At 31.8% G+C, this 72,089-nt stretch overlaps 4 protein-coding genes and 1 pseudogene across 8 annotated transcripts; 3 read left to right on the top strand and 2 right to left on the bottom strand.

Annotated features, from left to right (window-relative positions):
* Positions 1-20,492: 20,492 nt before the first annotated feature.
* LOC107895214 (autophagy protein 5) lies at positions 20,493-26,177 on the bottom strand. Of its 3 annotated transcripts, none has more exons than XM_016820481.2 (8): positions 25,910-26,177; positions 25,714-25,838; positions 25,544-25,610; positions 24,987-25,157; positions 24,297-24,384; positions 22,196-22,330; positions 21,209-21,337; positions 20,493-20,986 (listed from the first exon to the last, which is right to left on the bottom strand). In XM_016820481.2, the coding sequence occupies exons 1-8, from the start codon at positions 26,006-26,008 to the stop codon at positions 20,649-20,651; spliced, it is 1,152 nt and encodes a 383-aa protein (XP_016675970.2). In that variant the 5' UTR covers positions 26,009-26,177; the 3' UTR covers positions 20,493-20,648. The 3 variants fall into 3 exon arrangements, with proteins under 3 accessions (XP_016675970.2, XP_016675977.2, XP_016675986.2); XM_016820488.2 differs by having other exon boundaries at positions 25,068-25,157; XM_016820497.2 differs by lacking the exon at positions 24,987-25,157 and having other exon boundaries at positions 25,910-26,162.
* Positions 26,178-28,536: 2,359 nt separating this feature from the next.
* On the top strand, positions 28,537-33,542 carry LOC107958291 (syntaxin-61-like; annotated as a pseudogene).
* A 7,897-nt stretch (positions 33,543-41,439) lies between these two features.
* LOC107895227 (uncharacterized) lies at positions 41,440-43,435 on the top strand. The gene has a single exon (XM_016820507.2). It carries the CDS (start codon positions 41,669-41,671, stop codon positions 42,797-42,799), a length of 1,131 nt encoding a protein of 376 aa, XP_016675996.2. The 5' UTR covers positions 41,440-41,668; the 3' UTR covers positions 42,800-43,435.
* Positions 43,436-46,052: 2,617 nt separating this feature from the next.
* LOC107895238 (UTP--glucose-1-phosphate uridylyltransferase-like) lies at positions 46,053-51,405 on the top strand. 3 transcript variants are annotated; one of them, XM_041079797.1, is made up of 22 exons: positions 46,053-46,182; positions 46,313-46,374; positions 46,476-46,523; positions 46,611-46,702; positions 46,787-46,877; positions 46,982-47,042; positions 47,145-47,222; positions 47,316-47,366; positions 47,487-47,560; positions 48,379-48,451; positions 48,558-48,615; positions 48,715-48,761; positions 48,839-48,904; positions 49,271-49,303; positions 49,786-49,838; positions 49,907-49,982; positions 50,053-50,109; positions 50,194-50,277; positions 50,366-50,464; positions 50,541-50,645; positions 50,766-50,837; positions 51,164-51,405. In XM_041079797.1, the coding sequence occupies exons 2-22, from the start codon at positions 46,322-46,324 to the stop codon at positions 51,188-51,190; spliced, it is 1,398 nt and encodes a 465-aa protein (XP_040935731.1). In that variant the 5' UTR covers positions 46,053-46,182; positions 46,313-46,321; the 3' UTR covers positions 51,191-51,405. The 3 variants fall into 3 exon arrangements, with proteins under 3 accessions (XP_040935731.1, XP_040935732.1, NP_001313762.1); XM_041079798.1 differs by having other exon boundaries at positions 46,083-46,182; positions 46,288-46,374; NM_001326833.1 differs by having other exon boundaries at positions 46,138-46,182; positions 46,290-46,374; positions 51,164-51,279.
* A 2,009-nt stretch (positions 51,406-53,414) lies between these two features.
* On the bottom strand, positions 53,415-58,186 carry LOC107895258 (isocitrate dehydrogenase [NADP]). Its single transcript, XM_041081392.1, has 16 exons — positions 57,911-58,186; positions 57,178-57,221; positions 56,965-57,074; positions 56,481-56,518; positions 56,249-56,326; positions 56,104-56,157; positions 55,912-56,013; positions 55,698-55,789; positions 55,492-55,595; positions 55,327-55,395; positions 55,130-55,245; positions 54,966-55,000; positions 54,637-54,779; positions 54,429-54,551; positions 54,140-54,235; positions 53,415-53,663 (listed from the first exon to the last, which is right to left on the bottom strand). Exons 1-15 carry the CDS (start codon positions 57,957-57,959, stop codon positions 54,157-54,159), a joined length of 1,236 nt encoding a protein of 411 aa, XP_040937326.1. The 5' UTR covers positions 57,960-58,186; the 3' UTR covers positions 53,415-53,663; positions 54,140-54,156.
* Positions 58,187-72,089: the final 13,903 nt, after the last annotated feature.

Raw genomic sequence — 72,089 nt, 5'->3', positions numbered from 1 at the left:
TGATTAAAATTTGTTATGATTGTTGTTGAAACTCCTAAATAAATCAAATTATATTTACCCCAAATTTCTCTCACTCACGACTTTCAAAAGAATGGTGATATAAATACTTAGCAAATACATTTAAATAGTCATTTGAAATACTAGCATTCAAGATTGAATACGTAGAATATGAGAAAGTATGTGATGTTTTCATGCGACAGAGTAAATACGCGTTACTCTTTTTTCTTTAACCGAGGTTTTGTCCCATTGAATTTTCCTAGTAATATTTGTAATGAGGTATTATATAATGCAATAAAATAATTCTTTAAAAAAATAAAATGCAATATAAATATTAGGAAATAGCGGAAATAAAATATATGAAAAGTTAATGACAACAAAATAATTTTTGAAATCAAATTATCAATATATAATCTTTATTATGAAAATCTGAATTTAAATGATAGAAACATTGCTGGCCAAGTCATTATGGTCCAATGTCATCATTGGACTAGGAATTCCACCATTATATGGGTGACAATAATTGGTAAAAAGTTCTTTAAGAATAAAAATTCCGTAGCAGGATTTAATCAAAATAATTAATGGAAATCGACATATTAGAATGGTTGGTTTTATTGCCGACAAAGCACGCAATACAATAATACATATAGAGAGCGAGCATGGAGCATAGAGGGCGTTTAATGCGCAGCTCAGCCAGAGAGCTAAAAGGGCAATGAGCCAAATAAATATCAAATCAAACGCATTTATATTGCTTATGTAATTGTCGTGTTTTTCCTCCTCCTTTTTTGTTATAAACATTTTTATACAAAGGTTTTAATTTACTAAGAAGATTTACGATGCTCAGAGGTGAGAATATGGTAAAGAAAACTAGTCAACATAATTTCACTTTAAATATTAAATTTAGGGTTCTTTTATAATTTTAAAATTGCAAAATTAAGAAAGTAAAGAATCTTTAGTAATAAAATATGCATTAAAAGGAAATAAGGAATGGATGCATTGATTAAAATTAAATTCAACTAGCCGTCAACCGAGAGAAAGTAAAGTCGGGAGCAATAACTTAGGTAAACTATTTAGTTGGTTACTCAATTTTTAGTTTACTTTTATTTTAATCATTCGAAATGAAATTTTTGTAATTTCATCAATTAATTTTTTAGGCGTTATCATTTAAATAATCCAACCGTTAAATCTTTAGGTTTAATAGTGGTTAATTGTACACGTCATATCATATTCACACTTTTATTTTGGTCATCTAATTTCTAGGTCGATTTTGTTTTGGCCATCCAAAAAATATCATTTTTTAAAGTATTGATTAGGGTAAAAAAAATATAAGGATTAAAATGAAAAAATGGTAGAAACTAAAACTATGCATTAAAAATTGTCAAATTATACATGTTTGTCAAGTTGCTGAAAATTATAATTTTCTTTTTTTTTATCAATATCGAAATTTTAAATTTTAAAGCACAAAAATCATTTAAATAAGTTGTTAAAATTTTTTTATCCCTTGATAATGCTAATCGATTTGTTTAGTTTTGAAATTAATTTAAATAATCTCCTTCTAAATTTTAAAATTTTATTTTATGTTTCCATATTATTCTTAATGAAATAAACTCAGTAACTCATATTTAATAATTGTATGCAAAACTTAAACAAAATTTGATTATATAATTTCGAATCTTCCATACTAAACTAAAAGTAAAGAAAAATCATTGCAATTAAATTAAATTAATTTCTTGTTCTATGTTTAGGTAAAGAAATGAAGAAAAAAATTCAGGGTTCTATTTGACATGGAATATAAAATTAATTAATTTAACTAATTGTAAAGATTTTTTTCTTTACTTTTAACTTAGTATAAAAGACTTGAGATGATATAATAAAAAAAATTTGGGTTTAATATGCAGTTACTAAAGATGACTTATTTGATTTGATTTTAATTTGGAAACATAAAATAAAATTGTAAGAGTTAGAAGGAGACTAAATTAATTAATTTAATTAATTTCAATATTATAGTAACAAATTGGTTGACACTATCAAAGGATAAAAAATTTTCAATGACTTATTTAGTTAATTTTGATGTTTTGAAATTTAAATTTTGAATATTGAAAAAAAATAGAATTTTTGGTAAGGGGTTAAACAAGTATAATTTAACAATTTTTAAAGTATTGTTTTAGTTTCTACCACTTTTTCACTTTAATCTTTAATTTTTTTTACCCAACCAATATTTAAAAAAAATATTTTTTAGGTAAACAAAATGGAAGTGTGAACATGATATGGTGTGTACAATTTAATTGTCATCAAAGATTTAACATTTGAGTGATTAAAATAAAAGTGTCCTAAAGTTGAGTGACAAAATTGCAAGGATTTCATTTTGGGAGTGCCCTAAAATTTGGGTGACCAACTAGATAGTTTACCCTTTATATTTTAAGATAGTTGGCAAAATGGATGAATCTTAAAATTATACATGAACTTTGAATAAATATGTATTGTTATACATGAATTTTTTTTTTGTGAATTACAATAACAAGGCAAGACCCGAATAATAAACGTAACTAGCACAACTCAAACTCAGGCCACACCTAGGGTAATGAACACCCTTGACCATCAAGCCATCACATACAGTTCATACATGAATTTTGATTTTATACATGTTTATACATGAGATTTTCATTTAGTTCATTTTTTCATAAATCTCTTACACAATTATTATTATTATAGAATTATTTTATATTTACATATCACATATGTAAATAATTATATTTATCTAATATAGAAATAAATTGATATAATTATTTTCTTACATGTGTATAATTAAAGAAAAAATTAAAAGTTTATATATATATATATTTAAATTACCGTTAAAATTTCGCATATATAATTATATGAAGTGAAAATGTATATATTAAATTATATATTAGATGATATTTTAAATGAGAATATATATATGATTTTAGGCTGGAGTTTCATAAATAGTGAAAATAAAATTGGAAAAGTTGTACTTTTCATTTCAAGATTCGATTTATTTTGACTACAAATTTAATAAAAATGATTTGATATTTAACTGTGGAAAACCTAGAAAAATAAAATAGATTAAAAATTAGGGAGAGCGTGGTTGTTGGATAGTGTTGGGATTGTGTGGATAAAGAGGCATGGGTGTGACTAGTTGGCTTTTAGTCCACCCACTACCATATATATAGAGTCCATAATCAGTCACACGATCACTCATCTATAAATATAGCCACCATATTATATAATACAATGCAAAGACAGCGACTTGGGATCTCTCCCTCCTAATTTCTACTTCTCATCTCTGCCAGATATATATTCATAATTTATTTATTATACTTATTATTCGCCAATCAATTATGTTTATATTTTTATTTTGGTCATTCAACTTTTAAAATTTTCAATTTAGACACTTATGTTTGAATTTTTTTCTGATTTGGTTATTCGATTGATAATGAAACTAATTGGTATAATGACATATTTAGTCATCAATACTTACTTATTCTATCAAATTGATCCTCAAACTTCCTAACCAAACCTTTCACCTTTTAAAACAAAAGCATTCCACATCTATTAATTATTTTTTTATGGTTGAAATTATCCAATTTGGTACATAACCTTTTTTGTTTATATTTTTAAGAAGTTAGTTTTAGAAATTAACTAAATACCAGTAAAAATATTAGAAATTAAAAATTTTAAAAATATAATATATATAATAAAATTATATAAATAATTTAATATTTGTAAAATAAATAAATTTTCACTCTGACTAGCATGATTTTAGTTTTTAATTAATTTGGTAAATGATTTGACGCTAAATCAGATTATTAGTGATACGTAAGAGTTATTGTGGATTTAAAAATTAAAAATAATTAATTAAAAATAAATAGAACACATAATAATCTCTTAAACAGTTTATAAAATTAAAAAAATCATTATCAATATAACAAAAAGGAAATTCAACTAATTCTTTTACATTTTTTTTATGAAAATTAAATATTCATACTTTTTTCTTATATAATGAACAATTAGATTTTTCAAAGTCATATTTTTAACTTTGGATTTAATTTCCAATTTCAAAAACCAACTTCGAGGACTATTTTTATGTACCTTGAAGGAAATATCATACTGTTAACAACAAGAATAAATCTAAAGTGTTTTTTTAAAGATTTTTCTATTTTCTTTAGCAAAAATTTTATCAATCAAAGGGTTATGAAATGTTATATTTAGAAGAAAACTAATGAAAACAAAAAAGAAATAAAGTTTCAAGATAAACTCATTGGTATCAGGAATTGGCTAGGAAAATGGCTTGTTAGTTGAGAGAATTTTTTTGGGGGTTTTACAAATTTATGAATGTGGAATACGTCTTTTTAAAAGCTGAAAGCTTTAGTTAGAAAGTTTGAAGATCAGGTTGATAAAATTTATTAAATTATTTAGAATTAGGATCATATTGATAGAATATGTAAGTATGGAGGACTAAATATGTTATTATACTAGTTATTTCCGCTATCAATTTAACGACGAATGACCAAAACATGAACGAATTCAAACATTAATACCTAAATTGAAATTTTATAAAATTAAGTGGCCAAAACAGAAACATAAATATAATTGGTCACCGTATACTCTTATTATTATAATAAAAGCACAAACGTCAATGTCCGACATGCAAATAAAATAATTCATAATAACGTATACCTTATTCTTCGACTTAAATTTCAAATTAATTTGATTTTTTATAATAACATATTAGAACTTGACTTAATACCAAAGGAAAAAGATTTTGGAAACTTTAAAATTCACCCACCTTAATAATCTTTAAAAATAATAATAAACATGAAAGCAATATGTGTAAATTTTTTTTAAGTGAGTGAGTTTGGATGGGCGGTGGAGTGTAGTGTAGTGCGGTGCGTTTAGTTTACTTTTTGTCTTATGCTACAATATCTAATCTCACCGCTACAGCTGTTTTTACACTAACCGCAGATAAACAACGTAAAGACCATTTAACTTCATCCTATATTAACAATTTTAATCAAAATTAATTTATTTTAAAAATTGAATTGAATAAGTAATTTTTAAGAAAAGTCACACATTTACCTAACTAGAATATAAAATCTCAAAGCTTTGACATTGTCTTTACCTTTAAAATAAATAGAAACAACAAGGATACAAACTAATCTTTAAATGATTTTATTTAGAGAGCATATGTAGATAGAAAATCATTAAAAATGGTATTGATTAGACTATTCAAAAGAAAGGACTGTTGAATAAGGAAATGAGAATGTTATGGAACCGCATCTTGCGAGGACAGCATATTCACCTAACAAATTACTTTTATAATACAAAAGAAAGTAAAGGTGATCCGTTACATCCATCCTTTCCTTTCTCACCTTCGAAAACTACTCATCCACCTCTCTTACATCTCCAATGGACCTCCACTCCTACTATTATTATTGCACTACTAATACTACGTATATAATTTCTATATATTTATATATATGAATCGTCAATTACCAAAATCATTACACCCTTTTGATTTACTACCTACGTTACGCATGTAACTGTTTGTTTCTTCTTACAAGCATGCATCCCATTAATCAATAATAATGGAAACCTACGTCAGCATATATAGATTATGCATGGTCATGTAGATATATATATGTGGGTGCCAAGTTTGTGAGAGTAGTGTTATAATTAATTCTAAAATTGTCAATTCGTTTTCGAAATGCCATTGGGCATTCCAGCTAGAAGAAGACAGCAAGGGATGAAACAATACAAATGCAAAAATGCATGTAAATTGGAGCATGTCCATGTGCATGTCCTGTTTTGTTATGAGCAAAGGACCAAGTTTTTGTAGGCGGTGAAAGGGAACAATTTGGCATGAGGTGGGTCTGTTTCCTTGTAAATCTAATGGTATGGGCATGACTTTTTCTTGATATGGCTGTCCACATGCATTTGGCCACCATCGACATGGTTTGCGAGAAAACATTCACAAGCAGTTACCAAACATGCTCCAAAGCTGCCTTGCCCACCACCACATGCAATTTTCCTCTTGTCTTGTAGTAATTTTTATTATCATTATAAAACATCCAAATCTTGAGTTGAGAGCCTCCTACTTATCGTCCCTCACCCTCGTGCTATTGGGTAGCTAGGTCTATCGCCATGCATGCAGCAAATAATATATAGCTCCATTTTCATGCGATCACCAACCACTCAATGATGACCACAAGAGATGATTAGCCCTCTCTTCATCGGTCTTTATTTCTTAATACGACAACCAAATTTTAAATATAAAAGCAGCTATACGTTGACGTTGTACTGGCTTTCAAATTCAATCTTTGATATATAGAGAGAGTTGGCATCGGGAATTTTATCAAACAAAGTTTTTTTCTATTACGTATACATGGATGTGACATGGTGTCCATATATATATACAAGTTATAATTAAGTTCAACATTCATGAATCCAAATCCAAATCTTTCAAATTCATTGTGGAGAATGTTGGTTGCATATATATGGTGGTTCCAAACTTATTATCACTACGTCTTTCACATTAACACAAGCCTAACTCCTAATCATTTTCTTTTATTATGACGTGTTATACAAATAGCTGTATATAATTATAATGGATAGAATTAACCTAAATGATTTTTTTTTTGCAAGAACATCCGCCATACTGTTTGTCTTTATATGGATAACTCGTAAAGATAGATCGGTTGCAATATTATATACAAATCTTCCATCATGTTTCTTTCTTGGGTTCGTGCTTTCACAATGGTATATATGGTATTACATTGCATTCAAGCTTGTTCTGGATTCTGCTGAATGCACTTTAAGGTTGTAGTTTGGACAATATTAATTGTTGTTCATCTATCTTTTAGACATTTATACTCATATTGCAAATCTTGGCTTTCCACTATAATCTTGGCACGGGGATTAATAACCATTTACAAATATATATTTTGGGCAAATTTTTAGGTAATATAATATCAATATCATGTATTATATATTATATATGATTCCGGTTGGAATTCAATCCAACACTGTAAAAAAGTCTGTCTCCTGCACATTCAAATCCACAGCATATCAAGAACAGCATAAGATTGTGGGCAACTATAGAATAATTGTTTTATAGACAAGAAAGATCAAGAAGATTTACATGTATAAGTCATAGACAAGAAAGATCAAGAAAGATATTATGGCACATATGCATTCACCTCAACCCGCTAAACACAAGCAGGGAAAACTATTCAAAACAAAAGGTTCTTATATAGATAAAGAATAATATATTTCTCATTGTCTAATTTACAACATATAAGTTTTATATACAATTATATTTATTTTCATAATAACTAATAAAAATTAACTATCCAACTTTCTATTTTAAATTTTAAATTAGTGTAAGTGATAAAATACATACAAATGTTGCTTTTATGATTATTCTGAGAATTTCATGAATTTAATAAATTCATATCTTCATACTTATTTAAGCTGCACTTTCAAGTAACTTATTTATAATTTAAGCATTTCAATTAGTAAATAAAATTTCAATTCGAAATTTTAAATTAATTTTCTCAAACATCATAGCATTATAACTTTAAAATATCACAATTTTAAAATTACTTATTCTAAAATTATAATTATAATGAACATGCAATTGCTTTATGCACTCTTTACACCTTAATTTTTTAAATATTAATCATGTACATTATTAGTAAACAAACAAATGAAACATATGTAATCATCACAATAATCAATCATATAGAATTTTGAACTAATCTATTTGAGAGGCAGTGTATGGACTTAATAGATTTTCTCTATTACTTTAATTATTTGAAACCAAAAACCTCTTAAATTTATTAGGGTTACGACGACTCTCGATGAGTTATCTCTTGAAGAACAAGATCACTTGGAACGCAGCACCAAGAAAATTAAGGTTGTAGATGTAGTGGAAAGTCTTTCTCCTGCACGGCCATCTCGATCTTATAAGGAGCCTTTGTTGAAGCCACTAGTTTCCAATGATTTATTTTAAGGAGCTTGTTCGGTGAAGAAAGATGATGATGATTCGAACTTAGATATGGAGGAGCTCTCTGATGTGTTTGCAAGTATTCCGGTGGTGGAAGTGGATAAAGAGTGGAAACGAAATATGCGAAAACTGTGACGAAAATCTATAATTATTAAGTTGTTAGAAAAGTCAATCTCATACAGGACCCTTACACAATGATTAACATTTATGTGGAATCTAGATGAGGAGTTTGATTGCATTGATTTGGGACATGGTTTTTATGTTGTCAAATTTTCAAACGTAGATGATGGTTTGAAAGTGATAACGACGAGTACTTGGAAGATTATGGATCATTATCTGACGATACAAAAATGGAAGTTGAACTTTCACCCGACTATCAGAATGATTGTATCCACAGTTGTGTGGATTCAATTGCCTAGTTTACCTTTGGAATATTTCAATGAAGTACTTGTTAAAGTGGGGAAGATTGTTGGAAAACCCATTAAATTATATTCTAATACGACTTATACTATTAGGGGGAAATTTGCAAGAGTTTGTGTTGAAATTGATAACGACGGGTACTTGGAAGATTATGGATCATTATCTGACGATACAAAAATGGAAGTCGAACTTTCACCTAGCTATCAGAATGATTGTATCCACAGTTGTGTGGATTCAATTGCCTGGTTTACCTTTGGAATATTTCAATGAAGTACTTGTTAAAGTGGGGAAGATTGTTGGAAAACCCATTAAATTAGATTCTAATATGACTTATACTACTAGGGGAAATTTGCAAGAGTTTGTGTTGAAATTGATTTGTGTAAGCCTTTGATTCCATAGATTAGAATTGGTAATTTCGTTCAAAATATTAAATACGAAGGGCTTCATAATATTTGTTTTTCGTATGGTTGTTTTGAACATCGCACAGAGGCTTGAGTCTTAAAAAAAAGGCAAATAACCTTGAAGCGTCATTAGAGATGGTACAAAAGATGAATACAGAAGCAACAAGTGAGAAAACGGACAAAGCGATGACATGAGGTAAATTTGGCTCGTGGATGCTTGTACAACTCCCACAAAGGAAACAAAGAATTTTGATAACTAGGTCTCATGATTCATGTTGGGAGATGGGACAAGAAAATAGGTTTTCTATTTTTAATAATTAAAATATGGGAGGATTGGAGAATAATACGGAGGAAATGATGGAAGTAGAAATCACTAATGATGGGCCCAAAGATTTGGGAAGCCAACGTGTGATAGATATCGTGTGATAGATATGGGAGATTTAATAACACATACACGAGGCATCTAGAAGGTAAAGAACGAAAATAGAAAGTTTCCCATGCTACCACATTTGTATGGAAAAGAAAAAAAGTTGTTGTAAACCCTAATAAGGAATACCGTAAAAGAAGTTTAAGCACTTTACAATAGGAAACTTTTCAGGGTCAATCTTCAAGGGCAGAACCAAGGTCGGAAGAGACTCTAATAGAAGTAGATGTTGGTCAGCTTTGGTTTTACAGTCGACTACCTTAGGAGTGTCGACGGAGATAGTGATTGAACATATAGGTGATCAACAGGCAAAAATACAATATGGTGAGTTAGCTTTGTTAGCGCAGAAAATGGGCTCGTTCTACGAGTGAATGATTCTTTAACTTTTATTGTTTAATGATATTTATAACCTGGAATGGTAAAGGGGTGGGTAACAGTACTTTTTACAGAATTGTAAAGATTTGGGGTTCCGTGAAAGACCAAATGTTCTTTATTTACTTGAGACGAAAGATAGTTTAGGATCAGGATCACGTTTAGCAAGGAAGTTGGGTTTCGATGGCTTATTTGAGGTATTGGCATTGAGATTTCGAAGTGGATTAATTTTTCTTTAGCATAAAAAGAGATTGGGTTTAAAGGTCAATGACTTTATGGAACAGGTTATTCATTATGAGGTTAAGGAGGGTGATAAGGTGTGGCTTGCATTGTTTGCTTATGTACAACCTTCTTTTGAGGCGAAAAATTACTTTCGAGAACATTTACGTTCTTTTGCATCTATTTTTTCCGCTTCTTGGGTGGTTTCAGGTGATTTCAATAATTTTGCTTCCTCAGATGAAAGTTGTGGAGGGTCAGGTGATTGTTTTGGACATATGTTGCAATTTAGGGATCGATGGAGTGAATGTAACCTTTTAGATGCTAATTTTTCTAGTTCAAAGTTTACGTGGGTTTGTAAGTTGCATGGTAGAGTTATTTTCCAAGAACACCTTAATAGGGTTCTTATTAATATTGCTGCGGCACAATGTTTTCCTAAGTTATATGTTTTTAAGCTTCCACGGTTATTTTCTGACCATCATCCAATACTTTTCAATATTAATGCAAGTGAAATCCCATGAAAGGATAAATGTCCTTTTAGATTTGAAGCTGCATGGTTAACTCATAATGAATTCCCGATTGTTTTTTATTAAAGGTGGTTTGAAAATATTGGTTCGATGATGAAAGCTATTGAGGGTGCTACAAGGATGATTAAAGAATGAAAAGAGACTAGTTTCGTGAATATTTTTCAAAGGAACAAGACCTTAATTAAGCGGCTAAATGGTATTCAGAACTCTTCACTTTATTTGTATTCTTCGACTCTTTAAGAATTAGAAAAAGAAATGAACAAGGAATATAAACAGGTGTTAGTTCAAAAAGAATTATTATGGTTCCAAAAATCCAGGCTTGATTAGATAGTTGTTGAAGTTGGCATGCATGCAGCATATGAACAGCCAAGGAGCAGACCATGAAGTCCAAGTTATGTGGATGAAGTATAAAGATCAAGCTGCTGTAGTATTTCCGAATGAAGTACATGCAGCTACTGAAGTTGATGCTACTGTTCAATTTCGATTTTATTTTGTTACTTTAAGTAATATTTTGTAACTTAGTTTAATTATAACCAAGTAGGTAATGTATTTAATGCATTCGGTGCTAATAAGATTGATAGATCAGCTTACCTAATTGTGCAAGTTGTGATTTGTAAGTTGCAATGTGCAAGCGGTGCAAGTTACAATGAAGTCTAAAAATAGTACATATGTTAAAGCTGACCAGTTTATGAGTGGTATATGTATTGGCATTATGCCATCTTTTTAATTAATGAATTTCAATAGAAATCATTCAAGAAAAATACTCTCTCAATTTTTGCATTCATAGTTCAAGCCAGATTCTGTTCGTTTACTCAAAAAAACATCCAGACTTGAATTTCAAGCTTTTGTCATTCTTTATCCGGATTTATTAAATTGTTGCTCAAGTTTTTTACTGAGCTTCATACTTCCTCCAGATAAATTTTTCCAAAATCCCAACAATTGGTATCTAGAGCCCTATTTTTAGTGGACCTTTCATTTTCAATCCTTAGAACCATGTCTTCATCAGGATTCTCACCAGCACCACCACCAGTGTTCAATAGAGAAGGCTACCACATTTGGGTAGTAAAAATGAAGACTTACCTACAGGAATTTGACATATTGAAAGTTGTCAACTCAGATACTAAACCAGCACCTCTAAGAGCCAACCCAACAGTGTCTCAGATAAGGCAGCATTCGGATGAAATAACCAAAAGGCACAAAGCCATGTCTTGCATCCAAAGTAGTGTGTCTGATATGATTTTTACAAGAATCATGGCTTGTGAGTCACCAAAGTAGGCCTGGGATAAACTGAAGGAGGAGTTCCAAGGGACTGAAAGAACAAGGCAGCAACAGCTACTAAACTTAAGAAGGGACTTTGAAAACTTGAAGATGAAAGAGGAAGAAACAGTGAAGCAATACTCAGACAGAATCATGGCTGTAGTAAACAACATAAGGCTACTTGGAGAACATTTTAGTGAAGCAAGAATTATAGAGAATGTGATATCAACCTTTCCTGAAAGGTATGAAGCAAAAATCTCATCCCTTGAAGACTCAAGGGATTTGACCAGCATCTCATTAACAGAGCTGATCAATGCCCTTTTATGCTCAAGAGCAAAGGAGAGCCAGTAGACTAGAGGAGCATCAAGAAGGTGCCTTCCAAGTCAAAACCAGAGCAACATCTGAAAAGATAAGCTTAGAACAGATGGTGCAAGAAGATATCCACCTTGCCCCTACTGCAGAAGGCTAAGTCATCCAGATGAAGTATGTTGGTTTAGGCCTGATGTTTCAGTGCAAAATCTACAAAAAGATGAGCCATACAGACAAAGTTTGCAAAAACAAAGGCAAACAGAGGCCAAATCAACCTCAAAAGCCAAGAACTGAAGCTCGAGTAGTAGAAGAAGGCAGTGATCAAGAAGAGCAAGTCTTTGCAGTTTCTTACTCAGCTGTCAAAAGAAAAGCCACAAAAGGATGGCTGATTATCAATGGTTGTAAAAACCACATGACTCTTGATGCTGGCATTTTTAAGTCAATTGACAGAAGTTTCAAAACAAAAGTAAAGGTTGGAAATAGACACTTCATCAAAGCAGAAGGCAAAGGATGTGCTAATTGACACTCCTACAGGTACCAAACTTGTTTCAAATGTACTTTTAGTGCCTAAAATAGATAGAAATCTGCTCAGTATAGCTCAGTTGCTAGAAATGGGCTACTCTGTGGTGTTCAAAAGAAATGAGTGCCTAATCAGTGACCCAAATGGATCCAAACTCATGTCAATGACCATGGCTAACAAGGGCTTTATCATGGACTGGAATAAGAGCTTAGACAGTGTCTACACAGCTGTTCAAGATGAATCCAAGCTGTGGCACGAAAGACTTGGCCATGTCAACTACAACTCAATGACTCAGCTAACCAAAGAAGATTTGATTGAAAACTTCACTAATTCTGTTGAAAAAGAAGAAGTTTGTAAAGAATGTCAGCTAGGAAAACAAGCTAGACTACCATTTCCTACAAACAAAGCCTGGATAGCTTCTGAAAGACTGTAACTTGTACACACTAATGTGTGTAGTCCAATGAAAACTCAAACTCTGAATGGCAGCAAATATTTCATTTTATTCATTGATGATTACTCGAGATATTGCTGGATTTATTTTTTGAAACAGAAATCAGAAATGGTCTCAGTATTTTTAAAGTTTAAAGCTGCAGTAGAGACTGAAACATGTTGCAAGTTGAAGACATTGAGGTCCGATAATGGGATTGAGTATACTTCATCCAGGTTACATACGTTTTGTAATGAAATAGGCATCACATACCAGCTCACCAATACTTATACACCTCAATAAAATGGTGTAAGTGAAAGAAAGAACAGAAGTTTGATGGATATGGCCAGGTGCCTAATGTTTGAAAGAAATTTGCCTAAGACATTTTGGGTAGAAGTAGTTAACACTGCATTTTACCTCTGAAATAGGCTCTCAACTAAGGTTTTGGCTTAGAAATATCCATTCGAGGCCTGGTTCAGGTTCAAACCATCACTGGCTCACCTAAGAGTCTTTGGATGTGTATGTTATGCTCATGTTCCAGCAACAAAAAGAGACAAGCTTGCTAAGAAAGCTCAACCTGGTATTCTGGTGGGCTACAGCAGTATCAAAAAAGGTTATAGAATACTTGATCCTTCAACAAACAAAGTCTTTGTAAGCAGAGATGTAGTATTCGATGAGAAGTCAAGCTGGAACTGGGATAAAAATGAACCAGAGGCAGTATTTGAAGATCTTGCAACAGATCAAGCTGAAACTGATCAAAATGGTCCTAAAAAAGACAATAATAATGAACTAGTCAGAGGCACTAGACCATTGGCTGAAATTTATGAAAGAGCTCATATTGCTGCAGTTGAACCAAGCTGCTTTGAAGAGGCTGAAGCTCAACAAGGCTGGAAACAGGCAATGGCTGATGAAATCAGTATGATTGAGAAGAATCAGACCTGACAGCTAGTTGAAAGACCATTCAATAGAAAAATCATTGGAGTGAAGTGGGTGTTTCTAGCCAAGCACAATACTGATGGAAGCTTGAACAAACTGAAAGCAAGGCTGGTTGTAAAAGGGTTCAGCCAAAAGTATAGCATTGACTACTTTGAAACCTTTGCACCAATGGCTAGGCTTGACACCATAAGGCTGCTAGTTTCCTTAGCAGCACAATTGCAATGGAAAATCTATCAGCTCGATGTAAAGTCAGTCTTTCTCAATGGTCTCCTTGAAGAAGAGATATATGTTGAGCAGCCTGAAGGCTTCAAAATTGTTAGTGAAGAAGACAAAGTGTACAAACTGAAGAAATCCTTGTATGGCTTGAAACAAGCTCTAAGAGCCTGGTATAGCAGGACCGATGGCTATCTAGCTAGCCTTGGATTTGAAAGAAGCATTAGTGAACCTAATTTGTATGTAAAAAAGCAAGGTAGTGAAACTCAACTGATAGTGTCTCTATATGTTGATGATCTGTTAGTAACAGGAGGAGACCAAGCAATGCTGACAGACTTCAAGTGTAAAACACAACAAGTGTTTGAGATGTCTGATTTAGGACAAATGTCTTACTTCCTTGGCATGGAAGTGTCACAAACACAGCATGGAATCTTCCTAAGCCAGAAGGTTTTTGTCTCTAAAATTTTGAGCAAACTCTCCATGCAAAATTGCAAGGCAACAAGTACACCAGTTGCCATTGGAGAGAAACTATCGAGCCAAAGTGATTTTGAGAAAGTTAGTGAATCAACCTACAGAAGTCTAGTTGGATGTTTGCTCTATTTAACTACCATTAGACCAGATATTATGTTTGCTGTAACTTTGCTTTCAATATTCATGCATTGCTGCAATGAAAAGCACTTTCAAGCTATCAAAAGAGTACTCAGGTACATCAAAGGTATACAGAGCTATGGAATGTTGTTTAGCAAAGTTGAAAACAAGAAATTAATTGGCTATGCTGATAGTGATTGGACTGGATCGATAGATTATATGAATAGTACCTCAGGGTATCTATTCACCCTTGGTTCAGCCATTTTTTACTGGAGTTCGAAGAAGCAAAATGTTGTTGCTCAATCAACTGATGAAGCAGAATATGTAGCAGCTGCTAGCGCTGTAAATCAAGTCATCTGGCTGAGAAAAATCATGGCTGATTTGAATCTACACCAAAGGAAAGTAACAGAAATTATGTGTGACAACCAATCTACTGTTGCAATTGCAAAGAATCCAGTGTTCTATGGGAGAACGAAACACTTTAAGATCAAATTTCACTTTGTTAGAGAGATGGAGCAAGCTCAATAAGTGAAGCTGATTCATTGCAGTTCTGAAGAACAACTTGCTGATATCTTAACAAAGCCCCTTAGTGTGTTAAGATTTGAAGATTTAAGAGCCAAAATGGGAGTTTGCAGCATGCAAGCCAAGGAGGAGTGTTGAAGTTGGCATGCATGCAGCATATGAACAGCCAAGGAGCAAACCATGAAGTCCAAGTTATGTGGATGAAGTATGAAGATCAAGCTACTGTAGTATTTTCGAATGAAGTACATGCAGCTACTGAAGTTGATGCTACTGTTCAATTTCGATTTTATTTTGTTACGTTAAGTAATATTTTGTAACTTAGTTTAATTATAACCAAGTAGGTAATGTATTTAATGCATTCGGTGCTGATAAGATTGATAGATCAGCTTACCTAATTGTGCAAGTTGTGATTTGTAAGTTGTAATGTGCAAGCGGTCAAGTTACAATGAAGTCTAAAAATAGTACATATGTTAAAGCTGACCAGCTTATGAGTGGTATATGTATTGGCATTATGCCATCTTTTTAATTAATGAATTTCAATAGAAATCATTCAAGAAAAATACTCTATCAATTTTTGCATTCATAGTTCAAGCCAGATTCTTTTTGTTTGCTCAAAAAAACTCCAGACTTGAATTTCAAGCTTTTGTCATTCTTTATCCGGATTTATTACGTTGTTGCTCAAGTTTTTGACTGAGTTTCATACTTCCTCCGGATAAATTGTTTCAAAATCCCAACAATAGTTCATGGCAAAAGGAATACCAAGTTCTTCCATTTGTATACCATTATCTACCGAAATCGAAGTAGAATCAGAGGTCTTATGATTGAAAGGCGATGGATGTCCAATACCAAAACCATCTATGAGCACATTGTGGATTTCTTTAAATACCTCTTTAGGAATGTGAGGGTGAGTCTTTTACATGAAAATTATTCCTTGTATTGTCAATAATTTATTGCCGAAAAGTGTGAGAATTTGACTATAGAAGTTGGTATGGAGAAAGTTAAATTGGCGTTATGTTTCATGAAAGCCCTTAAATCCCCAAAATCAAATGGCATCTATCCAATCTTTTTATAGCGACAATGGCATACAGTTAAAGATACTTTCTTTCAATTTGTACAAGAGGTCTTTTCTACAAGCAAGTTCGATGAAAACATTTTGAAGGTATTTCTTGTCCTTATCCCTAAGGTTATTAATGCTAATAACATAACTCCATTTCGCCCTATCAATCTATTTAACAATTCTTATAAGGTATTTTCTAATATGTTGGTTAACAACCTACGTCCTATTTTGTAACGTGTTATTGGATCCTTTCATAATAGTTTTTTGGCAAGACAAAATACTCTAGATAATATCTTAATTACTCAAGAAGTGGTTCATTTGATGATGCATTTGCAAGGACAAAATGGTCTATGCTATTCAAAATTGAGCTACACAAAGCATTATGTGGCATTCCTCTAACTAATGACTTGGACAAATATCTAGGGGTGCCCCTTATTCATAAAAGAGCTTTCAAGGAGATATACTCTTACATTATTGACTAGGTAATGAAAAAGGTCGATGATTGGAAAGGAAAAATTATTTCGCTTGCTGGAAAGAGAATACTTATACAATTTACAATGAGTGTTATTCTCTTATATACAATGCAATCGACTCTCCTACCTATCTCGATGTGTAATTAATTAGATCGTATTAACAGTAATTTGCTATTAGGAGAGTCTACTGAAACTTCAAGGAATCGCTTGGTGGGTTGGTTGCAAGTTTGTTGTTTAAAGGAAAAGGTGGTTTAGGGTTGTGACAAGTACGACAAAATAATCTAGCCATGTTACCAAAGGCTGGTTGGAGTCTCTTTAACAAGTAGAATTCCTTGTGGTGTGATGTTTTCAGGAAAAAAATATTTTCATGATGCATCTTTTATGGAGGTGGAACAAAAGTTGAATGCTTCTTCTACTTGGCGTGGGATTTGGAAAACGCAGCCCGTTATCAAATTTGGCTACAAATAGAGAATAGAATATGGTCAACAAGTTCATTTTTTGAGTGATTGGTGGGTGGGCGATGCTCCTTTGTCGTGACGATATCAAAATAATGAATGGGAACATCAAACGAGCAAGGTCTTGGAGTATATTGTGAGTAATAGATAATGGGATTTGTCTATGGTTGAAAGTGACCTTAATTCAACATCTTTATGAAATATTTTTGTTGTCCCTTTATCGATGGTCATTGAAAGTGATGGTCAATTCTTGGTAGGTTCTGCTTATAACATGTTAGTCTCAACATCTTCTACTTTTGTTGCTCATGCTAAGTTTGGATGGATTTGAAGGTTACAATGTCCACAACGACTTTGTTTTTTTATTTGGTTGGCTTTTTCTAATCACCTTAATACTAATTAAATTCGTATGTTTAAAAATATGGTTGTTGCAACAACTTGTTTGCTATGTGGGCATGATACTGAATCTTTTGATCATATTGTTCGTGAATATTTACCAACAAAAGAAGTTTGGATGGATCTTCAGGTCACTACTTGGTAGCTCAATTTTTTCTCTGTTCCATTTAATGTTTGGTTGCATTGTTTTATTTATTCCCATCATATGGGGACTTTGGAAAACTAGAAATAAATTTGTCTTCCAAGGAAAAATCCAACAAGTTTGCGAGTGTTGTAATATGCTCAGAAGTTTGTTGCAGACATTTTTGTTGCCACGAGTGTTGTTATGCGAAGGTTAGTTTGAGGACCATGTTGGATTAAATGGACAAAACCGCCTCAAAAAAGTTACATACTCAACATAGATGGGGCTATAAAATCTCTTTGATGCTTAGCTTCAATTGGGGGTCTTATCCAAATTAGAGGGGCTCATTGGATTGAAGGATTTATGGTGAATATCGGGATAAAAGACAACCTAAAAGAAAAGTTATGGGGGGTTCGAGCCGATCTTTGTCTCATAAAATCCTTGGGGATTCGTCGGCTCATGGTGGAGTTAGATGTGCTACTGGTGGTACAATTCCTTCGACTACCTTTTGAGAATAATCAACCTCTAAGTACTTTGATTAAAAATTGCCTTAACTTGATAAATGAATGATGGGTGGCTGAGGTTGGACACATTCATCATGAAGGAAATAATTGTGTGGACCACTTGGCGAATTTAGCTCAAAACATTAAGAGAGGTTTGGTTCGTTTTGAGACGCCGCCGACGAGCTTTAAACCCTTACTCCATAATGATGCGTGTGGAGAGGGGTAATTCGAGTTTAGTTTCCTTGTTTCTTTCTTTTTGTAAAAAAAATCAATAATCAATCATTACAAAGTTCAATCGGATTAAAATTAGAATATATTTAGACTTATATCAAAATAAATTTAGATGAATCCATATATTGTGAGGCTTAAAGTTGAAAGAAAATTAATTAAGAATAATCACAAATTCAATACAGAAATGAAATTTAATTTTTTAAAATTAACATTAAAAATTTAAGTCTAAATTACACCTAAAATCACTAAATTATTAGTAAGTTTATATTTTGATTACTTAACTTTAAAAAGTTACGAAATGATCATTGAACCATTCAAAGTTTTTATTTAAGTCATTAGACTGTTACATTTAAATAAAAAAATTCTAGCTAGCAAGCTGTAAGCGACAATTAGATGATTGATATAGTTGATCAGTACCTATCCATGAGTAGAAGAACATACATTATATCCAAGTCAATATGACAGTTAGTATTAAAGATCAAAGGATAAAGCTATTCGGATTTGATTTGCAGATTCTTGATATTCAAAGGTGTTACATGAAAAAAAAACTTAATTGTAGAAGAGAATGAATGAGAACTTTCGATTGGTGCAAGTAGTGCGGATGAAAAAGGCCATCTAGTGGCTATTTTAATAGTCCAGTAACTTAAATGAAAACTTTTGAATAATTCAATGACCATTTTATAACTTTTTGAAGTTGAGTGATCAAAATGTAAACTACTAATAATTTAGTGACCTTGAATGTAGTTTACCCCAAAATTAATTAGTCCATATACTCTGTAAATTTGACTCTTGTAAACAATATGAAATTGATTAACCAACCCAAATAAACAGGTTAACGAGGTTGGTCTTCACTGTTGGGATTTGATAGAATGCACCACTGTCTAAGCCTTCCCATCATTCAGCGATCTTATTTTTCCAACAAAATTGAGGATTCGTGGGTGCTGATATTATTAAAATGATCAAAGAGTCATGCGTTCTCCTTTTCCTTTGTATAGGCTCCTTCCTTTTGGGTGGAGAGAATAATTACATGCTTATTTACTGTTAGTTTCCAAGTGACTGTAAATACTAATACCGAGGTTTTCACTCTTTCTAGTGGGTTACGACAAGGAGATCCCATCTGTCGTATCTTTTTATTTTGTCACAATGTGCTCTCTATGGCCTTGAAAAAGGCTGGACTTAAGTCAAATTCATGGTATCAAGCTTAGCAAAGGAAGTACATGGGGTCACACCTCTTTTTTGCGGAGGACAACTGCTTTTTCTTTAGAGAAAACCTTGAAAAGTGTAGGGTCATGAAAGAAATCATCAACTCATACTGCAAGTACGCAGGCCAGTGTATACACTTAGAAAATCAGAGCTCACTGTTAGCCCTTGTTGCCCTCCAAATTTCATGCACATGTTCAGGCAAATTTCAAGGGAGGGAAGAAGGTAGGGAAGTACTCGGGGTTTAACTTGGAATTTTTGTCAGCTCAAAGGAAAATTCTCCAGCCTGTTCTTGATAAAATTCGGGGAAAACTTCAGAACTGGAACCTGGGGGGAGTTGACCTTAATAAACTCCACTCTCTCAAATCTCCCTACTTTCTAGCTTTCCGGTTTCAACACTCCGAGAAATGTGTGCAACTCTATTGACAAGGCAATAGGAATTTCTGGTGGAAAGGAGAGTACACTTTACCAGTTGCCAAATAATAAGCATGGCCTGGGTGTCTAAAAATGTATAACTTTCCATCAAGCCTTGCTTGCTAAGCAAGCTCGGAGTGTCGTTAATAAAGAAGGCTCTCTGCTTAATCAAACTGTGAAGTACTGTAAGAACTCGCACCCATTGCTTCTGCAGTTACAGCCAGGAGAATGCTAAGATGATCATAGAGCGAGTTATAGAGAATTTATTTCAATTTAAAATAGGGGGTTAATTTTGACACCCAGTGAACTCAATTTCTCTTAAAAGCATCCTAATAAAAACATATTTTCTGAACAAATCATCTATTTTCTTTTTTTTTCTTTATTTTAAAATATCAAAGTGCTCATATTTATAAAAAAAAATAACTAAGTGATCAAACTGGGCTGAATAAACCCATGCCAAGCCTATCCTAGCTCAGTTCAGTGTTACCTCTAAGTATCACAGTGGCTTTTTCTTTTCATTTTTTGCTAAGACATTGATGCAATCAACATATTCACAGTGTAAAATGAATAAAAAGAAGAGACCCTAACCTCCTTGTCACAACAGGAGAAACATATCCACACATATCCATCCCCTTCATGTGGGATTTTATTGTGCAACTTTGACACAAACACAGACGTGAAGAAAATAGTCCGGGTTTAATAAATTGTTTGCTACCCAAGAGAAGGGTATCTCTAACTTTGGTTCGATACCCTGAATTCGGATAAGCTTGATTTTGGCACTACTGGAAATGCGGCAAGCCTCTGGTTGTTTACATACATTTTGTCCCTGGTCTTCCACTACCTTATCACTGGTCACATCTTCATTCGAATTTCTAACTGCATCCTCAAGATCTACTCCGCCTAATTTTACATTCATTAAGGATTCATCTAAAAACAATTCCGGCAGAAGGATTTTCAAAGCATCGTGTAAAGTGAAGCATTTATCTGCAAAGAAAGAGGAATGCATGTAGCAAAAAAGGCAGATAAAAATTGTAAAATTCAAAATGGGATGCAATAAAAAAAGAAACAAATTAAGAGTGTCCAGTTTTGATCTACAAAGTATACTACATTGGAAATAAAGGAGATGACTGTTAGCATCCAATTCATTTCTCCACATGCACAGCTGCCAGTTACAGGTTTGTCGCTTACATAAGAAGCATTGCTTACCTTCTTTGCGGATCTCAACAGGTCGGTTTATGTAAGAGATTTTCTCCCAACTATCGACTCGAGGAATCTCGTCCAAATCATCAAAATCCTTGCTTACGCTTAGAACATATAATCTAACTGGAACTCTTCCTAACACGAGTTCAGAAACAATTAAATAAAAATAAATAAATTTAAGGATGACAAAAGATTTATATTAAAATATTAGAAGTAATATCCCAACCAAATGTAAATGCAACCTGAATTGTTTTTCTTTAAGCATATAGAAAGAAATTGCAGCCATGTATATCAACTGGTTAAGATGCACATGCTTATATTCATTAATGCATGCTTAACTAGGTACACAATATGCATTATCATGAAACATAATTGGTATTGACAGCAATTATCTATTTCAGATGGACTATATAAAAACAAGTTGCTTCAAAATATTTTAATAGCTCCCAGTGCGGTTCAACAACTGAATGATAAGTTGTATTCAAACTTAACAGATGATCAAATCTGATTCATACCTCCTTTCTAATAGTTTTGGCAGGAGATTTCTACTTTGCTAATTATGACTTCTTAATAGTAAGGATAGCAGACTGTCAATGTAGATCCATTCAAAAATTTAAGATCATTATACGTCAAGAACAGGCCACATTCAATAAGAGGTGGAATAGACACAGGAAATAGGCAAATAAATTATGCAGATAATGGAACTGTCAGAAATATTCTGGGTTCTCTACTTGCTGAAGGACTGATAAAAACTGATTTTAAATTAGATGTCATTGGTTCGATATAAGATTCTTCAGGTTAGAGTTTATATCGTTTATTTTCTCTTTTCCTACTACCTAAAGTGTTAAGATTACTCTGGTAATTCTCAGATTTTCTAGAATTACACAACCCAAGGCATTAAAATATTCCACATTGTTATGAAACATATGAGGACCGCATAACTTGAATTTATGCAATTCATGGATCTTCAAGCATAATAAGAAATATGCAAACCTGTTTTTGCTTGTTCAGGCAAATCTGTTTCTATGACGGATTGTTGAGATTTTTGCAGGCACAAACTTGCATACTCATCATCAACCGTTGCAAGTTTAAGCTTAGATGAGACCCGTTGGTAGGCTTCCAAATTACCTGTCATAACCCAATTTTAAAATTGAAGCTTCTTCGATCATAAAGACATTGTTCAAAAGTAGTTGAAGTGGAGAGGGAGGAAGAAAGAACCGACAAGTGAAAAAGCTAGATATGTACATTTGTATTCTTGCTGAATGATCGGTTCTACCAGATTTTGCAGGGCAGAGGAAAATACGGCATATCTTATATCAAATACTAATCAAACATCTAACTCCCTCCATTACAAATTCAGTATCCAAATTTCTTTTTCCAGATACCCAAAACAATGCCATTTCTATTTATTTGAACAAATAGAATGCTTGCCAGACACACATTAAAGAATATGAATGGTGATGGTATAAAAAAAAATTTAATTTCTATAGATAAGTTGGAACGATTTTCCAACTCTAGATACCATTTTCACTTGACATTAAGTAAAAACTCACTTCTCTAGAGATGAGTGAAAAACAATCCAAATCAAGAAGAGTTGAGAAATCTCAGTAAGCAGCAAAATAAGGCTGAAAGAAATTGCAAATATGTTTTCCAGAATGTCAAGCAAATATAAGATTTGTCTAGTCATGCCTATTAGGCACAATAAGCTACATCAAGAACTCCTATTAATGAGTCAGTTCAGCCCTAGGCAATAATTTTTAAGAAAATTTCCATTGTATTCCCTTAGAAACCAGATGACTGACCACCAGGATGAGCTTTTCTTATTCTCGAATGCTGCTCTCAATCTGGACACTTTAATTCCATATTTGATACTGTTCTGGTTTAAGCTATCATAAATTCATAATACTTGAATCATAAAAGACCTACGAATTATAGTATCAGCTCCCCAGACATTTTTCTTTTGAAATCCCTTTCTCTAGCTCCCTGCATGCAGAAAATGATCCTAAATCTTATTTAAAACTTTGTTTTACAGAAACCCATAAGAAATGAATAGTTTATGTGGGAAACATAAACCTCAAATCCTTGATTATTTATTGATTCAACAAATCATTATTTACACAATTGAATGTACTCTAAACATTCATTCATTTCTTTCTCCCACATCAACAAAGACTGAAGCAATGCAAAAGAAAAAACAGATCCGGATAAAGAAGGGAACCAAGTAGACATTCAAGAAAATCAAGACAATAAGGTGTCTTCATTCAAGCAACAAAACAGACGAACAAAAGAAAAGAAATAAACCAGGGGGCAGCAAAAAGACAAAGTTTTCCAGCTCCATGACCGGGAAAAACAAAATGAAAATTAGATTTGTCCATATTTAAAATGTATAATATATATGCCTTCAACAACGCATAAGTTTATATTAACCATTAAAACACACCTTTGACAAAATTGACACGATGCGTAAGAATAAAATAGGAAGGGTAGGTGCATTTGTGGGCTATAAGAAAAATGAAATAGGCCAATTCAAATAAAAAAGGCATAAGCTGACAGAAGAACACATGCATTCGAGTGTTGAAAGCCATAATTTGTGAAAAATACTAGAAGTATGATCATTTAAGATCCAATTCTCCCAGGACTTCACTTACATTAATCATAATTGAGCAATGACCAACGTAAGTAGATGAAGCATGACTCAACAGGCCAGCACATGCTACTTAAAAGTAATCAAAGTCACCCAGCTCCAGAGAATTTAGTTGAGTGCATTCCTCAACATGCCCCAATGAAGCTACTTAAACTAAAGTATCAAACTACTCTTTTGCATCCTAAAAGAAAATATTAATTCATGATAAAACTAAGTGAACCCATGCTAGCTCATAGACTAATATAGGACACACCAAATCAAGGCTCAAAAATGGTTCAAGATCGCTTTAGAAACAAATCCCTTCTGTAAGTATATATTTATAACTAACGCCACCTTAACCCTGGAATGCCTTATATTACAACTAAAATAACTGAAATTTTCTATTAAAAATAATAAAAGACCAAAACAAACAAAAGCTAGTCTTGAGTCCTTATCAATGAACATACATACCATTCATGACAGAATGCCAAAGCTCCAGCTGATCAGACTGAGACATGTTCATAACATTCTTGCAATTTCCATTCATTATATACGCTGCCTGTTGGAATAACAGGACACTGTTACAGATAACAGTGATGAAACATCTTTTAATTATCAAATTCAAATGAAAAATTGTTTCGAATAGAGACAAATCTGAGAGGATTAAACAAAAACAACCATGTAGCTATACAAATACATGATGATGTTCCAAATTAAAAGAAAATGTAAGAAAGCATAGTGAGAGACATCAACATCCAGCTTTTAAGGGATTTTGAATTACTTTGTTCTGTAGTTTTTAACATTAAAAAATCAAATAAGTATTTTAAAATAACAAAAAAAGGCACCTTAAAAAATAACAAAAAGTGTCAAACTCCGAAATCTCAAAATATGCCAAAATGACTTTTTCTATAATCCTATCGGGTAGGTAGCTAGCAAAACATTCACAACATCAAGGCTTTGTTTGGTAGGAAGCTTATAGAAAAAATAATCCATCTTTTAGATTTTATTTTTCTTACCTCAGCTTACAAAGGATATAATGAAAAAATAATATAATTTTAATTTTCTTTCTTTTCATTTTTCAACTATATAAAGCAATGACTGAAAACAAAAATTGTGCACATGCACCAGTATAATATATTGAATAACTGTTAACATTTTGACCATTAGTAGAAGTGAATTTCCCATGAAAGCAGTGCTATCAATTTCTAGGACATCAGTGCCATCAATTTCTAGGACATCAACCTCTTTCAATGAGTTTATAAAGCTCCACTTCACAGAATCTTCACCTTCACAAGGTATCAATACATTTCCGGGATATCCTCTAAAATGGACCTGTAAGCAGGCAGATTAAAACCTTCAACCTGATACCTAGTTAATGGGATGAATGAAAGAAATAAATTACACATAAGAACCTCTATCCTGCAAAGCATTCTGTTCCTAAAAATTACCCACAGATAAAAATGGTTCCGTCTCTTCAATCCCCCCCCCAAAAAAAAAAAACCCCGCTTACTTAGCATTGATAGTTTTAGGGTAGATTTAAATCATGTAACAAAGTTCAAAAAACGCGGGTAGTTCAATAATCCTTGTATTTTAGCAGGTACAGAAACTATGATTCGGCATTGATCTAGTAGGACAAAATGTTCACAGGCAACCTAGAATAGAAAAGCAGTCGCTAATTTTAATAATGATAGTAATAACAATAGTTAAACGGAACTTACAGTGATCTTCCAAGGCCTTTCAGGCTCAGGGCACAGAAGATCAAAAAGAACTCCAGTCGGTATGTACCTGCAACAAGAACAGTTTTTGGATTTCAGGTTTCAAATATATCTGAATAATTAAACAATAAAAAGAAAAATTCAAAAGCAAGTAAGCTTTGAGAAAGAAGGACCATCTGAGAGGGAGGCCATTGTAATCAAACCAAATGGTATCAACACCTGGAGGAAGTGTGCTGCTAAAATAGGGCTTAATCAAAGGCGCTAACAGCGGCAGATACCCGATCCGTGGAGCTAAGATCTGAAATGGTTTAGAATTAGCGAAGCAAATGTAGAAAAAAAGAAAGAGAAAGGAGAAAGATAAGAGTTGACCAGAGCAGGAGGAGGAGGAGGAAGAGTGGTGACTTGGGATTCGTGGAGATGGATTTGAAGAGGAATTGCGCCTTCCCATACATACTTTGGTGCTTCCATTGCCGCTGTTGAATCCGGATTTGAGGATGGCAGCGGCGACGCCACCGACGCCGGCGGCAGCGTTAAGGAAGGGTTGAGAGGAGATTGGCTCTGTTTTGGCAGAGAAAGAAAGAAACCACAATATGATATGATGAGTGAAAAACATGATAACCTTTGGTTTTTCTATTGCAACTAAATAATACTATTATATTAGGAGTAAAATAGTTTTATAATTATGTTTGGATAAAATAATATTTTTATTATTAAATAATAATACAAATTATACTATCACTGTTTTATTTTATAATATAGAAATTTGTATTTATTAAAATAATTTAAAATAAAATATATTGTCACTTTTGGTTACCTTTAATCTTTATACATAAAACCTTTTAAAATTAAATTTATTATATTTAAGTCAATTGAATTTTAGTTCGATTGGCATAAAAATTATTGTTAATGTAAAAAAAATATGAGTTTGAGTGCATTGAAGCGTATTGTCCTCCTATTCATAGATTGAAAAATAATTATAATTAATTTTAAACATTATATAAAAATCAACTCTACTCAATTTATTTTTCATAAAAAGTTATCATTAATAACTCGAAAACAAATTACAATTAAGCCATCATTATATATCTATCAAAATTTATTAATGGTATCAGGTATGAGTCAACTTTTTAAATTGGAAAAAATAATAATAAATATTTTTAACATTTTAAGTAAATAAATTAAATCTTTCACAAAATATAGAGATTGACTATGTATTTTTTTCTGTACTAGGGGAGGTGTATTTTTTTTAGTTATTCTTTTGAATCCATATCACACCTCTTTTCATAGTTGGATTCTTTGTAAAGTTTTGTTTTCAACATTAAAATGATGAAAAATATAAAAGTATAAAAGAAAAATTCATAAGTACAATTAGTAAGAAAGATGGAAAAATGGATAGATAAAAAAATTTGCTTATTATCCATTATTTGGTAGAGTTGAAAAATAAAGCATTTAAAAAATATATCATTTTAAGCAAACATATACATCTTTCTCATTTTCTCTCCTTTCATCTATCCAATTTGGAAGGGATGAACAATTCCTCTGAGTTAAGCTCTTTTTTTAAGGAAATAGAGAATGGCGAATACATTTAAATAGGTTTGATTTTTTATAGGATCATAAAAAAAAATCCATTTTTCGAAGATCTCTTCCTACTCTTGGAGATCGAACATCAATTGCAACCATTCGGAAAATGATATCTCTATTTTTTTTCCTTTCGCTTTGCTTCCCAATCAAGCACACACAAAATTTATATTTTTTTTCCATTTTTCCACTCCCTTTTCTCATCCTTCCATTTTTCCACCCAACAAAGAAAGAAAAGAATAAGGGATGTTAAAGAAAAAAGAAAAAAGAAGTATGTTGTGAAATATTAATTTGAGTTAGGGACTAAATCATAAAAATATAAAAAGTTTGGTGATTCAAGTGTAAATATTTAAAATGTGAGAGGCTAAAGTATAAATATGAAAATTTTGAAGAGCTAATAGTGCAAATATCTTAAAGGCGAAAGGGTCTGAAAAGACCAAATTGAACAAATGAAGAAATGAGAAGGATTAAATTGTAAATTTTACCAAGAAGATGTCATAAAAATGATGGAATTGTAGAGAAAGTACAAGGGTAAAATAGTCATTTCTTAAATAAGATAATTATGGGAAAATATCTTTAGTTATGGACAAATTTGGGCCATTAGATTAAATTGAAAAGTAAGAAGAAATTAAGGGTCCGTTTGGTAACCGGTAAAAGCTTTTCCGTAAAAGCTTTTCAGGCTTTTCTGATGTTTGGTTGCTTGAAAATGATTTTCCAGGGTAAAATGTTTTACAAAACACGGGAAAAAGAGGGCTTTTTTTAAGGAAAATGTCTTACCATCTTGAAATCGGTAAGACATTTTCCAAAAATTGACTCTTCTTCTCCCCTTTCTCCTTCCCCTTCCCATTTCCCTTCCCCTTGGGTTGCAAATCAATTTGGTCAAGGAGAATCGAAACCATTTTCAATGTTGAAGCCATTTTCAAAGTTGGCTTATCTTAGGCCACCGACTGAGACAATGGCTTGAAACCTGGGTAGAAATAAGACCAATTGAAAACCTTGGAAGCAACAAATCGCAGGGGCGTAAGCTATTGAATAAGCTGTGGGTCTTGAGGCAGATGTGGCATCTTCTGAACCACCGAGAAAAAGCTCATCTTTTTTCAATGCAACCAAAGGGCTCTTAGGACGCTAATGCTACTACCAGCCCTCAAGCTTAAAATAAAACACGACATGTCTATGATTATCAATCCATTGTACTCTATTTTTGGGATTTCACATCATTTCAGAGAACTGAAGGCTCCTCTCTTTTTCCCGATCCTTCCGAACTGTGGAAAATCACTGATCTTCACCACTTGGTTTTCCTCAGATTGGCGGCAGATGTGAGAAACCATGTTACAACTTTATACTTCTTTTTGTTTAATCTGAATTATTGCTAAAGAATTGTTCCTTGCATGTTTACGTGATATATAGTTACTTCCAAGATGTCTAAAGCTCAAGATCCACTTTACATCGTCAAATAAGAGATTCAATAATCTGTAAGTTCGGCCTTTATTTATTTTTTGAACCCTGTTAGAGAGAAAGAGAGAGAGATTGCTTGATCTTCTTTGTTTCGGATTTTCAGTTAGATAACGTTTTGGGTGTTTCTTTTTTGTTGGTATAGATTGATAAGTTGCAATCAAGTTTTCATCAATGGGAAAGAATTCTCCCCAACACTAGAGAACAAGTACATCTCATGAAAGAGCTACTTGCTAATTGTGAGAGCATCGAATGACAGGTACTCAAATTAAGAATTCCTCCTTAATTGAACTGGATCCTTGAGATAGGGGAAAAGACTATGTTGTGATGCTGTGTCTTACTTCATCTTTGTTGGGTTAATTGAACAATTTTAATCCAATTTGCTACTGCTGAAAAAGATACATTTCTTGATAGGAAGGTAGATGAGTTGAACAAAACAATAGATGTGGCAGCAAGAGATCCTTCTTGGTATGGCATTGATAATAGAGACCTTGAAAGCCAGAGAAGATGGACCATCACTGCTCGTACTCAGGTATATCGTCTTTATAGTTGCTACATTTTTTTAATTAAGGATTGGAGATATATTAATAATGTTTATTTGTTGATTGGGGCATTGCTGGCATTGTCCTGTTAATATAATTGTAACTTATTGTGATTCTTAGTCTTAATGTCATGGACCCTTTTTAAGGATTGTTTTGTTGAATTAGGTAGGAGATGTGAAGAAATCTGTAGTAGCCCGAAAAGAAAATGGTAATTTCGCAAGTGCAATGCACCGTGAATTAATGAAACTGCCAATTTCGCATCAATCGAACAGATCATATCAGTATAGTGCAGAAGATAATGATGACTTTATCGCATCAAAATCAGATAGACAAATGCTTCTTATAAAGTAGAGTGTCCTTGACTACACTGCCTTGAGTTTGTTTCACTAACATACTCCGTCATCCAATTTTAATAGTTTTTGGTTGCTTATTAATTGGTGGTTCTAGGCAGCAGGATGAGAAGTTGGATGAACTTAGTGCAAGTGTTGAGAGAATTGGAGGTGTTGGCCTTACAATACATGAAGAACTTCTTGCACAGATGAGTGTGTAACGGTATAATCTTTATGGTACTTTCTCTTTTTAATCTTTACTTAATCATGCATGAATTATTTAATATGTTCTGTTCAATTTCAATGTAGGATCAATATCTACGATTTCATATGCTAATACTTTGGTGTTTCAGGAGAAAATAATAGATGACTTGGGTACTGAAATGGACAGTACAACAAATCGACTGGATTTTGTTCAGGTAATTCCCTTTAATGGCAGTTTCGTAGATGCAAAACAATCCTGCAATCTGAGAGTGAATTGTTTGGCCTTTTGTGCTTACATTTTAACTTGAGCTGAGTTTTCTGCCCATTAATTACATAATAGCTTGTCTTGAATGATTACTTTGTTTTGAAAATTCATGTTTTTGTCTGTAATACGCCGAAAATTTTTATAGTAAAATATTATCTATGATATAGTAAAATAAGAAAATAAAGTGACAAAAAGGGAAATTTTGAGTTATGTCAATATTAGGAAGTATATTATGATATATTAATTCAAGAAATGACTAAATTGTAAAAGTGAGAAAAGTTTTGTTGCACAAGAGTAAATACTCAAAATTTAAGGGGTTAAAGTGTAAATATGAAAAAGTTGAAGGACCAATAGTGTAAATATTTTAAGGGTGGAATGATCTAGAAACTAAGAAAAATGGATGAATTAGGAACAAATTGAATAGATGAAGAACTATGAGGGACTAAATTGTAATTTTACCAAATTAAATGATGACTCAATGATGGAATTTTAAAAGATAATAAAGGGCAAAATGGTCAATTGGAAGAGAGAGAAATCTAGAAAGTAATAATGATGCTGGAGATATTTTGATATTTTATAATTATTTAATTAGATAAATATTATTTAATTAATATTTTAATAAGATATTTTATTATTATTTTATTAGTATATAAAGAAAGAAAGATGAGGAATTCTCATCCATCTTTCCATGCATGCAAACGTTAGAAGAGAAGAAAGGAAAAAAAAATTCTTTTCTTTACAATTTGGTCCTTCCACCAAAAATTCAATATTTTCACCCAAAAATCAAAAGAATTTCCATAGCTACCAAGAGAGAAAAATGTTAAGGAGACTATGGGAAGTTAGAATATCAAGTTGGATTCAAGAAATGGAAACTAAAGGAGAAAGAAAATCAAGATGAAGATTGAAATAAATAGAACAAGGTAAGAACATCATGATTTCAATATATTTTTAAGTTTGATATTATTGAAAAATCATGGGATTAATGTTAATGTAGAGTTTCCTTACATATGGTCCTATATTCTTGATGAGTTAGTAAAGGGAAATAGGAGAAACTGATGAGAAATATTGTAGAGAAAGGGAATAAAAGTGTTATAAACTTGGTAAACTACCTTTTTCACTAAAACAGTTTTGGACAGCAGCATTAGTCTGACTTTGGAAAATCATCAAAAAAATTGGAGAAAAATAATTAGGCTCTTAAAGTTACAATTTTAAATCCTAAATGAGTCTATTTTCAATATAAACAAACGAGAACATCATCCGAATCCTGTACAATGAGATACTTAATTTTTAATGAAGAAGGGTCAGAACTGTCAGACAGCAGAACATGGGTAACTTTAAAGAATAAACTGTACTTATTGGCTAAACCAAAAATTCTAAAAATTTTATGGTAAGAAGATATATGAGTCTAGTATCAAGTAAAATTAGCGGATCTTAATTTGGAGTTCTATAGCTCCAGATATAAATAATTTAGTGACTATGACACAGATGGACAGCTTGAATATTCATAAAAGTAAATAATAAAAATTATAGATAATGTTACTTACAAGTGTGTTATATATATTAAGGATGTGGAATGGAGAGGAGGAGGAGGAAAATATATATGAATATTCAGCTAGCATGGCTAATTTGCATGTTTTAGGCTTAAGGACTAAATTGAATAAAAGTAAAACTTTAGGGGGTAATTTAGTAAAAATGCCAAAAATGACCAAATTGAAGGGAATGAATTGTTTTATTATCTAAATTAATAAATTGAATGAAAATTTCAATTTAAGATCGGGTGAAAATTGAGAAAATGGTAAATTACCAAAATGCCCCTAAATCTTGATATTTCTGCAATTTCGCCAGGTAAGTCATGTAACTTGAATTATATTCTTAAATGCTTGAAATGTTTGTTATTGATGTGAATATAATTTGAATGTTCATTGTATGAAAATTGATGAAACATTGATATATTTGATAAAAAGGGGAAGAAATCCTGGTTGAATGAAAGGAAAATTCGATGGATCTCTGAAAAGGAATTGACTGTAAAAAGGATCTAGCCCAGACGGTTGATTTTATCCTGATATAGCCCTCCCAAAGAATATGTGTAAAATGGATTTAGCCCAGACGGGTAATCCGAATTAGGGTCTAAATTTAGCCTGGACTGGTAATTCAGATCCAAGCTCATTAGAGTAATTGTAGTTACAAGGGATTTAGCCTGGACTGGTAATCCCGACAATACCCTATGAGTTTATATTACAGGGGATTTAGCCTGGATTGGTAATCCCGCTGTAAGGATAAGGTTCGCAAGAGTGTGCTTTCTAAAATGAAATGTGTAGGACCATGGTTGAAAGATACCATGGCAACATGATATGAAATGTGTAAGACCATAGTTGAAAGATACCATGGCAACATGACGGGAAATGAATAAGACCATGGTTGAAAGATACCATGGCAACATGACGGGAAATGAATAAGACCATGGTTGAAAGATACCATGGCAACGTAACATGAAATGAATAAGACCATAGTTGAAAGATACCATGGCAGCGTGACATGAAATGAACAAGGCCATGGTTGAAAGATACCATAGCAACGTGACATGAAATGAACAAGACCATGGTTGAAAGATATCATGGCAACATGACAGAAAATGAGTAAGATCATAGTTGAAAGACACTATGGCATCATGTCAAAGATAAATAAGATTGTGGATGGGAGACGCTATGGCATCTATTGAACAATTGATATTCAGGTAATATGTATCAGATGACGAATGGTTATATGAAATGGTTGTGTGAAATGTTTACAAGAACTGGTCATATGGAAATATATGTACAAAATAGTTGTATGAAATAATTATGAAGATAGATAAACGAAATATGTATAAGTACATGGAATATAATTCATGTTAAGTTTGATATAAACTATTACCGGAATAAATATACAACATATATGGAAATGATGGAGCATGAAACATTGATATAATGAAATAATTGATATATACTTATGAAGAAACGGTAAGAGCATGATATGTTTCATGTGCATATATGATTATCTCTGATATGTTGATATAAGGAAATTATGTAAGTAAAGATAATTATTAAACTCAAGTGTGACATGTCGAGAAAATAAGTATATCAATGTTGAATTTATATGAAATATGTGCAAGTATACTAACAATGATGTTGTTTGACGCTTAGACAAGTGCCAAGCTATTGATTGAATGGTAACATGTTTAATTATAATGAGCATTGAAATGGTAAGTACTTAGATGAAAATATAATTTAAGATTTTGCGAAAAAAAATTCTATGATCCCGATTTAATTCCAGTTGGTTTCTAATGTATGTTTGGCGCTTCGAGGGCCCATAAAGAGAGGAATTTCAAAATATGAATAACAAATGACTCAGAATTATCTGAAAATGTTTAGTAAACTCCGATAATGCCTCGTACCCTATTCTGGCAATGGATACGGGTAAGGGGTGTTACATTGTCCATTGCAGAAAAAAGTGGCTATGGTTTTGAAGAAGGCAAGCGCTAAGGGCCAGATTATGATGATATTATTTTTGCTAGTTTTGTTCATTATTCTATTCATTCTAGTCTTCCTCACTTAGTCTTCTGATTGTTATACACAAGTCTGATATTTGGATATAACCATCAGAGCTGCGGAACGTAGAGGAGTTGGTTGGTATGATATCAAAGTGTTGAATAAACGATGATATGAACATGCTGAATGAAGATAGCATTTTTCTTCTGTGCATGTGAAATTGTTGAACTTGATTTAGGATTATGTAAGAGAAGGATATATGTATATGTAGACTTCTAATTGTAATATATGTAAAAACAATTTAAATAATTGAGTATTATTATATATTTAATTTGATTTATTTTTTTATAAATAAATCATTGTAATATATGTAAAAACAATTTAAAATATAAATTTATTAATATATGTAAAAATAGCTTTTCCGAAAAATATTTTTAGGTAATCTGCTAAACAACAGATAATATTTTACACAGATTCATCCAAACACCAGAAAAGTAAACCATTTCCAGAAAAGTAAGTCATTTTCCAGAAATTATTTTCCGGAAAACATTTTACTGGAAAACAAACAAAGCCTAGGATCATTGGATAGAAATCATGACTAATAGATTTTTTATAATATTTTAATATTAATTAATTAAGAATTATTTTTATGGAAACATGAAGAAAATTCTTTAAGCTTCATCAACCCACCATCCATCACTAGTATATAAAAGGGGAAATTTTGCTTTTTATGCAACTTAGTCCTTTGTCGTGAAATTCTACCATTGCTTTCAATTTTTTTAGAAATTTCCCTAAGCACCAAAGAAGAAAAATAAAGAAGAAATCCTAGAGAGTATGTACATAAATTTAGACCAAGGAATTAGTAGAAGGAACTGGAGAAAATTTTTAAAGTAAGAGAAGGATGGTCATGAATTAAAGAATGAAAGGAAAAGAAGCATAAATGGAAGAAATCCTTAGTAAAAGAGGTAAGTTTTCATGTTATATTTAATTGTGTTTCAAAGAACTGAGTTAATGTGTTATGATTAGAGTGCATACTATATGAATTTAAATAAAATACTAGATGAAGTAAGTAAATTTATACAAAGCATCAAGTTTCCATGAGAAAAACAAATGTATTTACTAAAATAGATTTGGACAGTAACAGTTGCTTAAATTTGAAAGTTCACCAAAAATTGTAGATACCAGATTACAGGTTTGTTGAGTCTAGTTTATCATAAAAGAAATGGTGTAAGTAAAGGAGTATTAGATCATGATATATATGAATTTTTGTGAGAAAATGTCAGAATGATTTTGAGTTCCCTTGTTCTAATTTTGAAAAATCACTATAAATTGTAAAAGAATGTTTAGGAAATGAAATTTATATGGATGAAAGCTTAATGAGCCTATTTTCAAAGGAAATAAACAGTAACTTAATATGATACTTTTTTGAAAGATAATAGATTTTTAGTGAAGAAGGGTAAGAGTTGCCTAACAGCAAAATAGGGGAACATTTGAAGAATAAGTTGTAATAATTGGCTTAAGTAAAAATTTTGAACTTTTTATTGTAAAAATTTAATTGAGCCTAGTTTCAAGAACAAAAGACAAATCTTAGTTTTGAATCTTGTAGGCCGAGATATAAACATTTTAGTGATTGCCACTCAAATGAACAACCTTGATAAGTGTGGAGTATGTCTCGCATTTCAGTCAAATTAAGACAAAAATAAGATTGCTATCTCAACAATGAGATGCCACCTCGTCTCGACGACACGAATTCCATGTCACGATATGGTGATGTATCATGCAATTTTCACAATTTTCTTCTCCCAATTAAACTCCTATTATTTGTTTCAATCGAACTTTGATCAGTATAGATTATTTTAATATTATTTGACCTACAAAATTAACTTTTAAATAGACCTTTTACAACCCTAGAAAGGTAAACTGTAACACATTTAGGTATTAGCTTTTACAAACTTTCAGAGAACTTTGTGTTTAAATTTTGAGGGTTCTTATTTTCGGGTTTCAGGGCTTAGTTTTTATTTTTATGTTTGTACTCTTCGTTTTTTCCGTTATAGTGAAGTTATCTTTACCCGTGGTTTTTATCCTTTTCTGAGGTTTTTTTCCATATAAATATTTGTGTTCGATCTTTTAAATTTTCTTCAGTATTTTACTTGTTTGTTGCTTAATCGAGTTTATCCCTAACAAACTAGTATCAGAGCTTGATCGATTTTCACATTCAACCCGTTCAGAGATGGCAGCAATAAGGTTCGACATTGAGAAGTTCGATGGCATCGCAAATTTCAATCTGTGTCAACTTCGCATATCAGCAATTTTGATCCAGAGTAACCTTGATAGGATCCTTGCAGAGAAAAACCTAACGACATGGAAAAATAAAAATGGGATAGGTTAGATAAAAAGGCTTTATCCTTAATTCAATTATGTCTAATAAATAATGTGTTATAAGTGGTGTTAATGAAGAAAATGACATAAACCCAATGAAAAAGGTTAGAAACCCTTTACGCGACAAAGTCTCTAGCTAATCGGTTAGTATTAGAATAATGGTTGTACACGTTCTGCACGAACGAAGGTAAGTACCTTAGAGGTCATATCATTCAATTTATTACTCTTTTGAATGATTTAAAGAATATTGATGTTCATATTGACGATAAAGATCAGGCTATGCTATTATTGTGCTTTACCCCCTTCATACAAGTCTTTCAAGGAGACCTTAGTTTATGGTAAAAATAGACTCTCGTTCGAGGAAATGAAGGGACATCTATTGAGTAGAGACAAACTTGACAATGAGCTTGGTTCAGATAGCAAGTCAGATAAGAAAGCCTCAGTTTTGGTAGTATCAAGGAAGTGAGACAAAAGATTTCATTATTATAAGAAGCTAGGTCATGTCAAGATAGATTGTTACAATTTACGAAATAAAAGGGCAACTAAAAGTAATGAGGAAGATTTAGTTGGTGCCAATTTGGTCGATGACAAGGGTGATGATTTCTTGTTGATGTTAATAAGTGAAAGCTTCAACCTTACATCCGAATGGATCTTGAATTTAGGGTGTTCTTTCCATATGTGTCCCAACAGGGATTGGTTTTCCACATACAGTTCAATTGAATGTGAAGTTGTGTGTATGGGGAATGGTTCACCCAGTAAGGTAACTGGTATTGGTATTGTTCAGATTAAGATGCGTGACGGGACAATCAAGACATTGTCAGACGTCAGGTATATAGCTTATTTAAAAAGAAATATCATTTCCTTAGGAAATTTGGACCCAAAGGGTTGTAGAATTAATATCGAGTCAAGTGGCATTAAGGTATCCCGTGGAGCTCTCGTTTTGATGAAAAATGTAAAAAGATTGACATCCTTTATGTTTTGGAAGGATCAATGGTGATCGGTGAAATCAAACATCCCTCATTCGTTAAAGAGTCGAAGTCAACTCATTTAAAGTAGAGGCAACTTGGTTATAGTAGAGAAAAATGTATGATCATTTCATATAAGAGATATTCTCTTTTAGGTGCATGTTTTGAAAAGATAGGGCACTGCATTCATGAAAATCAAAATTGGGTAAAAGTCTGATAATGCAGAAGTCGAAAGCTAAAAGTCTTCTAACTTCAAAGCACAGTTTTGAATCATTTAATATCTTACAAAATTTGAGATAGGCCTGTGGCGAGCTTTGGCAAAGAAGACATTATGGAAATACGAGTCAATGTGGAGATTTGTGGAGTATGTCTCACATTTCGGTCAAATTAAGACACAACTAGAGAGTGACGCTATAATGAGGAGGAGCTCCTCGTCCCAACGAGCTACCAACATCATAACGAAAAGAAGACTGTCTGACGACACAACGCCACCTCATCCTGAAGACACAAACTCCATGTCACAATGTGGTGACGTGTCATGCAATTTTCTCAATTTTTTTCCCAGTTAAACTCTGATTATTTGTTTTAATCGAACTCTAATTAGTGTAGATTATTTTAATATTATTTAACCTACGAAGTTAGCCTATAAATAGGCCTTTTACAACCCTAGAAAGATAACTCATAACATATTTAAGTATTAGCTTCTATAAGCTTTTAGAGAATTTTGTGTTTACGTCTTGAGGATTCTTATGTTTTGGGTTTCAGCGTTTAGTTTTTTTATCTCCATCTTTGTACTCTTTGTTTTTTCTCTTATAGTAAATTTATCTTTACCCATAGTTTTTTATCCTCTTTTGAAGAGTTTTTCCATGTAAATATTTGTGTTCGATCTTTTCAATTTTCTTCAATATTTTATTTGTTAGTTGCTTAATTTGGTTTATCCCCAACAATAAGAGTTTGTTTGTGTGATTAAAGAATCCTTAATTAATGTCACACATAGGCATGATATGTTAAGAGCCAAAGATTCATGTATATAGAAAAAAAAACATTAAGGATATAGAATGGAGAGGAGGAGGAGGAGGAAAATAATTGAAGAGTTATAATATTAAGAAATTGCTACAAAGGATGTTTTTGCTAATACATAAAGGAAGTGCAAATGTTTTATTGAAATACTAAGTAAGTAGTTAATATAAAATGAATTAAGGAGACCCTGATTGACAAATTGATTGGTAAATGTTAATAATAATGTCATGTAGAGAGGATAACCTATTTTTAGAGTAAATCCTCTAAAGGACTTATTTGTTCAATGTTGATAAGTGTGTTAAATTTATAGATTTGGAATTAATGGCATGTTCATAAGGTTCATTACAAAACATCATATGTTTAAGAAATAAGTGGTTGGGTAATGATTTTTTATAATAAAGTTGATATGTTTTAAAGTTAAAATGAAAAAGGGACTTAATTGTAAAACTTGATATTTGCTTAAAATTATATGAGATAATTATATGTTTATGAATTGGTACATGAAATTAGGATTAAAGGATGTTTGGAGATAATTTGGTATATGGATTAATATGGTTAAAGTTGACAAGTAAACATGGGCTAAAAAGAGGTAAAATATGAAGGACTAAGGTGGTAAATTAACCTTGGCATAAAATAAAGCATCGAATGACAATTTGGTATTGATATCAAGCTTAAAGTATCGATGATCTTATGGAATATAATTATCGATACATTGGACAAGGTACCGATACATAGGGTATTTTTCTTGAATTTTTCAACTTCGAAGCTCATACCTAAGCCCAAGTATCAATACCTTAGTGCTAGTATCGATACTTTCGGCCCTGTTTTACATATAAATGATTCAAAATGAATTTTTTCACTCGGTTTTAAGTTGTACATTGAAATTATGTTAAAAACATGTTCATAGGGTTAAAATATAATTAGAAAAGGGTTTAGATAATTGAATTTAGCTAGGATTACTATGGCACCCAAATGTGACACTCCTATATTCGACTTGGTAGTCGAGTCAGGTATAGGGATGTTACATGGTGTGCAATGGAATACTATTTTTGGAATTGATTATTGTGGAGGTATAGGATTTTAGAACCATAAACCTTTGGTATAAAACTTAAAACCATAAATCAAGATTTCTCTTGTCAGATTATCAAGAACAAAATGCGAAAACATATAAGAATCTTTCGATATCTTAAAATCTTCAAATGTTGTGGTTTCGATCTTCCAAATTAACACGCAAGTATTTTAGAGAATGTGACTCTCTTTTTTGAATGTGGGATGTTAAAAAAGTTAAATATGTGTAATCCAAGGACCATAACCCTAATATATAATTTGTGCACACTAACTTTAATTTCCAATCAATCTATCATCAATTAAAAATTAGTTAATAGAGCATCTACACATATTTGGTCATACTTTATTCAATAACTGAAGCCTAACAAACTTTAATCTAATTAGATCACTTTTAATTTGGGCTAGCTTTTAAGATGTTAAATAATAACATGTAATTTTCTTATTATTTTCTTATTATATATATGCGATGCACATATTATCCAACAATCTACCAGTTGGGCCACATATATAACACTAATTACCTTATAATTACATGTCATTATATAACCTTATGAACTCAAAACTTTACTATCATAACTAAAGGGTATTTCAAACAATCTCATCCATTGATTATATTAGCATTGAATCAATGTGAATTTTATTACATATGTCATAAATAAATCCATTTTTTATCACGTGTATTAACATAACAGAATGACATAGATCAAGTATGGATGTGTAGTATGAAAATTGCATAAAATGTGATCTAAACATGTCCATTTTCAATTGATCCTCTTTAATCTTTAGTAAAATCAAATTTTACTAAAATCAAAGTGTGAATAAACCAAATAAATCTTATTTTTGCAGAAAATAACCTCAAACTAAAATAACTAAAAAAGTGTCTATAATAAAAAAAATTTAAAATTACAAACTCTCACTAAAATTGAATATCCTAAAATGACATTACACTCATATAAACGATGTGCACATAAAAAAAACATTAGGTGAGAGTCCTTTAGTAAGGGGGTCCACACTCATGGAGTTTGTCTTAATATGCTTTATAAACAACAACCATGAATTTAGAATCTATGTGCTTTGACTTTGATGTGCTCTTATTGTTATTGAAATAAATGAATGTCATTTATTGATATAATTTGTACCTTGTTAACAACATTTTGCATCCATATTCCATCAAAACTAGAATATGTATACTTGATGATCTTTTACTTATTAGACTTTTGATATATGAGCATATAACATTTTATTTTTCTAAAAATAGTATATGAATCATTTTGTTACTTTTTAATTTTCCATACATGAATTGTTCAAATATCTGGACAACATCCAACAATGCACGCGATATTTGGATACATATAAACTTGAGCATACATTAGATTCTCCACTACTAAAGCATAGGAAAGCTTTTGTATTTTTAAATCTTAAAATCATTCTTGAAACATTGATTGAGAGTAAAATATGTAATCAACATATAAAATCAAAATTAAAACTTTTTTCCCAATAAACTTATTGTATATATAATTATCAATCAAATTCATCTCCAGGGAAATTTATAATACAATTAATGAGAGATCTATAATTGTTTATTCATCGACTACACTAGTGGCTAATGTCTTTATGCAAGATCCTAGGCATTCTTTTTATGTTCTTTGCTATAAAGATTTGGTTCATCTCACATCCAGTTACACGGACGACTACAGCAATTATTGGATTTGATTACAACTTATCTTTGATGGGATCTATGAAAATTCAATGTTTCTTAAATGCTTTTGCTTTCTCTTTCTTCACTTTTTTTTTTTTACTATTGCTGCTTGTTTGCCTTTTGCTTTGATCAATAAATCAAATAATAATTGACGAGTTGGTGCCGTTTGTCTATATTACAATTTATTTTTTTGAGTAACATCAATTTTTATTGATAGTAAAATCAAATAGGCTAAGCTAATTCTAAATGAACCATAGATCCAACTTTTTGTCGGCATTCTTCTATAAGATAAAAAAGTTATATAGGTTTAACTCTAATGTTTTATTTAAATCTAGGCTTATGTAAAAAAAACTTTGAAAATAATTAAAAAATTAATTGAGTTTTTTTCGTGTAATTAATTGAATTATTAATTAATAATTAATAATCAATTAAATTCTTAAAATATAGTTTTTCATCGAGACCCCTGATGAATTGTTAAATGTTGACATGGTAAGTAATATAGTGACTGGCGTAAAACAATAATGCTGACTATTGGCATGGCATTTGACTTGAAATAAAAGTATAAGGACTAGTTTTAATAAATAGAATATATAGAAAAATTACTTTAAAAAAGATGGAGAAGAAAGGAAAATTGAGAGAGAAGAAGAAAAGAATATAAAAAAAAGTTTAAAGAATATCAAAGAAAAAAATTAAATTATTTAAAATAAAAAAAAGTATATGGATCAATTGTATAATTTAACTTAAAATTTTTGTTTGAAATAATAATTTAACATGTCATGTCAGCTTACAATAATCAATGATTAAAATGTTACAACACGATAATATAAATGATTGAAATGCAATATTTCAAATATAAGTGACTAAAATGTAATATGAGAGAAATAAAAGTGAATATTTTGATAATTTATCCTAAATTAATTAAGAGGGGAAAATTAAGATTAAAAGGGAAATAAGATGTGGTAAACGCAACACAATAATTAGTGACCATTAAAACAAATTAAGAAAAAACAAAAACCTACGATTTCTATAGTGTTGAGAAATGCCCACGTCTACGTTTGACGAATGCAAAAGAAAAGGATGAAAAGGAGAAGAAGAAGAAGATGACGATGATGATGATGATAACGATAACGATGATGATGTTAATGGCACTTATGTTGGGAGCAGCGGCGGCGTGCATCGTGGTGTTGGTTCCATTGGGAATGGCTGGATGGCATTTGAGTCGAAACAGCGTGCTCCTTTTCAGCGGCGCCATTTTAATTACTCTATCTGTTTGCGTCCATTTCACCCCCTATTTTTCCTCCGTTTCCGATTACGTTACCTCCGTTTCTTCCGTTGCCGTCTTCCATCGCCCTAAATCTTCTTGCATGAATCTGATCCACCGGATTCATTGGGAGGTGAAGCCCAACGCCTCTCTTCTAAGTTTTAATGCCACCCAAAACCTCTCTTCCTCTTTCGATTTTTATGAAAAACACTGGGATTGGTCCAAAACCCAAAGGATCAAGGCTTGCCGCATCCACAAGTTGTCTAAACCCGAAGCGTCCCATTTGATAAACGGCTCCTGGGTGTTGATCGCAGGTGATTCGCAAGCTCGATTGTTCACCCTCTCTCTATTGAATTTGATTTTGGGTTCCGAACCCCAACGCATGGATTCTGTTAAAACTGCTTTGTTTAAGAGGCACAGTAATTACAGCATTTCAGTTGATGAAATCGGTATGAAATTGGATTTCGTTTGGGCACCTTATGTATTGAATTTAACCCATTTGTTGACGGATTTCAAGACTAAAAAGAAATACCCTGATGTTATGGTAATGGGGGCTGGTCTATGGCATATGCTTCATGTAAGCAACCCATCAGATTACGAACTTGTTTTGCAAACGTTAAAAAGTTCCTTGGTTTCTTTGTTTCCATTTTCAACCGAGTTAGGCATTAAGTCACCACCCCATTTGTTTTGGCTCGGGTTTCCGATGCTCATCAATGGGATGTTGAATGCACACAAGAAAAGGGTACATATGATTGATGCAATGTGGCATGCCTATGATAGAGCCCTCAGCGAGAGTAGGCTATTGCGCCAAACTGGTGGTCCTATGATCTTGTTAGACATCCAGTCTTTGACTTGGAATTGTGGGGCGCATTGTACCTATGATGGCATGCATTATGACACAGCTATCTATGAAGCTGCTGTTCAAATCATGCTTAATTCATTGCTTATTAAATCTCGTCACAGGCATTGAAGCCGCTAGCAGTTTTTGTTTTCCTAAATTGTATCGACCCGCTGACCGATCAAGTATTCTCATTCCTCATTTTCCCGCGCTGCGTTGCACAGCATCATGCTTACAATTTGGTACCGTCTTTTTGAAACGCTCATAGGTCTTTCAAGTCTTTTTCATCCCAACATGCACCTCTTAAGTTTGAACTGAAGACCTCATTGCAACCATTGTATTATAACACTGGATTGTGTGTACAATGTTGAGCGACATAGCCTGGAAAAAATGAGAGTACCTGGTAGTTCGATGGGTTGTGATAAACTAGTTAGCTTTCCACCAAAAAACTAATGGGCTTACAGCAAGCTTCACAAGCATTTGTCCCTTGAGACAGCTAGTGAGGGTCATTCTACTTGCCAATCTAGAATCTTTGATTCTTGCCAAGGTTTCCCAAGGCTCTAGATTAAACACACTAGTAAACTTTCTGTGTATATTGGAGGTTTTTTTTTAATTACTGTTTTATTTTTTTGATATTTCACATGTTTGTATAGTATAGTTATGATTCACACTCAATTTTGTTATGACCTAACTTGACAATTGTATAATATTTGGATACATCTTTTTTATTTTTTGCAATATATAATAGCAGCAGTGAGCTTTGTGATATCCTCCGGTTGTTTTAATGGCATAGCTTTTCTGAATTGGCACTTTTTTAGTTTGTATGGCATTTTCAAAAGGAATGTTGACAGATGGGGTCTTTTCTTGTTAATGTGTGTGTCTCATACATACATACATACATAAAAGGCCGCAACAAATCAAAAAGGGTAAAAAGGTTTTGCGGAGAAGGAGCCGTCCAGTCATTTAGACAAAACCAAATAGAATATTCCTAGAGACTTACAGTATTATTTGCTTCCCGACCGGTAAAAGAGAATGATGCATGCAAGAAATAATAAAGAGAGGAACGAATACCCTGTTCGTACGTCAATATATTCTGACATTCAGTCAAATAGATAAAATAAGTTGAGCACACGGCAGGGTAGTCATTGCCTCTGTTACTTCGGCTGTTCGGCATAGTTGGCAGAGACAAGGTCTGGCATCCGGTCAAGCAAGTTTTATTGTTTATGGTTTCTTCTCATACTATATGTTTTAGTTCTGCAGACATGTATTGCAATGGAAAGATCAAATTTGTACGCTTACCAGTCATATATGAACTAATGGACGTTGATTAGGGACTTTCCATCTTGTGTAATGAATGCTTGCATGCGTTAAGGAATAGTAACCCCCTTTCTATTAAATATCCGAAAGTTAAAAGAGAAAAAAAGGGGGTCATATTTGCGTTGTTTCTACATCATTACCTGCACATATTGATGCGTGGTTCTTTTCTGGAGTTGGTCTTGTTTAAACCAAAAGGACGAAAATTATTTATTTTTAGATGATAAATCGACGAAGCCTAAAAGGCTCAATTTGGGAGTTATATCTGTTGATGTCTTCAAGGAAGTGATAGCTAATTGTAGAGATCCTAGGCATCATCCTCCAAAGGAGAAAAAAAGGGTCCGAGAATCGCAAAAAGACAAAAGGGGGGGAGGGACAACGAGGCGAAATAAAAATATATTTTATTAACCTGCCTTATTTTATTTGATTATTCGTTTATAAGAAATCTTTCTATTCGAATTTAATTAACTGAAATTGGAATAAAAAAATATAATCTCGTCAAATTAGTATATCTACTATTAAATGGATAAATTTAATATTTTATTATTAAAAAAGTCAAATAAAATTAAACTTGAATAGAGTTAATTTTACTATTCAATTGTATTAAATTAATATTTTTATTATTTAAAATTATTATTTATTGTTTAATTATGCTAATATTTTTAAAATTTTTATAGTTTAGTAAATAAAACATTTTATTTAGAATTCAACTGTAATTAAAAAAATATTTTTTAAAACATTTTTATATAGTAAATATTGTGAATTAATTTTATTTTTTAAATAATATAAAGATTAAATTAATTTATTTAATGATAGAAAAATTAATTTGGACCTTGTAAATACTTCAATCAAGGTTCATCTATAGCGATTTGGGCAAGCCGCAGGCGATGGGAATCACATGTTGAAGTTTGATTTTAATTGGGTAAGGCACTCCCTTTCACTCAAACGCACGGGAGGTTGATACCCACGTCGATGTGTTAAGTACGTCGACTTCGAGTACGTAAGACAAGGGATTCCTGGTCTGGCTCAAGGCCTGACCCTGTTGGCCTTTGATCGAAGCCAGGAATTGGGCACGGGCTGATAGGGACTGGCTAGATGGCTGCAATCCATTTACATCAATAAATCCAAAATATTCCCTGGTTTGGAAAAAAAAAATTAAGGAATGGAATCATTTTGGAGTTTTTTTCAAAAATAATTTATTATTAAACATAACATATTCATATTTTAAACTTCTAGATCTAGTCTTAAATATAAAATTAATAATAAAAATATTTATGTAGTGATATCATGATTCATAAGCCTTTTTGCCTACATGAAATATAATCAGGGAATATGCCAAACCAAGGGATGAAAGGGTAAAGAAAGATGCCGCGAGTGAGGTGTCTCGTTTTGGTAGAGATGAGCGCCACCCGTTAGTCCACCCCCTCTCATCTCTTAAAGATGCCGCGAGTGAGGTGTCTCGTTTTGGTAGAGATGAGCGCCACCCGTTAGTCCACCCCCTCTCATCTCTTACTTTGCTGTGGGCTTCGTATTCGTCCATAATTTTCCTTTTCTAGAAGCCCAAGCAGAAGTAACTCTAATTTCTCTTTTCTCTTTCAAACTATTCATTCTTCTTTTACAAACCAAGTTTAAGACTTTTTATTACACCTCTCCATTTTCCTTCTTTCCTTTATGGACTTTGAATTTAACTTTCGCTTTGCAATTTTGAAAACAATATTTAAAGGGTTAAATTGAATCATGTTATAAAATAATTTAAAAAAACTGCTTCATTTCATTGCCATTTAATTAAAATTCCAGTCATTTTGTTCATTATTTATAGAGCATTTTTATACATTTAAATTATTTAAATAAGTACTAATTAAATAAAAAATTAATATCATGCTTAAAATTAAATTATTTTAATATTTCCAATTTGTGATTAATTAATTAAAATAATAATAAACAAGCATAAAATGTCAATTTAATATTTTTTATTCAATTAAAAAATTAAATTTATAGAGAGACAGAAATGTCATGTCAGGCTATTAATTCCATTGCACTCCATTTTGTATTTTTTTTATTAATTTATATAAAAGTCAAGGGAAAAAAAATGGTTTAGATATAAATTTGTATATATGCGTTATATTTTCATTTCACTTGACGAGCTTAGGTAATTTGTTTTGAAGGTGACAAACAACAGCACACCACACAGCAGCGCATTTGTAAGATTCTTTCTCTGTTGTGAATTCAGATTCCTTTCTCCTTTGCTTCGATTTGGTTTTCTTGGATTTTGTGATTCATCGATCCTAATACTATTATTCTATCAAAGTCTTGTTCTTGTTCTTCTTCTAGTTGTTTCCAATGGAAAAGCTGGAACACCTCAAATCTGCCGTCGCTGCTCTTTCTGAAATCAGGTTTGCTTCTTTTCTTTCGTTATTCACTAAGTATTGTGGCGATTACTGAATTAACAGAGAGTAATAGTAAGCAAATCTGTGGTTTCTGATTTGTGTCTCAGTGAAAATGAGAAAAACGGATTCATCAACCTTGTCTCCCGCTATCTCAGGTATTATTATTTCAAATCAGTTCTCTTCTATTTGTTTTCCGTTAGATTCAGATCCTGATGCTGAAAGTTAATTTCATTTGATTGAAGTGGAGAAGCTCAGCACATAGAGTGGAGTAAGATCCAGACTCCAACTGATGAAGTGGTTGTTCCTTATGACACCTTGTCTCCCTCTCCTGATGGTAATGATCTTAACCTTATACTTTATCCGGTCAAAATCAAGTATCTTTTGGATTCGATTGATCTCTCACTATATCTAATTGCAGATCCTGCTGAAACCAAGAAGCTCTTGGACAAACTTGTTGTCTTAAAGCTTAATGGAGGTCTTGGAACCACTATGGGATGTACTGGTCCCAAGTATGCTTCTTAATCCTTCACTTTTACTCTATTATATAGTTTTTCATTCTGCACAAATTCATCTAACTGATTTTTCCTCTCCTTTTTTCCAAAAAAAAACACAGATCCGTCATTGAAGTTCGCAATGGCTTGACTTTTCTTGACCTAATTGTTATTCAGATCGAGGTCATACGCTGTTGATTTCCTTTCCTCTCCTTTCTTTTTTTTCCTTTTTGTTTTTGTATGATCAGATCAAGCTAACATTTTTTTTATCGGTATTTTGCTCAGAATCTTAATTCTAAATACGGATGTAATGTTCCGTTGGTTCTGATGAACTCATTCAACACCCATGATGACACATTGAAGGTTCCCGCTTTTATGTTACATGTCTGATTACTGATTTATTTTTACCTTTGTTAAACATGGAATTTAACTTCATATAACTCTTCTTCATTGCAGATTGTCGACAAGTACTCAAATTCAAACATTGAGATTCATACTTTCAATCAGGTTGGTGATTTCAATTTTCAGCTTCTTCTGCAGTTTCAATCGAGACTTTAAGACTTGAGAGATATATCCTTTACTTGTATTATCTTTTCTCTGATTTCTCCCCGTACTGGATTTGCATAGAGCCAATATCCTCGTCTGGTTGTTGAAGATTTTGCTCCATTACCAAGCAAAGGCCAGCATGGCAAGGATGGATGGTAAAACTTCTTCCTTATTTACTTCTTTTCACTTTAGTAGTCAATTAGTCATTCTGTTGCAATGAAAGTGCCAGCTTGGCACGGGTAAACTGTAACTTGTAGCTAAAGATGAATCGGAAGTTAAATGACCTGAAGTTCTTTACTTTTATCTGTCGGTTTCATTTTATATGTCTTCAGTATCAGCTTTGAATCACCATAGAAAGTTGTCATTACTTTTGAACTTTGTAGCTTAACTGAAAATTGTAATTCTTTGAAGCTTTGAAGTGGTTCCCCAAGGGATGGATGTATCATAAAGGTTTGTTTAGTTTTAATTCAAGAAAGTACGAGAATACATGTGGCCATAATATTTAGAGTTTCAGAGATTTTAAGGCATTCTAATCTGAGCCATAAGACTTTCTAAAAATGAGCTATAAGATTATAAGAATTTTATGCCAATGATGTACGTTACTCTTATAGTATAAGTTATTCAGAGGACAGTTGAAGAGGTTCAGTATTTTTTATATGAAGTTTAAGATTTTTATTCAATGATGAATTGTTTCCTTCTATGTTAACATTTTCACTTGATTCTTTATGGATGTAGTGGTTGTTGAAGTCATAGGACTGGTTCATCTAAAATTATACCTATAGCTTCTATAATGTTCTATCTGCATTCACTTGGATAGTTTCCTTTGACAACATCTGTATGTTCCTACTGTTTTAGTTATCTACATTTCATGCAGTGGTTGTGTTTGAGAAGCATTCATGGAGATTTTGATGATATTTTTGAATTGCTTATTTGGTGGTAATACTTTTACCGAAACACACTTTTCTGGCTGAAGGTATCCTCCTGGTCATGGTGATGTGTTCCCATCTCTAATGAACAGTGGCAAGCTTGATGCTTTCTTATCACAGGTTGTAGCTGCGATTTGGTGTGGTTTTTTTAATATATAAAAAAAACTTTTGATTTATAAAGGTTCTTTGTTTTGGTAATTTATTTGTGCTTCATCGTTCATTACAGGGCAAGGAGTATGTCTTCGTTGCAAACTCAGACAATCTGGGTGCTATTGTTGACATGAGTATCCTCATTCTGGTTTTCAGTGAACTCTGCTTTCTAGTTGTTAGTTACACATACAAGTTTTTTTCTGCCAGTTTTAGTCCTTGACGGGTTGCTCTAGAAATCTTAAACCATTTGGTCCAAAACAAGAATGAATATTGTATGGAGGTACAAAGCGAACTGTAAGCTATGTTATATGGATTTCCTAGCTCTGTGGTTTTGCTATATTACTTCTATTTATGTAGGTTACACCCAAAACCCTAGCTGATGTCAAGGGTGGTACTCTTATTTCTTATGAAGGAAAAGTTCAGGTATGAAATGATCTCTTGTTTGATTTTAGAATTTATATATTTCAATCCTCCTTTTTTTTTTTTCTCTAAACAGAAGTGTATCCGAGGTTCTAAAGATATGCTCCCTCTCATTCTTATAAGCACCTTAGGTTTTGGAGTATAATTATTGTTTCACATGTTTTTCAATGATGACTTGGTAAACCAACCAAATGTGTATCTGATATCTTTCTAAAACTTCTTTTATGAGATTTTCAAGTTGTATTGTATGAGTTCTACTCTAATCTCCTTATGATTATTGAATAAAACTTGGAATGATTTCTGCAACAAAGAGGCTTATTGCAGTTATCAGAATTGATTAACACCCTTTCATTTTCTTCTGAGATTCAGCTCCTTGAAATTGCTCAAGTCCCTGATGAACATGTAAGTAATCTATTTCTCCATCTTTGTTTTTCTATTCGTTCTTCGACCTTGATTTTATTTAAACTCTATTAATTGAACAAAGACCACCTGGTTTTAATATTAGAAATTTGATCATGGTTCAAAGGGCAATTGGACTGCTATGTGGTGCTTGGGTTTACCATGATAAGCTACATCTAATTGTATTGGGGATGTTATTAACTGTCTGTAGATTTTATAAACCAACCCCAAAGCCTTCTTATCTTTGTTCATCCGTCAAAACTTCAAAATAACTAGTTCTTTGTGAATTTGTTACAACCCGTTTTCTTACCCTGATACCAATTGGCCTCTAAATTTCTTTTTCTACGAGGACATGAGGTTCACTGCTTGAAACTGCCAAGGCTAAACAACTAGACAACTGTAAATGCCATACATTGAAAAACTAATGAAGATAACATTCGGAAGCTTTATGGTTGAGGCTGACATGATTCTCTCTTTTGTAACAGGTCAATGAGTTCAAGTCTATAGAAAAGTTTAAAATTTTCAATACAAACAATTTGTAAGTCATATTGCCTTAAACATGCTAGAACTGTCCATTTGGGTTAGTACTAACAGTCAATGTTACAGGTGGGTCAACCTGAATGCTATCAAGAGGCTTGTGGAAGCTGATGCACTCAAGATGGAGATCATTCCAAACCCGAAGGTTTGTATCTCTTTCTTACTATGTCGTCTCTGGTGGATTTCTGATTTCTAAAATATAAAATTGGCTGCAGGAGGTCAATGGAATCAAGGTTCTTCAACTGGAAACTGCAGCTGGTGCAGCAATTAGGGTATAAAATTGGACCAATTATGGTTATGATGTACTAAAATGTAAAAAGATCTGTCTAACCATGTGTTTTCCTTATGTGATTAAGTTCTTTGATCATGCTATTGGTATCAACGTACCTCGATCGCGATTCCTTCCAGTGAAGGCAACTTCAGATTTGCTTCTTGTTCAGGTCCTTTTCTTCTTCCCCTGACATCACAATCAATCTTGAATGATAATATGTAGTTTCCTCAACCCATCTCTCGTATTTTCGTTTGCAGTCTGACCTTTACACCTTAGTTGATGGATTTGTTATCCGGAATAAAGATAGAGCGAATCCTACAAACCCATCCATAGAATTGGGGCCTGAATTCAAGAAGGTCAGTGCTTGTGACGTCAATCTTGCAATATAAGTTTCCATAAAAGACCTTTATGTATATTAAAATCTCTTAACAGGTTGGTAACTTCTTAAGTCGATTCAAGTCGATTCCGAGCATCATTGAGCTTGATAGCCTTAAGGTGACTGGTGATGTTTGGTTTGGTGCTGGCATTGTGCTCAAGGTATCTTTCTTTTTCCGTTTTAAGCAGCAGCTGTTATTTAGCAAGTTGTATTTTGAAACTGTTGAAGAAACATGGAGAAGCAGAGCAGGTGGGTTTATATTCTAAAATATGATTTTTCAGGGGAAAGTGAGTATCGCTGCAAAACCCGGGGTGAAGTTGGAGATTCCTGATGGAGCTGTAATTGAGAAGAAGGTAAAAACTTTCGCATGCATGCACTAATGCAACCTAATTTCCTTATTACAAATTTTTAAAATCAGAAAATTAGGAAAATTTATATTTACAAAAAAGCCAAGGATGAATTCCAAAACATTTAATAAAATAATTGTTTTTGTTAAAAATCCAGTTTCATTGGTTCTCGGTTCTCTTTTTTTTTTTAGGGTTCTGGCTGGTTTTTTAAAAATATGTTGCCAGTTTCTTAGTTATTGGGTGGAGGCGGACAATGTGGTGTGGTCTAGTTTTGACTTGTAATCCATTTTTTTGGTTTTGTGAACTAATCAGTAATCTTATTGGGTGCATAGGAAATTAATGTCCCCGAAGACATCTGAGAGAGGCCTGTCTACCAGCTTAAGTTTCCCCGATTTTGGTGTGTTGCAGTAGATAACGAACGCATCTTTTATATAAATAGGAAGTAAAATAAAATAAAAAAACCTGGAACAGAAGTAGTATTTGCGTTTTATATCACATATATATGTTGTATGTCTTGCGGGAGTTTCCCTTGAATTACTATTTTTCGAGGTATGATGAAAAACAGTGTTCTGAATGTTGTATCTACTTTTTACACCAAACAACTTAGCCCCTTTTACCAAGCATCTTCAGTTACGACATTTTAGAACATACAAATTCTTTAGTATTTTAATTTTGGAAAATGATAATTATTTGACACAATAACAGTAGAGATTTTTATTATTAAGTATTTTAATTTTAAAAAATATAATTATTTGATGCAATAATTGTAGAGTTAAAAAAAATCCCATTTTAACTCTGAGGAGTTAAATTAACTCTTTAAAAAATTTTAGGTTTTGCAGACCATCGCCCATGGAATGTATAGGCCTTCACAGGAATAAACAATGTTACAAAGGCATTTTATTTGTCAAATGTTCCTTGTTTTTAATTCTCTCTGTCAGAAAAATCTGGGATTAAAAACACTGTAACTGAGAAAACATGGATCCTCTCTATTATTAGCAAATGTGACAGTACAACAAATTTTATTTATTCGGAGGCTAACTTTATAAAATCATGATTATCAGATGAAGATGATACGATAACTACAAAATTATTACTAAAAAATTCCCGGTGCGCGGCGGATCCTAGAACTAACTTTTAGGGTGTTTATAAAATGTAAAAATTTTAAGAGTTTAATAAGAATTTTTTAGAAAAAAAGAAAATCTAATTAAATTTTATAATATTTTTATGAGATCAATGATAATTTTTAAAAATTTTAAGAGAGTTTACTTAAAATTTTTAACAATAAAAATAAAATAAAAGATATAATAAGAATTATAAAAAATTTAAGGGATCTAATTAGAATTTTTTAAATATTTTAAGAGAAAAATCAAAAGTATCCAAAATTTTGGGAGAGTCAAAGCCTTCCTAGGCCATCATAAGGACACGCCTCAGAGATGCCTAAACTTGGCAAATATGTATGGTAATATGTATTTACTTGGTACTTAAATTTTTTTTAATTTAATTGTTTGCTATCTAAATTTGAAAACTATAAATTAATTTGGTAATTATTTCATGTACATAGTAACATCGTTGAAATATACTGATGTATCATTGATGACCAATAATATGATAACACATGGCAACCTCACATTTTGACATGTAGAAAAAATAAATATATATAATTTATAAAAAAAATTACACAGGGAGTGAATCTACACAATTGATTGTCAAGTTACATTTAAATTTGGACAATTATTTGTCTAAGTTCATTCTAGACATACTTTTTAAATATTTGTAAATATTTTTAATTTTTTTCATATTTTTATATTATTATTGTTTTGAAATTAAAAATATATAAAATTTTAAAAAAATTATAAATTTTAATTAAGTAGTTAAAAAAGTATAAGATTAACTCACGGTTTTCAAATTTAGATACCAATTACATTAAAAAAATAAGCATAAAAACTATCTAAATTCAAGTATACCCCTAACTTAAACAAGAGAAACGGAAATTTGAGTTTTTTTCTTTTTTACAAACTGGAGAAAGTTAGAAAAATAAAAAGCATAACAAAGTTTTAAAGACAAATTATTTTTTCTTTCTTTTCACTGGTTAAAATTATTTCACTTTCTTTTATTTTAGAAAAACAAGATAATTGAATCATAAAATATTTTCAACATTCAAGATAATATTTAAGCATTTATTGCTCAGCTTTCCTCTAATTTATTTTCCTTTCTTTTCTTATCCTTTATAATATATAAAAAGTTACTGCTGAACACTTTTTAAATTTAAGATTATAATTACACAAGGTAGGCATATACCATGCAACCAAATTACATTTTATTTGTTACATTAATAAAACATTATAATAGAAATATTGTTGTACATGTAATAGAACATCAAATTAACTTCCAATGAGGCGAGGCAGTTAATTATCCCATTTCTTTCCAAATATGTTTACATCCGAATTATTTTTTTAGTATCTACCATGCCATGCCCATGCCCATATCCATTTTCTTTTGTTTTTAAATATTTTCTATGTCGGTTTTCATCCATTTGTTGCATCATACATATCATAGGGGTGCAGATATGGTGTACGACGGAAATTTAACCAAAATCCAAATCCTTAAATATAATGTTACATTAAAAATCGAAACCCTTGAAAACATAAAAATGAGATGAATCAAGTGAGAGAGTACTCGTCTCTGTATTTCATAAAATGGTGATTAAATTCATCTATTGACAACATCCATCCCCACCGCCCTCCTCACCTAATCCACGCCACCTCCACTGACGCTTTTTATTATTATTATTTTTCCTGCAAACCCACAAAACCATCCCCTTCCATTTTCAACCTGCAACAGATAATAACGCAAACATTACCAACAATGTCTAAAGAAACATCAGGCCACAAACACAAACGCAAAGGTTAAATTTCCCAGCAGATTTTGTACAATAAGGCTTAAGTACAAACTTGTCCCTCCAACATGAAAAAAAATTGAGCAATTTAGTCCTTTTAAATTACCGTCAGTTAAAATTTTACAACTTTGCTTCAAAATTAAATGTATAATTTGCTCCCAAGTCTATAGTACAAGGACCCGGCACCAAAGCAAACATCAAGAAGCACAAAACATGCTATTAAAAAAATTTCTCATATTTATCCAAGTTAAAACATCTATTGCAAAATGTGCAACTTGCTAAAAAAACGTTTTTCACTTAACAATTACGCAAATAAGTTAATTTCATATGTTTATCTTCCCAATAAATTGGTCTATACAAGGTGAAGGGGGCAAAACAAGCACAACGAACTTTGATGGTTAGGAGTAGTTACCATGTTCAAATTTATACTTAACAAAGTCTTGCTTTTAGATCTGCTGCAACAGCATCAATGAACTCCTCAGTATTCAGGTACTTGTCCCTAGCAAGCCTGCAGCATCCATGTCAATGTTATAACCAAGTTCTGTATAACATATATGTACATGTATGCAAAGTAAAAAAACGAATTATATGAGTACCCACTGACATGCACAAACATTTCTTATGAAGGATCATTTACAAGTTAACAGACCATAAAAATCACTGGCAGTTAAATTGCATAAACATGCTTGATAAATACTTACTTAGAGCCGTGAATGATTAGTGCAAGATCTTTGGTCATCTTTCCAGATTCCACAGTTGCAATACAAGCTGCCTCTAGTTTCTCAATGAAATCTAAGAGTTTAGGATTGTCATCCAATTTTGCCCTGTAAACAACATATTAGTTCTAGTAAACATTTAAATAATTTTGTTAGCCGCCCATGTGAAAAATAAAGATGCCATCAGTACTACCTGTGTGCAAGCCCACGTGTCCAAGCAAAGATAGATGCTATGCTGTTCGTGCTGGTCTCACCACCCTTTTGGTGAACTCTGAAATGCCGTGTAACAGTACCATGAGCAGCTTCTGCTTCTATTGTTTTCCCATCTGGGCAAACCTGAAACACAAACAAATTCATCATGTAGGGTAAGTGGCATGTAAGATGGTGCTCAGGATAGGATTGAATTTACATCATCCCATGTTTAGTATTCATCTTCATCCCAGGAGGAAGATAAGAAGACTATTTATCACCAGCAGAGAGAAGATAATAAAATTAAATAAAAACTGTTGACATGAGATATACCAGCACAGATGTCATCAATCCAAGAGATCCAAAACCTACAAAAAGCAATTCAGGTCTAGTTAGAAAAGCAATATAGCTACCATGACGCAAGAATAATGTGAAATTTTATCAATTTGGGGCTGAAAGGGGAACTTTTTTTCCTTCTACTAGTTTGTGACACAAACCTTGGGCTAAGAAATCACTCTGGACATCACCATCATAGTTCTTGCATGCCCAAACATAACCACCTTCACTCTTTAGAGCATATGCCACCATATCATCAATGAGACGGTGTTCATACCTTAAATTAAATAATCTGAATCAATATTTGACATAAATATAAAGAAAATTAATTTAAGTCAAAAGTAAAAAAGATCCTTACCATATCCCAGCAGCCTCATATTTTGATTTCCAGTTAGCCTCATAAACCTCTTGAAAGATATCCTTAAATCTTCATTAAATAAACAAACATAGCTATAGGAGTCAAAAACAGAATAACAAAGAGCTTGCAGTAATAAAAGTTTTACTTATTGAGCAAGCCACATACCTTCCATCATACTTCTTAAGAATAGTATTCTTCGTACTAAGATAAAGAGGCCACTTCTTCTGATAAGCAGTGTTCATGGAAGCCTCGGCAAAAGCACGAATAGACTTCATTCCCAAACCAAACATTAAAAAAAAAAAAAATTATCAGACACCACTAGAACAAAAGAGAAAGGCAACAAGACCACCAACAGAATTATAGATTCAGACCTCATCTGTGTTATACATGGCCAGTGAAACTCCTCCTTCACCAGTGAAGTTGAAAACTTCATATTCAGTCTTCTCACCCTGTCCCTCTGGAACTGCAAACAATAGCAATCGATGCTAATTATCCAAAAATCAAGCGCCAGGTACTACTAAATACCATTAAAAACAAACAATTGAATATAAGAAATCATCAAGTAAGGCAAAGAAAAGATTTTACCAAAAACAAGTTTAAGTTTCCCAGCTCCTTTAATGACAGCATCAGTTGCTCGGTACTGATCACCGAAGGCATGCCTTCCAATGCATATAGGCTTTGTCCAACCTGATGACACAAGAAATCAACATAGCTTAATATAAATGTGAGTAACTAAATAAAAATATACATCCACAACATCATGATAAAGCTAAATACCTGGGACAAGTCGAGGGACATTTTTGCAAATAATTGGTTCTCTAAAGACAGTGCCTGAAAGATTACACCAGTCAAAATAACTGATATTGAAACATCACAAAATAATAGGAAAATTCTAGAAAGATATGAATGCATTGATGCTAACCGTTCAAAATATTCCTAATAGTCCCATTAGGGCTCTTCCACATCTGCTTCAAGTCAAACTCCTTAACACGAGCTTCATCTGGCAATCACCAACACCATATTGTAAGAACTTGCCGGATTTCAAGCTTCCAAGCATTTTACCGTTCCAGTAAGAATCCAAATTTCAATAATTCAACAAGTTAATGCATGCTTCTTTCCAGGAAGAACTGCAGCGAAGGTTCAGCCATGTATACCTGGAGTAATAGTAGCACACTTGATGGCGACATTGTACCTAAAATAAGAACCAGAAACACTTGAGGTCAGCTGAACACAACATAGATAACAAAGTGGAAGTACATACACCCAATTAAGTTTAGCATGTATTTCAATAGCAGTTATGATAATGTTGTCAGGGGGAAAAAACAGCACAAAAAGATACGCCTATTAGTACCAAAGCAAGAGCAAGAATCAGATTCTTAACTGCTTTATTACTATCGGATACTCTAATCAATCAAAAACTGGTTCATAATTAACAGGAAAAATGCAAAGAATAAGAACAGCAATAACATGTAAATTTCTATCATGGTAAATGAAGAAATAAGCAGGAAAGAATATGGCCAGAAGGGTGTGCCACTAGGAAAGAAGCAGATGGAAGAATTAGCAACAACAGCATTGAAAAAATATTGCAACAAAGATATTCATCCCTCGGGAATTTAGAAAGAAACAACTAAAACATACTTAAGAGTAGCTTCTGCACTTTCAATTGTAACTTTGTCATCGGTAGCATCACGATGTGGAAGACCAAGGTCAAAGTACTTTATGTCCAACTCCACAAAGGGAAGAATGAGCTACAAAAGAAAAAATATATATTACAATCACAAAAATATATTATAATTTTTGTAATTTTTTACAAAAATTATATATACGTCATCATATAAATCAACGAATCACCTTATCCTTAATTGATTTCCAAATAACTCTGGTCATTTCATCTCCTGCGCCACAGAAATGAAAAACCCCATATGATCAGGAAGACAACATGATGTACAAGACTGTAATATACCAATTCAACAGAAGCAACACAAAGAAATCGCAAGGTTTAATATACAACAATGTTCCACGATATATATATGCTTTTGCGTCTGTACACGTCTGTTGGAATGTACTTGCACCCCACATGTTCGATCAAATGTCAAGAAACTATTGTTTTCCATATAGTTAAGTTTTCATTATAAGCAATGCAGTAAAGTAATATAGCATGCTTTTAGATAATCCTTTCTATGAAATATATTAATATAAATGAAAGATCTGCTGATTCCAGTCCAGTCAACTTGACGTAAAACTCATTAAAAAACGCCATATGAATACGATAATCATCATGGTGAAATTAACAGAAGAAGAACGAAGTGCTTAACATATGAGGCAGGCGTAACAGAGTGATAAAGGATGTCGTTGGCTTTCAGTTTATAAGATCTGCGTCCAGATTCATTTTAACACCAGTTTTTACTTCATTTTTTTGTTTATCGACACTGCTGATTATACGGCAACCGGAATCAAAAAGTAACAACAGATAGTAGCAAAGAAGAAAGCCAGATCTGAGTGAGAACAACATCTAATGTACGGAACTGAAGAAAATAAGATCTGAATCTGAATCTGAATCTCAAAGAAAAGAAAAAGGAGATACCGTCCATCTCAACGATGGGATTGGCGACCTTGATCTTCTCAAAACCCATTGCTATTCCCACCGATTTGACTTTTTTTGTTTCGTATCAAGATTTAGATGAAAAATGAAAAATGAGCAGCCACTGCGGATGCCGTGTCTTACGAAGTTGAGTATAAGTAGAAGAAGAGTAGATGTGCATCGGTGACTTTAAGACGGCACCTCACCTAACCCAAACTACCTTTTTTATTTTTTATTTTTATATCTTAGACCCCAGTCCCCACTAGATTCTAGTCGGGTGAGTTTTAATTAATTGTAGACTTTAATAACGGATTTTTATTTGGAAAAAAAACCTTATAATAGGTAAATTATAATATTTAGATTTTTATTTGGAAAAAAACTGATGTTATTATACATCCCTTTTGACAATACATAAATTAAATAAAAATAATATAAACTTTTATAAGAAAAGTTATTTAAATTGTTAAATATTTTCATAACACTTCCTATAAATAATATATATTTTACTATAATTTTAAAAAATTTATAAATAAGTTGTAGTAAAAAATTTTATAACATTTTTTTATAAATAAGTAACATATAACATGGACACATAAATAAATTATGTTTATATTTTGTGACAAAAAAATTATAAATAAATATATTATAACACTTTGATAACATTTAAATTATTTTTTATAATAAACCTTTTAGCCATAACTTTAAAATTACAAGTAGTTTTAAAATTTTGGCATGTATCTTTTTTAAAATATTTATTTTTTTAATATTTTATTATGTCTTTATAGGAGATTTGTTTATAGAGTCTAAAAATTTTATTGAGAGTATACTAAATATAATAGGTCCCACGAAATTGGGTGTAAATGAAATATTTTAGTTACACCTTTCAATTCATATAAGAAAAGTGAGAATTAAAGTAATTATATAGATAATTGCACTTAAATTTAATTTTAAAAAATTATTTTTATACTAGTTATAAAAATTATATAATTTTAATTAAAACTTATAATATTTCAATTATACTTATATATATATATATATATTAAGATATTTTTTTTAAAATCATATATTTTATTTAATTTTAAAAAATAAATATAATATAAATCAATTATGCTTCAAAAGTCAAAAGATTTTTTCCTTTTTGAGTGCCATATTAAAATATTAAAAATTGAAATAAAATAAATTTTAAAATAAAATCAAAAGAAATGTATAAAAGGGAGTCAAATATTTCATCTCCCACTGTTCCTATCCCTATCACCAACCAACTTCCTCAATATACGAATATTTATGATCGTTTTTTTACTTGAAAATGGCGAGATTTTATATTATTTTATAAACTAAATATTTTAAAAAGTTATTTTTCTAAAATATTGTTTTTTCAGTTTAATATTTATAAGTATAAGTTTAGTACAAAGTTTTGATTATTAAATTTTTTGAAGATAAAAAAATATTGACTGATTTTATTGAAATCAAACTTTAGACACCTTTTACAAGTGTCGAATTTCATATTAAATTTTGAATCTCAAAGTTCAATTTAATATATAGACTATCTTTTCTTCTTTTTTTCTTTTTTTTTTTATACATACAACAAATTTTTAACTATAAATTCTCTTATATTTCTCTTTCACAAAAGAAATCCTTTTATAAATAAAATACAAGTATAAGATGCTATATATTATATAGTATAGTTGGAAATCTGAAATTAGATAATAAAAATTTTAGTTCAAAGTGTATGGCATGTTAACACATCGTTTATTCTGACATAAGAATTTTGACACTTTCCCTCGTGTCTTGCATTGCCTTGGAATAATGTCAAATCAAATACGAAATCACATGAAATATTGGTAAAATAGAAAATAGAAGGGCATTTGCAGGCTTAAAATTTATATCACAAGCAGTTCTGTTACTAACTCGTTGTTGTAATATACATTATAATATAAGTTGGAGCATGTTTAATCGTATCTTATTTATTGATTTAAGAGTTTAGAAAGTTATAGGTTATAATAAAATATAAAAATAATTATTAAATTATTGATTTCATTTTATTTTAATCATTTAGCTATTATTTTTTAAAAATTTAATCATTAAATTTTTTAAAATTAAATATTTTACTCACTTGATTGTTGACATAATCTTTTTATTTCTTTAACTAATTTTCAGGAAGTGTGATTAAGTTTTTCTTTTTAGTTGGACTTTCACCGGCTCTTTTCTACTCTCTTTTTTTTTCCTCTTTTCACCTTGCTTTGACCGTCTTTATTCGTTTTTTTTATAGGAAATAAATTATTTCTTTGGCTAAATTGTCTGTATATGCCAAAATTTTTGTTAATTGGTTACATAAGTTGTTTTTTTTTATTTAGAAAAATAGGTCGATTTTAGAAAAATAGTGTGAAAGCGCGTTCAGTTAGGTATGCTTTCCTTTAACGATTTTTTCCCCAACGGTAAAAATTCAAACACTCCAACGGTAAAATATTGAAACAGTCCAACGGTGACTTTAATTTCTTATAAATACCCAAGGTATTTTCCATTCTTTTCACTCAAATCCAACTCTCCCCATTATCTCTAAACTCTCAATTCTCTCAATCTTTTCAAGATTTGTTTGAAATTTTCCAATAAACATGTATAAAAATATCATAGTTTTATTTTATTATTTCGTAAATTATTTATTTCGATTAAATTTTCAAGAATGACAACTTCTCTTATTCGTTTCAACAACAAGCACATTTTCGCCGCTTAATTGCTAATGGTAAGGAAAAAATTTAAATTTTGTTATTTTTAATTAAGTTATTTTTTAAGTTTTAAAGTTTTTTAAATTTAAATTATTTTAAATTATTCTATTTTGTTGATATAAATAGGCAAATGATCATGTTTTGGAGAGGTTCATACACAATTTATCAAAAAGCGCACCCAATGAAATTCAAGGTTATTTGCAATATGCAAGATTCTTACATGCACGTCGTATGCTCTGGGCTGTACTTTGGATCCTACACTTATCAGCGCATTGGTGAAAAGATGGAGACCTAAGACACACATATTATATCTTCTATGTGGTGAGCGTACAATCACACTTAAGGATGTAACTTTACAACTCAGTTTACCTGTGGATGGGTCAGTCGTTACGGGGTCAGTGGTCATTCTAGGTAAAAAGGACCTTTACGAGGCATTTTTAGGGAATGTGCCAAACAAGTTTCAAGGTGGCCGGGTAGAGATGAAATGGTTGCGAGATAATTTCAAAGACCTTCTTTCGAACGTGATTTACGTCGTGAAAGAACAATATGCCCGAGCATTCATTCTGAGGCTAATCGGGGGCATTTTAATGCCTGATAAATCTTTCTCAACTGGACGCGCTTTCTATCCACCACCCTTCAAAGCCTACCAAGATGCCCTGTCCCTGGGAATCTCAGGTATGTTTTCAAGCACCATTTTCAGATATTCGATGAAAATGCCTTTTCTGCGACGTATTTTCGACCACGAGTTGTTTTTTTTCTTTTCGATCTCACCCCTCCCCCGCGCCTATAAAAGGAAGTGTAACACCCTTAACCCTAATCTGTCGCCGGAATAAGGTTACGGAGCATTACCAAAATTTACAGATCAAATAGACAAAAAATGCAAACATTTCATATCATATAGCATTCATGTCAAAACCCAATCAAAATCATACATATTGTCCCTTATACGAAGCCTTGGGGCCAAAATACATATTAAAAACAAGTCGGTACTAAATCAGATATTTAAAAAAATTTCGAAAAACATGAAATTTCTCAAAGCTACAGGGGTCACACAGCCGTGTGGGCAGGCCGTGTGACTCACACAGCCAAGAGACACGCTTGTGTGGACATTCGAAATAGGGACACACGACCATATCCCAGCCCGTGTAACTCCCTGACTTGGGTCACACGGCCAAGCCACACGCCCGTGTGCTAGGCTATGTGAGCATATTGACTTGTGCTCTATTAAAATATATAGGGGACACATGGCCGTGTGTCACACACGGTTGAGACACACTCTCGTGTCTCTATCCATATAGACGAAAATAGGTCATTTTCCAAGCCATATTTCTCACCCAAATTGGTACCAACCTAAACACAACAATTTGCATATATCCAAGTCATAAATAGGCATCCAAACCAGCCAAAATCAAGCTTAAAACATATAATATCATCACATTCAACCAATATGCCCATAGGCACCTCAATTGACAACATCAACCATTTGGTACCTAAAATACCAATTTACACATCAAACATGATAAGACCATTTATATATACATAGCAAAATATATCAAATCACAAACCAATTTAAATAACTAAAAACATAACAAAACATGTAGGCTATCATTAGCTAAAATAATCTATACATGCCATTATAACCAAAATTAGATAACCAAATTGTACCAAAAGAGCTGATAAATAGTGTGAAATAGCTCCGACAAGCTTCCAACCTGAACGAGCTTCTGAATTACTATAAAACACGAAAAATAACACAGAGTAAACATTCAAGCTTAGTAAGTTCGTATAATAAAGAAATTAACTTACCATTTAATCACATTTAAGGTAAGCATACAAAACATATCCAAATCAATTTGGCCAAAAGCCTAAACACATATCCTCAACAACCATGTTAGTCATGTAATTCAACAACTATTCAAATTCCATATACATGTAACATCTATACCATATATCCATGTATCACATATAAATCATTTCCATATAATTCATGTAAATACCTGTACTAGTTCGAATTGAACTCTTATAAACTCTTAATAGAACTATGCTCTTTGAACCATTTAGAATATCTTGGATACACGGGTAGTACACACGAGGTGTACTGAACTGTAATCCGTCAATTCATTTACATGTCTGCTCATACGAGCTATGAATCGGTAAGCTCATACGAGCTGTGAATCGGTAAGCTTATACGAGCTGAGAATTGGTAAGCTCATACGAGCTGTCGTGTGTCTGCAACACATACAGGACCTCAACTAAATCGATAACCCTAATGACATGTCATTTGCATCCTACAAATTCATAAGGTTCAAACGGGACTTGATAATCGTCGGATATGCAATCAGTATTTATACATGGCAATTATACAAATCACATACATATAATTCAATTTAAAACATATAAATATACAATTTAATTGCACGAAATTACCTTGACGAGTGTACGTAGATACAGATGCAACTAATCCGATATTTTCTCTTTACCTCAATCTAACTTTGTACAAGGTCTGACAGGATCTATACGAATAAATTTAACTCATTTCAATATATTTCTCATTCAATTTAATCCAATATGGAATTTTGGAAAATTACCATTTTGCCCTATATTTTTAATTCATTTGTAATTTAGTCCCTAGGCTCGAAAAATGAAATTCATGCAATTTAATCCTTACTCAAGCCTAGCTAATTTTTACACATATTAATTGTAGCCCATATATTTCACAAAATTCACAAATTTTACCATAAATTTATCACCTTTTTTTTGTAACATCCCGATTTTGGGCTTCGGAACAGTGGTTTCGAGACCACAAATCCGATGAGAAAAATTTCATTTTTATTATACTTTTATGGTCTAAAATTTCACATAATGATTTCATGAAAATTTTGTTCGAATATTTCGACGTTTGGGCACTCAATTTAGTAAAAAGGACTAAATTGTAAAAAGTGAAAAAGTTGAGTTTTACATGTTAGAGGTGTCTAATTGTCATGAAATTTTAAATGGAAGGTTCTTAAATGATAATTAAACCATTGTGTAACTTTTTGGGAAAAATGGCTTTGGTTGGGTAAAATTTGAAAGAATAGTAAAAAGCCATTTTTATCATTTAGGGGTAAAATGAATTAAAAGACAAATTTTAAACCCTAAATGTGTCCCTTTCTTCTTGCTACAGCAGAATGTACCAAGAGCAGTCATGGTTAGGGTTTGGCCAAGCTTCCAAGCTTAATAGTAAGTGATCCTGAGCTCCGTTTTTAATGTTCTATGTATTTTTAAATCCGAGTAACATGATCTGCTCATTTCAACCATTATTTTGAGCTAGGATTTATGTTTAAAAATTTACCCATGAATGATATGCATGTATTTTGATGTTTAGTGGTAGAATATGAAGCTTGAAATTGTGTTAAACAACTTTTACTAAGCGATTTTACGTGAAAACGAGTAAAACGACATAATTGGTAAAAATTCCTAATGTTCATAAGTACATGTTAGAGTGAGAATTTGATGTTTCTATAGAAGGGAAAAATGATCAGCATGTCATAAAACATAAGAAAATAGGAAGAAGTTTAATTTCTGAACCTTGGGGCAAAAGTGTAAATATGAAAAAGTTTAGAGGTCAAAATGAAAATTTGTAAAAATATTCTTTTTAGACCCATATGAATATTGTGACTAATTAGTAGGCTAAAATTGATATTATAGATCAAGGAAATCGAGATTTGGGCTTAAATCGGGAAAATACAAGGTTACGGACTAGAATGGTAAAATGCCATTTTTGGATCCGAGGTAAGTTCGCGTTACTTAATAAGCCTATTATTCATGTTATTATTGATATACATGAAATATAATTTTTTATAATTGTATTGAATTTGATGTTAATAGAAATTTGATGGAATATGATATTTAAAAGAAATGGGTGATTACCGAGAATATGAGATCTTGCATATGATTGTCCTGTTTGCATGAGTGGTTGTGCTAAAAGATAGCACAGGTACGTACTCGAAACTCATGAGTACATGTTTGAAATGTGAAATGAAATGGACTTGTGAAGAGAGTGCAAATGAAATAAGTTTTAGTATTGTTCAATTAATAGACACAAACGGTGATTTGTGGTTGATGAATTGAGATTAAATGAGGAAATCTCGGTTGAACCTTCAGAATGAAAAAACGTGGTGCTAAGTGGATATACCACGATTACACATATTGATACATATAACGTGGTGCTAAGAGGATATACTACGTTAAACATGTAACGTGGTGCTAAGTGGATATGCCATGGTTACATATATTGATTCATTAACGTGGTGCTAAGTGGATATACCACGGTTAAACATGTAACATGGTGCTAAGTGGATATGCCACGGTTATACATGTTAATTTGAAAAGTGGCACTAAGTGCTTATGCCAAAATTACATGTTAGCCCAATAGTGTGGAGCTATGTGCTAAAATCACCGGATATTGTTACTTTCCGAAGTGTTCACCGGGAGAAACAAGTTTACTAAATGAAATTTAACGTAAAAAAAAATGTGGGATAATACCGGAATATGAATATATGAGTTTTGAATTATGAGTTAGATATGTGATTGAATTTTTGATAAGATGAATATGGATAAGTATTATCTTGAAAGTTGATAATAAGAAATTTTAGTGAAGGAATGAAATTTGGGATAAACAGTCTAAACAGCAGCAGGGGAGTGACTTTGAAAAATCACCAAAAATTGTAGAAGTTGAACTAGAAGTGGAATGAGATATGAAATTAAGCTTATTGAATCTAATTTCATATAAAAGAAACAGAACAAACAATGAATTCTATATTTTGAGATATTTATATTTTTGTAAGACTGATTCAAACTGATTTCGTGATCCCCTGTTCTGAATTGTAAAAATCATTAAAAATTGTAAAAAAATATTTAAGGAACATAATTTATATGATTTGATTCCTTATTGAATTATTTTCAGAAGAAAGAACGAGAACCTCATTTGAATTTGGTACAAAAAGATAATTAAATTTTAGTGAAGAGTGGTCGAAGCTGTCAAACAGCAAAACAGGGGAGATTTTAAATAATAAAATGTACTTTTTAGCTAGACCAAAAATTCTGAAAATTTTATGGTGGAAAGATATATGAGTCTAGTTTTTTGGAAAATTTATGGATCTTAATTTGGAGTTCTGTAGCTCCAGATACAAATGATTTAGTGACTGTGACTCAAGAAAACAGCTTAACCAGAACATGTGTAATGTACAATTGGGATAGTTTTACTATGGAAAGCATGTTAGTAAATTGCTTATTATTTTCATGCGAGCTTACTAAGCGTAAAACTTACCCCCTCTTTTCCATTTCTTTTAGTGTTGTCAAGTTAACTCGGGGTTGGAGATCGTCGGAGGCAGTATCACACTATCAAGCCAACACCTTGACAGTATAAACACATATGCTAGAATTATCAAGTGAGTGGAATGTATAGGGACCTAGTTTTATAACATGTGTTATTATAATTTGGCCAAATATATTGGTCTTTAGTGAGCTAATGATTCTGACTTATAAATCTAGCTATTCATGTTATGTCTGATATTAGTGATGTGCATATGCTTGTTTGCCATGAATGGTTGGTAATATGTTATGTGTTGTTGTAAGAATGCCATGCTTGTGTCTTGATTGTGAATATATAATTATTCAAACATGCCATGTCAATTGCTATGAAAATGTATAAGTGTATGTAGGTAATTAAGGGTGACAATTGGCTTGGAAAATAGCCTTGAAATTGACCACACGGCCCAATCCACACGGGTGTGTAATTTTCTGAAGCAAGAAAATTAGTTAAATTGCCCAAAGATTTTCAAAGTTCTAGGTTTAGTCCCGAACCACCCAATGTATGTTATGGGTTTCGAAGACCTATATAAGGGACGATATGCATGTGTTCGAGATGTTTTAATTTTTGGTGAAATTTTGTGGTCCGGTTTTGCATGTTGTGAATGTTTAAGTCCGGTAACGACTCGAACCCTGTCCCGACGTTGGATACGGATGAGGGGTGTTACATTTTCAATTTAGTCACTAATTGATGATTTCACAAAAAATCTCTTTACAAAAATTATTTATTTAACAACAACCATTCATTTTCTATCATCTAACTTCAAAATTCAAGCATGTTCATAATAGCAAAACCCTAATACTTTAATAGTTTTGCAAATTAATCCCTGAGCTAGCTAGATCAAACTAAACGATCCTGGAAACATAGAAATCATAAAAAAATTGGACAAAAATTCATACCTAATTGAGCAAAATAAGCTTGCCTAAATTTCAAGCTTCCATGACTAGGTTTTCTATTTTTCTTTTTTATTTTGATGGAAGATGATGATAATGGATGATAATAATTTATTTTATTTAATTAATTATACCTTTAATCACTAATTTCCAAAATCAACCTTAATAATTAATTCAAATTCCAATGATGACAAATCCATGCTTATCCACTAACAACCTTAATGGCTAATTACTATACAAGGACATCCAATTTAAAATTCTATAACTATTTAATATATTTAGCTATTAGACACATATTTGCACTTTACGCATTTAATCATTTTTATCAAATTAAGTATGTAACAATAAAATTTCTTAACGATAAATAATTTTTATACGGTATTTCTATATCATACTGTAGCCATAGAATAACAATAAAATAATTTTTTTGACTTCGGATTTGTGGTCCCAAAACCATTGTTTCGATTTCACTGAAACAGGTTGTTACAGGAAGGCTATTCTTCCATACTCTATCATCTCTCCTGATCATCATCCTCCACTTTACAATATTTCTCTCTCTCATTTTTCCCCGCTTCATGTTTAAATTTTGTCGATATATTTTTCTTGTTGAGGTATTCTGAGTCATTGGTGATGCGATATGCTCTGAACACTCATTTCATATATCATGCCGATACAAGATGAACTATTACCTCAGAACCTATCTTGTGGAAGTCAAGTTTCGAGGCGACGATTTATCAGTCCGGGTGGAGTTTACGTTGAGTCTTGGTTGACGGTCGTTATGCGGTCACAAGCTCAACTTTTTTGAGGGCATATCATAAGAAAAAACTGTGAGATTTCCAGCTATAATCAATGTAATTTTTTTTATTTCCAGTAGTTGATATCTTTACCTTCCTTCTTATCTGAAGGCCGAACAGCTATTGAACAGAAGAACTCTTAGCCGGCAATGGCTATTGCGGTGGAGTAAAGTGATGCTCCTTTCGGGCCGACAACAATTTTCGTTATTAAACAACCTATTTATACTATGACTGTTGTCGTGCTGACTGAGTTTGACCTCTACTTCGCCGGAACATTCGCTCTCTGCCTGAAAGTCCTATTGTGTCACCTCAGTGTCAACCTTTAAATAGAATGAAAGGTTAAAGATATCGGCTGACTGGAAATAGAGAAAAATTTACGTTAATTACACTAGAAAACCCTTTGTTTCCCCTATGATTATGACATCAATATTATGTATAGTATTATAAGACATCATTTTCGATTATCCAAAAAGCTTGAACTCGTGACCGTCAACGACCATCAAATGACCCCCAGTTATACTCGAACCCGTGATCGCATTACAGTCGTCGACTGAGACCTCCACTTAGATTTCAATCCATGACTGTTATCAAGCACTGCCACCCCGAAACTCGACTTTCATAAGATGGGTTTCTAAGGTAATGGTCCTATCTAGCATGACATATGAAATATATGTGTTCTGAGACGTGTTATTGCATCTCCAACCTTCAAATCTACCTATAAACTTTCACGGTGTCGCCCTCAAAACCTTAAACATAAAACCCTAAATGCATAAACCTAAAAAAACTTAACCCTAAAAAATAAGTGGCCAAAGAGAGAGTGTGTGGGTGCGCTTTCTCTCTCTCTCTCTCCCAAAATCAATCTATTTTCTTACTAAAAAAGGGCTTTATGGCCAATTAACAAAAAAAAGACGACATTTTTAGACAATTTAGCCTATTTTTTCTTCATTTCCTTCTCCTCCGCCATATGTTCTCTTTACTCCACTGGATTCTCCCCCACCTTGTCCCACCCCAGTACATCATCCTCATCTCTCTTTCCTACTCTTCTCGCGGTCGCCGTCATTTCTTTCTCATCGTGCTTACCCATATTTTGTTCAATTTATGATGACATGTTATGTTATTATTCATTAATATGCATGAAATTTATGCAAAGACAATGCATCAAATATTATTCCTTAATTATTACCAATTAAGTTAGTGTATAGTTACTCGTGATATTAACTCATAAAAACTTAATATATAATATAAACCATACGAAGACTAAGTTCAGCTATATTTTTTAAATTTGGATTAGCTTGAACAAATCAATACTTTGTACAATTTATTTAATTGCATTTTATTCAAAATAATATTTTTGATAATTATATTTTTATGTATTTATTTTATATTCTTTATTTTATATTAGATCATGTTCAATGTCATTTTTTTAATATTCTAATATCACATAAGTTATATATGATTTTACGTATTTAGTTTTAATTCATTTAATAATATATTTTTATTTTCATATGATGGAATATAAAGTAATATTACTCAAATTATTTATATTTTTTACTATTAATTGAATGAAAACATTTAAATATAATGGTAGCTTTTGTTTTAGTTTTACATTCTCATGTATCAAACTTTCTTAAATTTTATATCAAATTATGGCACATATATGTTAAAAAATATGTAACAAATATATTTATAAATATAATTTGGTTGAATTAGAGAAATTAAGATGAAATATTAAAATTATGATATTCTATATTTAAATCTCATTCCACGTATTCAATTTTAATTTTATATTAAAAAAATTAATTAAACAAGGATAGAGTAGATATCTCAGGTGGTCCAACATTCCTATAGGAGGACGGCGGTGCCGCAGATTTCAGTCAAATATCTCCGTTCTTTCATCGGCTGATAAGCTTTTGCGTTTTTAATTTCTGTTAGCCATTCGAAATGGATAATTGGATGTGGGAAGTGAAATACTTTCTGTTTTCCCTAGAAAAGTGAAATCCCGTTTTAAGCTTAAAACGAATGCAACCAATTTTCTTTTCCTTGCTGGACCATTTAAGAAATCTCGTAATTTGCTAACAATTATATTTACAAACAAGGAATATATATAATAATTCATTTTTTACGTAATTTTGTTACTAATATAAATAAATAATTCTAGTAAACTGTAATCATCAATCTAGTGTTTTAGTGACAATAATTTATGTGAAGTTTGTTGGTGTCTTGATTTGAATTTTGTGGATAAATTATTTTAGTATTTATTTTAATTTTCATCTCTTTTTATCTTTAAATTCATATTATTTATTAAATTATCTTAAATAAATAATAAAATAATATTTATTAATTTTATTAATTGACATATACGAAATTATCACGTGAATGTTACATTAATAATTACTAATTTTTAAAAACTAAAATTATAAAATAAAATTTTTAAAATGTAAATTATTAAATTATTTAACAAATATAAAATAATTATTTTAACTTTTATAAATTAATTCCTTATACATCACATGAGTTCCATATCAACAAGTTAATAAATAACTTTTTTTTTGGCATTTTAATGATAAGATAGATGATTATGCTTTAAAAAAAATTAAAATATAGAACATGTAATTAGTTATGTTAATCAAAAGGAAGTTACGTATGAAAGCATATAATTTTTGTGGTAATAAAACTCCAAACTTTATTTGATACTTGAATGTGTCGTTTTTGGAAATAAATGAAACGACAAAGTGGTAGTGAACACCATAGCTTCAAATGCAAAGAAATTAGTTAGGTCAGGTATTTCGAAATCAGCACTAATGTTATGACATTTCTCTTAACTATTGTATTTGAAGGAACAAATCTGATTTTAGCTATGGTATATAAATTTTGATTTTTATATAATTTTTATTTTCGTTTGTAGTACCGTTTACGTATTTATTTTTTAAGTATGTTATTGAATTAAATAAATTTTATGTGTATAATTTAGACATCAAGTTTTATGAATATAATTGTTTTAATTAAATTTATGTATATATATATTAGATCAAAGTTTTTATTAAGTTTGAGATTTATCTTTTTATTTAAAGGTTAGAGAGAAATTATGGTTATTTTAGATATTATATAAAAATTATAAATAGGTTCAATCTGTTTCTATTTCTATAATTTTTATATCTAAAATTTGTTCTATATCTTTTATTTAATATTGAATTTAGTTTATAACAGTATTAAGTATTTTGCTAATTGTTATGTGACATTTACCAAAAAATTTATTGTAGATTATATTAACATATAAAAAAGTCATAAACAATAAAATTTGATTCAAATTGTAAGTTTTCACTTCCTTGGGAGTTGTAAGTAGTATTTCACAAAAGCATAATAGAGTCAATTCCTTTTCTTTCCTTACATGGCTTCCGTGGCAGATTATTGAAATATGCTGGGAAAAAAAATTTGAGAAGTTTGCCCCTTTTTTATAAATTTACCGATTTAGGGAGAGGAAAAGGAAAAACGTGTTTTCGCCATACATTGGTAAAAGCACCTGTTTTTCTTGTAACTTTTCTAACATTAAAACGAGTCCAATAACCATAATTTTTCTTATATATAATCTTCCAAACTTCATCCTTTTCAACCAATATTTAATACTCATTCCTTAATACTTAATTTTCGGTCCTCAATTTTTCAATTTTCAATTTTCAATTCTCATTTTCAATTATTATTTTTAACTCTTTTTCTGATTTTATTTTATTCGTTATAATTTTTAAATGACAAATCAACTTTTCTTTTGAATGACAAGCATATCTCCACGTTTAAGTATAGGTAAGAAAATATTATTATTTACCTAATTTAATAGTTAATTATTATGTTGTTTTTAATTATTAATTTTTATATTTATTATATATTTAACCCAGAATTGGATTTTGGAGACGAACATAACAATTTAAGCGAGGTGCATCGAATGTCATTTATGGAACTTGTGAGATGCGATTTTTATACATGGCTCGAATGCTAGAGGGGACTAATTTGGATCCCTCACTTATCAGTGCTTTGGTCAAAAGATGGAGATCGAGATAACCCACTTCCATCTTCCCTGCAGGGAGTGAACAATTACACTCAAGACGTTAGTTTACAACTCGGTCTTCGTGCATGAGGAAGTCGTTTGGGGCCAATAATTGTGCCGATTAGAGTGCAACATTGCGAGCAACTACTAGGGAAGGTTTTCAAAAGTTTAAGGGTAGCCCGGATCGAGATGAAATGGTTGGGGGACAACTACAAACTATTGAGGCTTTCGTAGATGATATTAAAAAAGAACAATTCGCGCGTGCATTCATCTTGAGGTTGACCGGAGGGTTTGCTAATGCAGATATTTGCAATCTGATACATTTAAGGTAGTACTACTACTAGTCACTTGAAGGAGGGGGATTAGTTGGGGGTCGGTGGTGT

Source organism: Gossypium hirsutum, chromosome A11 (genome assembly GCF_007990345.1).
Source record: "Gossypium hirsutum isolate 1008001.06 chromosome A11, Gossypium_hirsutum_v2.1, whole genome shotgun sequence".
In the NCBI taxonomy this organism is placed as follows: Eukaryota; Viridiplantae; Streptophyta; class Magnoliopsida; order Malvales; family Malvaceae; genus Gossypium; species Gossypium hirsutum.
This window is presented reverse-complemented; position numbering and strand designations above follow the sequence as displayed.

Coding starts and splice junctions, on each gene's coding strand:
- LOC107895214 (XM_016820481.2), bottom strand. CDS start 26,008: ATGGAAGCACCAAAGTATGTATGGGAAGGCGCAATTCCTCTTCAAATC. Junction 24,385..24,986: donor GAAATTCACTTCTACTAATG/GTCAAAATGTTA, acceptor TTATTCCAACAG/GCAGCGTATATAATGAATGG. Junction 22,331..24,296: donor TTGGCATTCTGTCATGAATG/GTATGTATGTTC, acceptor GGGTTATGACAG/GTAATTTGGAAGCCTACCAA.
- LOC107895227 (XM_016820507.2), top strand. CDS start 41,669: ATGACGATGATGATGATGATAACGATAACGATGATGATGTTAATGGCA.
- LOC107895238 (XM_041079797.1), top strand. CDS start 46,322: ATGGAAAAGCTGGAACACCTCAAATCTGCCGTCGCTGCTCTTTCTGAA. Junction 46,703..46,786: donor CTTGTCTCCCTCTCCTGATG/GTAATGATCTTA, acceptor ATCTAATTGCAG/ATCCTGCTGAAACCAAGAAG. Junction 46,878..46,981: donor ATGGGATGTACTGGTCCCAA/GTATGCTTCTTA, acceptor AAAAAAACACAG/ATCCGTCATTGAAGTTCGCA.
- LOC107895258 (XM_041081392.1), bottom strand. CDS start 57,959: ATGGGTTTTGAGAAGATCAAGGTCGCCAATCCCATCGTTGAGATGGAC. Junction 55,596..55,697: donor CCATGTATAACACAGATGAG/GTCTGAATCTAT, acceptor TTGGGAATGAAG/TCTATTCGTGCTTTTGCCGA. Junction 55,001..55,129: donor GAGTGATTTCTTAGCCCAAG/GTTTGTGTCACA, acceptor TGCTTTTTGTAG/GTTTTGGATCTCTTGGATTG.